The sequence below is a fragment of the Solanum dulcamara genome, chromosome 12 (assembly GCF_947179165.1).
Source record: "Solanum dulcamara chromosome 12, daSolDulc1.2, whole genome shotgun sequence".
In the NCBI taxonomy this organism is placed as follows: Eukaryota; Viridiplantae; Streptophyta; class Magnoliopsida; order Solanales; family Solanaceae; genus Solanum; species Solanum dulcamara.
The window spans coordinates 697,366-767,043 of record NC_077248.1 but is presented as its reverse complement, the minus strand read 5'-3'; the positions used below and the strand labels follow the sequence as shown (position 1 = coordinate 767,043).

At 38.8% G+C, this 69,678-nt stretch overlaps 4 protein-coding genes and 1 long non-coding RNA gene across 6 annotated transcripts; 1 reads left to right on the top strand and 4 right to left on the bottom strand.

Annotated features, from left to right (window-relative positions):
* Nucleotides 1–10,013: 10,013 nt before the first annotated feature.
* On the bottom strand, nt 10,014–17,046 carry LOC129876764 (uncharacterized). Its single transcript, XM_055952259.1, has 3 exons — nt 16,730–17,046; nt 15,786–16,615; nt 10,014–10,283 (listed from the first exon to the last, which is right to left on the bottom strand). The coding sequence occupies exons 1-3, from the start codon at nt 17,044–17,046 to the stop codon at nt 10,261–10,263; spliced, it is 1,170 nt and encodes a 389-aa protein (XP_055808234.1). The 3' UTR covers nt 10,014–10,260.
* A 380-nt stretch (nt 17,047–17,426) lies between these two features.
* On the bottom strand, nt 17,427–19,587 carry LOC129876712 (uncharacterized). The gene is made up of 2 exons (XR_008763404.1): nt 19,267–19,587; nt 17,427–17,696 (listed from the first exon to the last, which is right to left on the bottom strand). It is a non-coding gene; the product is annotated as an uncharacterized LOC129876712 (long non-coding RNA).
* Nucleotides 19,588–49,410: 29,823 nt separating this feature from the next.
* On the top strand, nt 49,411–52,292 carry LOC129877606 (F-box protein At2g26850-like). Of its 2 annotated transcripts, none has more exons than XM_055953131.1 (5): nt 49,411–50,488; nt 50,686–50,765; nt 50,937–51,109; nt 51,217–51,291; nt 51,767–52,292. In XM_055953131.1, the coding sequence occupies exons 1-5, from the start codon at nt 49,844–49,846 to the stop codon at nt 51,952–51,954; spliced, it is 1,161 nt and encodes a 386-aa protein (XP_055809106.1). In that variant the 5' UTR covers nt 49,411–49,843; the 3' UTR covers nt 51,955–52,292. The 2 variants fall into 2 exon arrangements, with proteins under 2 accessions (XP_055809106.1, XP_055809105.1); XM_055953130.1 differs by having other exon boundaries at nt 49,412–50,488; nt 50,680–50,765.
* Nucleotides 52,293–52,928: 636 nt separating this feature from the next.
* On the bottom strand, nt 52,929–57,731 carry LOC129877540 (uncharacterized). The gene is made up of 6 exons (XM_055953058.1): nt 57,393–57,731; nt 56,193–56,285; nt 55,545–55,778; nt 54,969–55,071; nt 54,367–54,596; nt 52,929–53,433 (listed from the first exon to the last, which is right to left on the bottom strand). The coding sequence occupies exons 1-6, from the start codon at nt 57,710–57,712 to the stop codon at nt 53,211–53,213; spliced, it is 1,203 nt and encodes a 400-aa protein (XP_055809033.1). The 5' UTR covers nt 57,713–57,731; the 3' UTR covers nt 52,929–53,210.
* A 1,472-nt stretch (nt 57,732–59,203) lies between these two features.
* LOC129876050 (CDPK-related kinase 1-like) lies at nt 59,204–65,854 on the bottom strand. The gene is made up of 11 exons (XM_055951341.1): nt 64,744–65,854; nt 63,599–63,729; nt 63,324–63,365; nt 63,136–63,244; nt 61,686–61,764; nt 61,305–61,601; nt 60,965–61,077; nt 60,644–60,751; nt 60,467–60,529; nt 60,175–60,342; nt 59,204–59,740 (listed from the first exon to the last, which is right to left on the bottom strand). The coding sequence occupies exons 1-11, from the start codon at nt 65,218–65,220 to the stop codon at nt 59,603–59,605; spliced, it is 1,725 nt and encodes a 574-aa protein (XP_055807316.1). The 5' UTR covers nt 65,221–65,854; the 3' UTR covers nt 59,204–59,602.
* Nucleotides 65,855–69,678: the final 3,824 nt, after the last annotated feature.

The window sequence follows — 69,678 nt, the reverse complement described above, 5'->3', positions numbered from 1 at the left end:
GCTACTATGGAAGAATCCAATAAAAGTCAACCCGAACCCATGGCACCTAAAAAATCCGTGGGCTAACACACACGAAAAACTAGAAAAATTTCCTAATTCCTATTGCGTCCCCAATAAAATACTCCTAAACCCCTCTAAAGTGCTGCCGGGGCTGCCGAAGTCGTTACTCAGGTCGTTACGGACGCTACTATGGAAGAATCAGAGAAAATTCGACCCGAACCCCCAACACTTAAAAAATCTGTGGGCTAACATACACGAAAAACTGGCAAAATCGCCTAATTCCTATTGCGTTGCCAATAACATGCTCCTAAACCCCTCTAAAGCGATGTGGGGGATACTAGAGTTGTTCCCCAAGTCGTTATGGAAGCTTTTATAGAATAATCCAAGAAAATTTGACCCGGACCCACGTCGCCTAAAACATACATGGGCTAACACACACGAAAAATTTACAAAATTGCCTAAATCCTATTGCATCGCCAATAAAATACTCCTAAATTCCTCTGAAGTGCTGTCGGGGCTACTGCAGTCATTCCCTAGGTCGTGACGAACGCTACAATGGAAGAATCCAAGAAAATTAGACTTTCCAAATCCTAAAATATTTGTGGGCTAACACACACGAAAAACTAGCAAAATTGCCTAATTTCTATTGCGTCGCCAATAAAATACTCCTAAACCTCTCTGAAGTGCCGCTGGGCCATTTGGAGTTGTTTCCTAGATAGTTACGGACGCTACTTTAGAAAAATCCAAAAAATTCGACTCGGACCCCCGACGCCTAAAAAATACATGGGCTTTCATACGAAAAACGGGCAAAATCGACTAATTTTTATTGCGTCGCTAATAAAAAGCTCTAAAACACCTCCAAAGCGATGCCAAGGCTACTGGAGTCATTCAAAGGTCGTTACGAACGTTACTATGTAAGAACCCATGAAAATTCGACCCGGACCCCTATACCAAAAAAAATCTGTGGGCTAAAACACACGAAAAACATGCAAAATCTCCTAAGTCTTATTGTGTCGCCAATAAAATACTCCTAAACCCCTCAAAAGCACTGCCAGGGCTACTGGAGTCATTCCCCAAGTCGTTACATACGATACTATAGAAGAATCTAAGAAAATTTGACCCGTACCCCCGACACCTAAAATATTTGTGGGCTAACACACACGAAAAATTGGCAAAATTGCCTAATTACTATTGCGTTGCCAATAAAATGCTCATAAACTCCTCTAAAGCACCGTCGGGGCTACATGAGTTGTTCCCTAGGACTTTACAGATGCTATTATGGAAGAATCCAAGAAACTTTGACCCGAACCTCCGGTACCTAAAAAATTCGTGGGCTAACACACACGAAAAACTGGTAAAATTACCTAATTTCTATTGCGTCAAAAATAAAATGCTCTGAAACCACTCAAAAGAACCGTCGGGGCTATTGGAGTCGTTTCCTAGGTCGTTACGGACGCTACTATGGAAGAATCCAAGAAAATTTGACCCGAACCGCTGGCACCTAAAAATTCTGTGGGCTAACACACACGAAAAACTGGCAAAATTGCTTAATTCCTATTGCATCGCCAATAAAATGCTCCTAAGCCGCTCTATAGCACCGTTGGGGCTACTAGAGTTATTCTCGAGGTCGTTACGGACACTACTATGAAATAATCCAAGAAATTTTGACCCGTACCCCCAGCTCCTAAAAAATCCGTGGGCAAACACACCCGTAAAACTGGCAAAATTGCCTAATTTCTATTGCGTCGCCAATAAAATGCTCTTAAACCCCTCTGAAGTGCCACCGGGCCTACTAGAGTTGTTTCCTAGATCATTACGGACACTACTATGAAAGAATCCTGGAAAATTCGACCTGGACCCCCGGCATATAAAAAATTTTGGGCTAATACACACGAAAATCTGGCAAAATTGCCTAATTCCTCTTGCGTTGCTAATAAAATGCTTCTAAGCCACTCTAAAGGACCATCGGGGCTACTAGAGTTGTTCTCCAGGTCGTTACTGACACTACTGTGGAAGAATCCAAGAAATGTTGACCCAGACCCTCGGCACCTAAAAAATCCGTAGGCAAACACACACGAATATCTGGCAAAATTGCCTAATTCCTATTGAGTCGCCAATAAAATGCTCTTAAACCCTCTAAAGCACCGCCGGGGCTACTGCAGTTACTCCCTAGGTCATTACGGATGCTATTATGGAAGAATCCAAGAAAATTCAACCCAAATCTCCGGAACCTAAAATATCTATAGGCTAACACACACGAATAACTAGCAAAATTGCCTTATTCCTATTGCGTCACCAATAAAATACTCCTAAACCCCTCAAATGCACTGTTGGGGTTAGTGGAGTGGTTCCCAGGTTGTTACGGACGCTACTATGGAAGAATCCAAGAAAATTTGACCAGAACCCCTGGCACCTAAATATATGTGGGCTAACATACACGAAAAATTGGCAAAATTTCCTAATTCCTATTGCGTCGCTAATAAAATGCTCCAAAACCCTTCTAAAGCGCCGTCGCGGCTACTGGAGTCACTCCCTAGGTTTTTACGGATGCTATTATTGAAGAATCCAAGAAAATTCGACCCAAACCTCTGGAACCTAAAAAATCTGTGGGTTAACACACGAAAAACTGGCAAAATCACCTAACTCCTATTACATCGCGAATAAAATACTCCTAAATCCCTCTAAAGTGTCGCCGGGGCTACTGGAGTTGTTTCCTAGGTCGTTACAGACGCTACTATTGAAGAATCCAAGAAAATTCGACCCAGACCCCTGCACCAAAAAAATCTGCTAACACACGAAAAACTGGCAAAATTGCCTAATTTTTTGCGTTGCCAATAAAATGCTCCTAAACCCTTCTAATGTGCCTCCGGATCTACTGAAGTCGTTCCCTAAGTCATTACGGATTCTACATCTGAAAAATCCAAGAAGATTCGACCGAGAACCCCTGCACCAAAAATATATGTGGGCTAACATATACGAAAACTGGCAAAATCCTATAATTGCTATTTCATCACCAATAAAATGCTCCTAAACCCTTTCAAAGCACCGTCGGAGCTACTTGAGTCATTTCCTAGGTCGTTACGGACACTACTATAGAAGAATCAAAGAAAATTTGATCCAGACCCCCAACACCTAAAAAATTCGTGGGCTAACAACACGAAAATCTAGGAAAATTGTCTAATTCCTATTGCGTCGCCAATAAAATATTCCTAAACCCCTCTAAAGCGCCACCAGCGCTACTGGAGTCATTCACTAGGTGTTACGGACGCTACTATAGAAGAATCCAAGAAAATATAACCCGAATCTCCAGAACCTAAAAAATCTGTGGGCTAACACACATAAAAAACTGGCAAAATTGCCTAATTCCTATTGCGTCGCCAATAAAATACTCCTAAACCTCTCAAACGCGCCACCGGGGCTACTAGAAACGTTCCCCAGGTCGTTACGTACAATACTATTGAAGAATCCAAGAAATTCTACCTGGACCCCTAACACCTAAAAAATCTGTGGGCTAAGACACAAAAAAAACTGGCAAAATTTGCCTAATTCCTATTGTGTCAACAATTAAATGCTCCTAAACCCCTCTAAAGAACCAGCGAGGCTACTGTCATTATTCCCTAGGTATTTACGGATGCTACTATGGAAGAATCTAAGAAAATTCGACCCAAACCTCCGAAACCTAAAAAATTTGTGCACTAACACACATGAAAACTCGCAAAATCACCTAATTGGTATTTCATCACCAATAAAATGACCCTAAGCCCCTCTAAAGCACCGCATGGGCTACTAGAGTCGTTTCCTAGGTCGTTACGGATGCTACTATGGAAGAATCCAAGAAAGGTTTACCCGGACCCCCGGTACCTAAAAAGTCTGTGGGCTAAATCACACGAAAATCTGGCAAAATTGCCTAATTTCTATTGCGTCGCCAATAAAATACTCCTAAGCCCCTCTAAAGCACCATCGGGGCTACTAGAGTCTTTACCCAGGTCGTTACGGACACTAATATAGAAAAATCCAAGAAATTTCTACCCAAACCTCTGGAACCTAGTAATTTTGTGGGCTAACACACACGAAAAACTGGCAAAATTGCCTAACTCCTATTGCATCGCCAATAATATGCTCCTAAATCCCTCTAAAGCACTGTTGGGGCTACTGGAGGCGTTCTCTAGGTTGTTACGGACGCTACAAAGGAATTATCCAAGAAAATTCAACACGTACCCCGGCACCTAAAAAATCCATGGGCTAACACACACGAAAAACTGGCAAAATCGCCTAATTCCTATTGCGTCGCCAATAAAATGTACCTAAACCTCTCTAAAGTGACGCTGGGACTACTGGAGTTGTTTCTTAGGTCGTTACGGATGCTACTATTGAAGAATCCAAGAAAATTCGACCCAGACCCCTGCACCAAAAAAATCTGTGGGCTAACACACACGAAAAACTGGCAAAATTGCCTAATTTTTTTGCGTTGCCAATAAAATGCTCCTAAACCCATCTAATGTGCCTCAAGAGCTACTGAAGTCTTTCCCTAAGTCGTTATGGATTCTACATCTGAAGAATCCAAGAAAATTCGACCCAGAACCCCTGCACCAAAAAAATCTGTGGGCTAACATATACGAAAATTGGCAAAATCCTATAATTGCTATTTCATCACCAATAAAATGCTCCTAAACCCTTTCAAAGCACCACCGGAGCTACTTGAGTCATTTCCTAGGCCGTTACGTACGCTACTATAGAAGAATCCAAGAAGATCGACCCGGACCCCTAGCACCTAAAACATTCGTGGGCTAACACACACGAAAATCTAGCAAAATTATTTAATTCCTATTGCGTCGCCAATAAAATGTTCCTAAACCCCTCTAAAGCGCCATCGGAGCTACTGGAGTCATTCAATAGGTGTTACGGACGCTACTATAGAAAAATCCAAGAAAGTTTAATCCGAATCTCCAGAACCTAAAAAATCTGTGGGCTAACACACACAAAAAATTGGCAAAATTGCCTAATTCCTATTGCGTCGCCAATAAAATACTCCTAAACCTCTCAAACGCGCCACTGGGGCTACTAGAGTCATTCCCCAGGTCGTTACGTACAATACTATTGAAGAATCCAAGAAATTCTACCTAGACCCCTGACACCTAAAAAATCTGTGGGCTAAGACACACAAAACGCTGGCAAAATTTGCCTAATTCCTATTGTGTCAACAATAAAATGCTTCTAAACCCCTCTAAAGAACCGTCGGGGCTACTTTCATTGTTCCCTAGGTTGTTACGAATGCTACTATGGAAGAATCTAAGAAATTTTGACCCAAACCTCCAAAACCTAAAAATTTATGCACTAACACACATGAAAAACTCGCAAAATCGCCTAATTGGTATTTCATCACCAATAAAATGCTCATAAGCCCCTCTAAAGCACCGCATGGGCTACTAGAGTTGTTTCCTAGGTCGTTACGGACTCTACTATGGAAGAATCCAAGAAAATTTGACCCGAACCCCCAGTACCTAAAAAATCCGTGGGCTAAATCACATGAAAATCTCGCAAAATTGCCTAATTCTTATTGCGTCGCCAATAAAATGCTCCTAAGCCCCTCTAAAGCATCATCGGGGCTACTGGAGTCTTTACCAGGTCGTTACGGACGCTATTATAGAAAAATCCAAGAAAATTCTACCAAACCTCTGGAACCTAGTATTTTTGTGGGCTAACACATACAAAAAACTGGCAAAATTGCCTAACTCCTATTGCATTGCCAATAATATGCTCCTAAATCCCTCTAAAGCACTGTTAGGGCTACTGGAGGCGCTTCCTAGGTTGTTATGGACGCTACAAAGTAATTATCCAAGAAAATTCAACACGTACCCCGGCACCTAAAAAATCCATGGGCTAACACACACGAAAGACTAGCAAAATCGCCTAATTCCTATTGCGTCGCCAATAAAATATTCCTAAACCCCTCTAAAGTGCCGCTGGGACTACTGGAGTTGTTTCCTAGGTCATTACGGACGCTACTATTGAAGAATCCAAGAAAATTCGACCCAGACCCCTGCACCAAAAAAATCTGTGGGCTAACACACACGAAAAATTGGCAAAATCGCCTAATTGCTATTTCATCACTAATAAAATACTCCTAAACCCTTCTAAACTACCACCGGGGATTTTGGAGTCGTTCCCTAGGCGTTACAGACGCTACTATGGAAGAATCCAAGAAAATTTGACCCAAACCTCCGGAACCTAAAATCTGTGGGCTAACACACACGAAAAACTAGCAAAATCGCCTAATTCCTACTGTATCGCCAATAAAATACTCCTAAACCCCTTTAAAGCGCTGTTGGGTCTACTGGAATCGTTCCCCAGGTTGTTATGTACATACTATTGAAGAATCTAAGAAAATTACACCTAGACCCCCGGCACCTAAAAAATCTGTGGGCTAAGACATACGAAAAACTGGCAAAATTTCCTAAATCCTTTTACGTCTCAAATAAAATGCTTTTAAACCCCTCAAAAGTGCCGCCAGGGCTTTTGGAGTCGTTCCCTAAGTTGTTACGGATGCTTCTATTAAAAAATCCAAGAAAATGCGACCCAAACATCCGGAACCTAAAAAGTTAATGGGCTAACACACATGAAAAACTTGCAAAATCACCTAATTCCTATTTCATCGCCTATAAAATACTCCTAAACCCCTCTAAAGCACCCTGGGGCTACTGGAGTTGTTCTCCAGGTCGTTACGAACATTACTATAGAAGAATCCAAGAAAATTCGACTCGGACCCTCGGCACCTAAAAAATCAGTTGGCTAACTCACACGAAAAACTAGCAAAATTGCCTAACTTCTATTGTGTCGCCAATAAAATGCTCCTAAACCCCTCTAAAGCGCCGCTGGGGCAACTGGAGTCATTCTCTAGGTCGTTACGTATGCTACAATGAAATAATCCAAGAAAATTTAGCCCAGAACCCTGTCACCTAAAAAATCTGTGGGCTAACACACACGAAAAACTATCAAAATTATCTAATTCCTATTGCATCGCCAATAAAATATTCCTAAACCCCTCTAAAGCGCCATCGGGGCTAATGGAGTCGTTACCCAGGTCGTTACGTACGCTTCAATAGAATAATCGAAGAAAATTCGACCCGGAGCCCCGACGCCTCAAAAATACATGGGCTAATACACACGAAAAACTAGCAAAATCGACTAATTTCTATTGCGTAGCTAATAAAATACTCCAAAACCCCTCTAAAGCGCTAACGAGGCTACTGAAGTCATTCTCTAGCTCGTTATATACGATACCATTGAAGAATCTAATAAAATACGACCCGAAACGCTAGCACCTAAACAATCTGTGGGCTAACACATATGAAAACTGGCAAAATTGCCTAATTCCTATTGCATCGCCAATAAAATACTCCTAAACCCCTCTAAAGCATCGCCGAGGCTACTGGAGTCGTTCCCCAGGTCGTTACAGACGATACTATAGAAGAATCCAAGAAAATTCGACCCGGACCCACGGCACCTAAAAAATACATGGGCTAACACACACAAAAACTAGCAAAATTTTCTAATTCCTATTGCATCACCAATAAAGTACTCCTAAATCCCTCAAAAGCGCCGTAGGGGCTACTGAGTCGTTCCCCAGGTCGTGACGGATGCTACTATAGAATAATCCAAGAAAATTCAACCTGGACCCCCGGCACCTAAAAAATCTATGGGCTAACACATATGAAAAATTGGGAAAATTATCTAATTTCTGTTGCATCGCCAATAAAATACTCCAAAATACCTCAAAAGCGCCGTCGGGGCTACTAGAGTCGTTCCCTAAACATTACGAATGCTACTATTGAAGAATCCAAGAAAATTCGACCTAGACTCCCGGCACCTAAAAAATCTGTGGGCTAACACACATGAAAAATTGGCAAAATTGCCTAATTTCTATTGCATCGCCAATAAAATGCTCCTAAACCACTCTAATGTGCCTCCGGGGCTACTGAAGTCAGTTCCTAGTTTATTATGGATGCTACTATTGAAAAGACCAAGAAAATTTGACCTAGACCACCTGCACCAAAAAATATTTGTGGGCTAACACACACGAAAAACTCACAAAATCGCCTAATTGCTATTTCATCACCAATAAAATGCTCCTAAGCCTCTCTAAACATCCGCCAGGGCTACTGAAGTCGTTCCCCAAGTCGTTACGGACTCTACTATGGAAGAATTCAAGAAAATTTGACCCGGAGCCCCAGCACCTAAAAAATCTGTGGGCTAACACACATGAAAAACTGGCAAAATTGCCTAATTTCTATTGCATTGCTAATAAAATATTTCTAAATCCCTCTAATGCACCTCCGGGGCTACTGCAGTCGTTTCCTAGATCGTTACAAGTGCTACTATTAAAGAATCCAAGAAACTTCGACTCGGCCCCCCTGTACAAAAAAAAAATCCAAGAGCTAACACACACGAAAAACTCACAAAATCGCCTATTACTATTGCGTCGCCAATAAAATGCTCCTAAACCACTCTAAAGCGCCGTCGGGGCTACTAGAGTCATTCTCTAGGTTTTTATGAACGCTACTATAGAAGAATCTTGAAGGGGAGCCTTGGAGTAACTGGTAAAGTTGCTGCCATGTGACCAGGAGGTCACGGGTTCAAGCCTTGGAAACAGCCTCTGGCAGAAATGCAAGGTAAGGCTGCGTACAATAGACCCTTGTGGTCGGGCCCTTCCCCGGACCCTGCGCATAGCGGGAGCTTAAGTGCACCGGGCTGCCCTTTTTACTATAGAAGAATCTAAGAAAATTCGACCCGAACCTTCTGAACCTAAATAATATGTGGGCAAACACACACAAAAAATTAGCAAAATCGCATAATTCCTATTGCGTCGCCAATAAAATGCTCTTAAACCCCTCTAAAGCGTCGCCGTGATTACTTGAGTCATTCCCTAGGTCGTTATGGATCCAACTATTGAAGAATCCAAGAAAATTTAACCCGGAGCCCTAGCACCTAAAAAATATGTGGGCTAACACACATGAAAAACTGGCAAAATCGCTTAATTCCTATTTCGTCACCAATAAAATGCTCCTAAACCCCTCTAAAGAGCCGTCTGGGCTACGGGGAGTCGTTCCCCATGTCGTTACGGACGATACTATGGAAGAATCTAAGAAAGTTTGACTAGGACCCCCGGCAGCTAAAAAATCCATGGGCTAACACACGAAAAACTAGCAAAATTGCCTAATTCCTATTGTATTGCCAATAAAATGCTCCTAAACCCCACTAAAGCGCCACCGGGGCTACTTGAGTCATTTCTCGGATCGTTACGGATGGTACTATGGAATAATCTAAGAAAATTCAACCCGGACCTCGGCATCTAAAAATCCATTGGCTAACACATGCAAAAAACTAGGAAAATAGCCTAATTCTTATTGCATCACAATTAAAATGCTCCTAAACTCTCTAAAGCACCGTCGGGGATACTGGAGTCGTTTCCTAGGTCGTTACGAATGCTACTATTGAAGAATCTAAGAAAATTCAACCCGGACCCTCAGCACCTAAAAAATCTGTTGGCTAACACACATGAAAAACTGGCAAAATTGCCTAACTCTTATTGCATCACCAATAAATTGCTCCTAAACCCCTCTTAAGTGCCGCCGGGCCTACTGGAGTTGTTCCCTAGATCGTTACGAACGCTACTACGGAAGAATACAAGAAATTTCGATCTGGACCCATGGCACCTAAAACATCTGTGGGCTAACACACACGAAAAACTTGCAAAATTGCCTAATTCTTATTGCATTGCCAATAAAATGCTCCTAAACCCCTCAAAAGCGTCATCGGGGCTACTGGTGTAGCATCCCCTTTTAGGAGAATACCACTTACGAAACAAAACTAATTATTTCTATTATTTTACCCTAAAAAAAAACTTATTGAAAAACAATATATGAGTTTTATTTAAAAAAAATGATTTCCAATTCAACAATACTTCAGGTTCATAAAATACACAAAACTTCAAATAAGTAATTATCATAAAAATATTATATTCCTTCGTGCATAATGACAAGTCAAAATATGACCTAGTATATTGCATTACTTGAGTTAAAAGCACACTCTAAAATAACAAAATTAGTCACATGGTTTAAGTTACAAGCCTTTAAAAATTTCGTACATAAGTGTCACACATGTATCATGTACAAGTCCCCAAAATAATATACAAAAACTAGATGTATATGCATATGTGATCTTCAAAAGAGCTCCCAAAAAGTCTACTCCACATGACCATCTTCATATCCCGCCTTGCATATCACCTACGATAGGAAACAACTATCGCTAAGCATAAAGCTTAGTGGTGTATAACCTTTGGACTTAGAGCCATTAAAAATTCTAAATTTCCCTTTTCATTATAAGCGGTTCAATAAGGTAGCATTAAGTCCAAGTGAACAAGTATATCAAGTATCAAATACAAATCTTAGAGAGTTTCAAAATACCAATACTAATATTCAAAGGCTTAAGTACCAAGAATGCTTATAATTCAATTCAAAAGAGTAGTCAAATAATCAATTTCACCCCATATGTACGTCATGCCTTCACACTAAGCACAATCAATATCAAGATGGACCGAAGCCCCGAAATCAAGAAGTGTCCATATCAAGAAGGGTCGTCACCCAATATCAAGAAGATCAAAGACCATGTTGAAAGTGGCTTTTCACTCGTACTCAAAAATGGACGAAAATCCATCGTCAAGACGAAATATAAATCCAAAGTCAAGATGGGCAAGATCTGAATCGAGAGGCATGCCAATATCGATGACAAGTCACCGTAACAAGAAGGACAATTTCCCAACAAGAATGCAAAATGATCTAGCAATTCGTACAAGTGGGCGATTCAACGAAAGTTTTGCAATACTTGAGATAATATTCATACCAAAATATAAAACAAGGAGTAAGGAAACAACCCAATAAAATACTTTAAATTTCTGAAAAATAAAATATTTCAAGTTCAAGTTTATACACGAACCTTGGCGTTTTAGCATACAACAAGTTCTACCACCACTCGCGGAGTTCAATTTCTCTATGTCATAGATCAACCAAAATCCACTTCGTCAAACAATTTCTCTTAGCTTGTATAAGAGAATATACACCTTAAATACACAATCAAACATGTACTTAAGTTTAAAAGCTCCAACATATCAAAACTAAACATAAAATCACTGAAAATCAACCCAAAATATCAAAACAGAAATTCTGGGCAGCACTACTGTCTTGTATTGCTGCTCAGTTTCGAAGGGGTAAATGGGATAATTAGGCTTTGTGTCCTCAAAGAAAGTTATAGATATATGTCTTAGGGTCATATACAACTTTGAATCACCCCTACAGAAATTATGTACAACAAGATATGCTCAAAATACCCACAGCAGTCCATGTAGGACTTTTAGACCAAAATCTGGGCAGCACCTCCCCTGTACTTCATCACCCTTTTTCGAGTCAATAAAAGCAAAACTGGGTTTTGGATCCTAAATAAAAGTTATATCCCTATAAAATAGCTTTCCAAAACATCTTGAATCACTCAAAAATAAGTTTTACACAAGGAGTTATACTACAATTACTAACAGCAGTCCCAACCAAAAACGGGTTTGCAACCAAAGTTTATTCCCCCAATTTCGACAACAACAACTTATCAAGAACATCAACAACAATATAAACAATCATTCTACTTCATAACTTAACTAATTCCACCCATTTAATCCAACCAAAACATCCCCTAATCCATAAATTCCAACAAAGCAACAAACAAGTTTATAACACTATTTTCTCCGTTCTAATCCGTTAAATCTCTAAACAAGTTTGATAATAAGGAAAAACAACAACTAAATCTTACCTTGAAGTATAAGTCAACCACCTTAATACACTCCTTCTTCTCTGATTTTTAGCTCAAAATGAAGACAACGCAACGTGCAACGTTTTTCTCTTCATGAGCTTTTGAAATCGGAACTCGAATTTGGGTCAAAAATGGATTTTAATTCACTCTCTCTCTATCTCTCTATATTTCTATGGTGTTCTGGAAATATTTTGGATGAAAGGAAAGAGATAAGGCTGAACTTATCTCTTACATGGAAATAAATATGGGCTGACCCGATTTGGAATCGGGTTGGGCCAAATTTTCTTCCTATCTTGACCCTTCTGCCTTGCAATGTCCATAACTTTTTATTCCGATGTCGTATATAAGACCATGACCTATGGTTGGAAAGGTATTTCAATTATCTACAACTTTCATTTTATGGGTTTTCCCAAATTTTCAAATTTTGATAGGGTTATGCCCTCCTAAAGTCAGATCATCCAAAATATAACTTAAAAAAATAAATAAATAATTCTTAAAAATAAATTGGGGTGTTACAACTCTACCCCCCTTAAGAAATTTCGTCCCGAAATTTACCTGATAGTCTCCTCAAAACAACTGTGGATGTTGGAGTCGCATATCCTCTTCTCTCTCCCAGGTAGCTTCCTTGCCAGAATGATTTCTCCAAAGGACCTTTACTAAAGGGATTTTCTTATTTCTAAGCTTTTTTGTATCATGCTCCAAGATTTTGATAGGTTCCTCTTCGTATGTCAAGTCAGGATTGACCTCAATGGATTCAACATGAAGAACATGAGATGGATCTGAGCGATATCTTCTAAGCATAGAAACATGGAAGACATTGTGGATCCTATCTAACTCCGGTGGAAGTGCTAGTTTATATGCAACTGGACCAACTCTCTCAAGTACTTCATATGGTCCAACAAATCGAGGACTAAGTTTCCCTTTTTGGCCAAATCTCATAATTCTCTTCCATGGAGAAACCTTTAAAAATACCTTGTCTCCTGCTTGATATTCAATTTCACGCCTCTTAAGATCAGCATAAGACTTTTGTCTATCTGAAGCAATTTTTAGACGATCCTTGATTATTTTTACCTTATCCTCAGTTTGTTGCACAATCTCAGGACCAACCAGTTTTCGTTCACCAACTTCACTCCAGCAAAGAGGAGTTCTACACTTTCTCCCATATAAGGCTTCATAGGGTGGCATGCCAATGCTTGATTGGTAGCTATTGTTATAATCAAATTCTACCAAGGCTAGGTGTCTGTCCCAACTACCTTCAAATTCCATAATGCAAGCTCGAAGCATATCTTCTAAGATTTGAATCACCCTCTCGGATTGGCCATCTGTCTGAGGATGGAAAGATGTACTAAAGTTCAACCTAATGCCCAAAGCTTCTTGCAAGCTAGTCCAGAATCTAGATGTAAACCTCGGGTCTCGGTCAGATACAATAGAAACAGGAACTCCATGTAGCCTCACAATTTCATTAACGTACAATTCTGCTAAACGTTCAAGTGGGTAGTCCATTCTGATGGCCAAGAAATGAGCACTTTTAGTGAGCCTATCAACTATAACCCAAATTGCATCATGATTTCTTTGGGTACGTGGAAGCCCAGAAACAAAGTCCATGGTTATTCTTTCCCATTTCCACTCAGGTATTGATAGGGGTTGTAATAATCCTGCTGGGACTTGATGCTCGGCCTTTATCTGTTGACAAGTTAAGCATTTGGAAATATATTCCGCAATGTCCTTCTTCATACCATTCCACCAGTAGTGTTCTTTGATGGTTTGGTACATTTTAGTACCTCCAGGATGCATTGCATATGGTGACGTATGTGCTTCATTCAAAATCTCTTTCCTCAAGTTGTCATCCTTCGGAACACATAACCTATTATGATAAAATAGAGCACCATTCTCCCCTAAAGTAAAATCAAGCTTTCCTCCAGTTTGAACTTCTTTGATCAATTTTACAAGCTTCTCATCTAACTGTTGTGCTTCTTTCACCTGTTCAAGTAGAATTGGCTTGACTTGCAATCTAGCAACAATAGAGCCATCAGAATTAAATGCAAGACAAGCATTCATGGCTCGTAAGTCAAGAAATGAAGTCAGAGGATTAATAGATAAACTAGCAAAGGCTTTACGACTTAGAGCATCTGCAACTACATTGGCTTTACTAGGATGATAGTCAATGGTACAGTCGTAATCTTTAATGAGTTCAAGCCATCTACGTTGCCTCAAATTCAACTCTTTCTGTGTACCCAAGTACTTCAAACTCTTGTGATCAGTAAATATGTGACACTTTTCGCCATATAAGTAATGCCTCCAAATTTTCAAGGCAAACACTATGGCAGCGAGCTCAAGGTCATGAGTAGGATAGTTCAATTCATGTGGTTTCAATTTTCGGGAAGCATATGCAACCACTTTCCCTTCTTGCATCAGTACACAACCCAAACCATGATGAGAAGCATCACTATATATCACATATTCTTTACCTTCAGTTGGTAGAGTAAGTATAGGAGCTTGTGTCAATAAGGATTTGAGATTTTCAAAACTTTCCTGGCATTTGTCATCCCATACAAACTTGACATCCTTCCTTAAAAGTTTAGTCAAAGGGGAGGCGATAATGGAGAAGCCTTTGACAAACCTCCTATAGTATCCCGCTAAACCCAAGAAACTCCTTACTTCAGTTGGACTTTTAGGTGGTTTCCATTCAACAATAGCTTGAATCTTACCAGGATCCACTTTCACACCTGCGGCCGACACAATATGTCCTAGAAAGGCCACTTCACCGAGCCAAAATTCACATTTAGAAAGCTTAGCATAAAGCTTCTTCTCTTGCAGAATTTGCAAAACAATTCGAAGATGTTTATCATGCTCTTCTTCATTCTTGGAATATATTAAAATATCATCTATAAATACCACCACAAATTGATCAAGATAAGGCCTAAATACTCGATTCATCAAATCCATGAATATTGCAGGCGCATTAGTTAATCCAAAGGGCATCACTAAAAATTCATAGTGACCATATCGAGTTCTAAAAGCAGTTTTAGGAACATCTTCCTTTCTAACACGCAGTTGGTGATACCCAGACCTTAAATCGATCTTGGAGAATAAATTAGCACCCTTCAGTTGGTCAAACAAATCATCAATTCTTGGTAATGGATATCTGTTCTTGATTGTTATTTTATTCAATTGTCTATAGTCAATACAAAGTCTAAAAGTACCATCTTTCTTTTTCACAAATAGCACAGGGGCTCCCCAAGGAGAAACACTTGGACGAATGAAACCTTTCTCTAGAAGTTCTTGCAATTGAGTTTTCAATTCCTTTAATTCTGCTGGTGCCATCCTATAAGGAGTGATAGAAATAGGAGTAGATCTAGGAATAAGCTCAATCGGAAATTCAACTTCTCTTTCTGGTGGTAACCCAGGAAGATTTTCTGGAAACACTTCAGGAAAGTCACACACAGTAGGTATATCTTTAAAAATAGGACTCTCCACACGTGTATCAATTATGTGAGCAAGATACACACTACAACCCTGACGAATCATCCTTTTTGCTAAGGCCGCAGAAATAATATTAGAGGACAATGACCTTTCACCCTGCACAATAATGTGTGAAAATGCAGGGTCCTTAAAAGTCACATGCTTGGACCTACAATCCACTACTGCATGATATTTATAAAGCCAATCCATACCGATAATAATATCAAAATCATGGAAAGGCATTTCAATCAAATCAGCAGGAAGGACCAGGTTTTGAATCATGAAGGGACAACCTCGATAGATTTGATTGCAAACAACCTGTTGACCCAAAGGACTTTGGACAAGCACACCATAATCGAGTCTCACAGGCTTCACATTTTCAGGAAAATCCAATGATGAACAAACATACGAATGTGTAGAACCAGGATCAAATAATGTAACGACACATAAGTCAAATAAGTGAAATTTACCAACAACCACATCTGCTCCATCTTGTTCATCTCTCTGTCTCATCGCATAAGCTCGTGCTGTAGCTCTTGATCCACTCGCTTGATTGGATCCACCTGCACCTGTTGCTTGTGTGTTTCTAGATCTTGCACCTCTATTCCCTTGAGATTGAGTGGTAATAGGTTTCTGAACAGAGACTTCCGTATGCGGAGAAGAAATGGGATTAGGATTAGGACAATCCCTCACTTTATGATCGAAGCTCCCACAATTAAAACAAGCACCAGAAGCTCTTCTACAAGTACCAAAGTGATTTTTCCCACATTGTGCACAAGTGGGTATACGAGTCTTGCCTTGACCATAGTTTGGAGTGCTGGCAGTAGAGTAATTTGATCTATTCTGCTTATGTTGGGCTATCTTGCGAAAAGTATTAGCTGTGGAACTGTCAAATTTCCCTCTTTTTGATGGACCTCCTGAATCTGCATAAGCTTTCCTGAACTTGTGTTCATTTCTACCAGTTTGTTCCTTGTCGATCCTTTCCCAAGTAAGAGCAGCTGAAACTAATTTACAAAAATTTTCATGTTGTAGGACCGCTACAGATTTTTTGATAGAATCATTTAAACCGTCTTCGAACCGCCTGCACTTATCTTTTTCATCATTAATAATACCCCCAGCATAGCGGGACAGCCTGAGAAATTGCTGCTGATATTCAGCGATAGACATGCTCCCTTGCTCTAAATTTAAGAACTCTTTTTTCTTTGCATCGTGATAAGCAGGTGGGACATACTTCTTATGAAATTCCTTCATAAAATCATCCCAAGTAAGAACAGGAGGTTTTGCCCTGGCATTTGGTACACTTATCCACCAATCATAAGCATCTTTTTGTAACAGTGAGACAGCATACTTAAATTTGGAAGTGTCTGAACACTCTAACTGCTCGAATACTCTTTCAATTCGTTTTAACCACTACTCGACATCGGTAGGGTCAACAGTTCCTTCAAACTCAACTCCCCCCATTTTTCTCATTTTCTCATAGTTCATTTCATCAGGGTCAGGAATTCTTCTAGCCATGTGATGAAAGAAATCAGCCATTTGTTGAAAAGGAGGATCAGCAGCAGGAGCACCATGACTCATTTGGGGGTGTGGCTCAACTCTTGTCCCCCGATTATTTCCCGCTTCAGATCCACTTGTGCTAAGAGGATTAGGATCAGAAAAATGTTCTCCAACCCCTTCTTGTAGGTGAGGTTGGGCATTAGAGTTATTTTCCCCCTCACGAGCGGCTTCCATAAGTCTATTAGAAGTAGAAGATGCCACGAATTGACTCCTACATAAGGGAAGATCACATTGCATTAGGGACATGCACATGATGCATATGCACTATATACAAGAAAAAAAATATACGGGACAAAAGAAAATAGTCTGCCAACAAATCATAACAAAAGTCCTGGAATTATAAACCTATGCTCTGATACCAACTCTTGTAGCATCTCCTTTTAGGAGAATACCACTTACGAAACAAAACTAATTATTTCTATTATTTTACCCTAAAAAAAAACTTATTGAAAAACAATATATGAGTTTTATTTAAAAAAAATGATTTCCAATTCAACAATACTTCAGGTTCATAAAATACACAAAACTTCAAATAAGTAATTATCATAAAAATATTATATTCCTTCGTGCATAATGACAAGTCAAAATATGACCTAGTATATTGCATTACTTGAGTTAAAAGCACACTCTAAAATAACAAAATTAGTCACATGGTTTAAGTTACAAGCCTTTAAAAATTTCGTACATAAGTGTCACACATGTATCATGTACAAGTCCCCAAAATAATATACAAAAACTAGATGTATATGCATATGTGATCTTCAAAAGAGCTCCCAAAAAGTCTACTCCACATGACCATCTTCATATCCCGCCTTGCATATCACCTACGATAGGAAACAACTATCGCTAAGCATAAAGCTTAGTGGTGTATAACCTTTGGACTTAGAGCCATTAAAAATTCTAAATTTCCCTTTTCATTATAAGCGGTTCAATAAGGTAGCATTAAGTCCAAGTGAACAAGTATATCAAGTATCAAATACAAATCTTAGAGAGTTTCAAAATACCAATACTAATATTCAAAGGCTTAAGTACCAAGAATGCTTATAATTCAATTCAAAAGAGTAGTCAAATAATCAATTTCACCCCATATGTACGTCATGCCTTCACACTAAGCACAATCAATATCAAGATGGACCGAAGCCCCGAAATCAAGAAGTGTCCATATCAAGAAGGGTCGTCACCCAATATCAAGAAGATCAAAGACCATGTTGAAAGTGGCTTTTCACTCGTACTCAAAAATGGACGAAAATCCATCGTCAAGACGAAATATAAATCCAAAGTCAAGATGGGCAAGATCTGAATCGAGAGGCATGCCAATATCGATGACAAGTCACCGTAACAAGAAGGACAATTTCCCAACAAGAATGCAAAATGATCTAGCAATTCGTACAAGTGGGCGATTCAACGAAAGTTTTGCAATACTTGAGATAATAGTCATACCAAAATATAAAACAAGGAGTAAGGAAACAACCCAATAAAATACTTTAAATTTCTGAAAAATAAAATATTTCAAGTTCAAGTTTATACACGAACCTTGGCGTTTTAGCATACAACAAGTTCTACCACCACTCGCGGAGTTCAATTTCTCTATGTCATAGATCAACCAAAATCTACTTCGTCAAACAATTTCTCTTAGCTTGTATAAGAGAATATACACCTTAAATACACAATCAAACATCTACTTAAGTTTAAAAGCTCCAACATATCGAAACTAAACATAAAATCACTGAAAATCAACCCAAAATATCAAAACAGAAATTCTGGGCAGCACTACTGTCTTGTATTGCTGCTCAGTTTCGAAGGGGTAAATGGGATAATTAGGCTTTGTGTCCTCAAAGAAAGTTATAGATATATGTCTTAGGGTCATATACAACTTTGAATCACCCCTACATCAATTATGTACAACACGATATGCTCAAAATACCCACAGCAGTCCATGTAGGACTTTTAGACCAAAATCTGGGCAGCACCTCCCCTGTACTTCATCACCCTTTTTCGAGTAAATAAAAGCAAAACTGGGTTTTGGATCCTAAATAAAAGTTATAGCCCTATGAAATATATTTCCAAAACATCTTGAATCACTCAAAACTAAGTTTTACACAAGGAGTTATACTACAATTACTAACAGCAGTCCCAACCAAAAACGGGTTTGCAACCAAAGTTTATTCCCCCAATTTCGACAACAACAACTTATCAAGAACATCAACAACAATATAAACAATCATTCTACTTCATAACTTAACTAATTCCACCCATTTAATCCAACCAAAACATCCCCTAATCCATAAATTCCAACAAAGCAACAAACAAGTTTATAACACTATTTTCTCCGTTCTAATCCGTTAAATCTCTAAACAAGTTTGATAATAAGGAAAAACAACAACTAAATCTTACCTTGAAGTATAAGTCAACCACCTTAATACACTCCTTCTTCTCTGATTTTTAGCTCAAAATGAAGACAACGCAACGTGCAACGTTTTTCTCTTCATGAGCTTTTGAAATCGGAACTCGAATTTGGGTCAAAAATGGATTTTAATTCACTCTCTCTCTATCTCTCTATATTTCTATGGTGTTCTGGAAATATTTTGGATGAAAGGAAAGAGATAAGGCTGAACTTATCTCTTACATGGAAATAAATATGGGCTGACCCGATTTGGAATCGGGTTGGGCCAAATTTTCTTCCTATCTTGACCCTTCTGCCTTGCAATGTCCATAACTTTTTATTCCGATGTCGTATATAAGACCATGACCTATGGTTGGAAAGGTATTTCAATTATCTACAACTTTCATTTTATGGGTTTTCCCAAATTTTCAAATTTTGATAGGGTTATGCCCTCCTAAAGTCAGATCATCCAAAATATAACTTAAAAAAATAAATAAATAATTCTTAAAAATAAATTGGGGTGTTACAATTGGAGTCTTTCCCTAAGCATTATGGACTCTATTATTGAATAATCCAAGAAAATTTGACCCGAACCTCCAGAACTTACAAAATCCGTGGGCTAACACACACGAAAAACTTGCAAAATTGCCTAAGTCCTATTGCATCGCTAATAAAATACTCCTAAACCTCTCAAAAGCGCCGCCGGGACTACTGGAATTGTTCTCCAGGTCGTTACGTACGATACTATGGAAGAATCCAAGAAAATTTGACCTGGACCCCAGCATCTAAAAAATCAGTGGGCTAACACATAAAAACAGGCAAAATCGCCAAATTCCTATTTCGTCACCAATAAAATGCTTCTAAACCCCTCTAAAGCGCCGCCGGGGCTACTAGATTTGTTCCCCATGTCATTACAGATGCTACTATGGAAGAATCCAAGAAATTTCGATCCGGAACCCCAACACCTAAAAATTCTGTGGGCTAACACACATGAAAAACTGGCAAAATTGCCTAATTCCTATTGTGTCGCCAATAAAATACTCCTAAACCCCTCTAAAGTGCCGCCGGGGCAATTAGAGTCATTCCCTAGTTCGTTACGGAATCTACTATGGAAGAATCCAAGAAAATTCGACCCGGATCCCCGACACCTAAAAAATCTGTGAGCTAACACACACGAAAAACTAGCAAAATTGCCTAATTCCTATTGCGTTGCCACTAAAATACTCCTAAACCCTCTTAAGCGCCATCAGGGCTACTGGAGTCGTTCCCTAGTTCGTTACGGATGCTACTATGAAAGAATCATAGAAAATTCGAAACGAACCCCCGACACCTAAAAAATCTGTGGGCTAACACACATGAAAAATTGGCAAAAATGCATAATTCCTAATTTATCGAAAATAAAATGCTCCTAAACCCTTTTAAAGCATCGCCGGGGCAATTGGAGTCAGTACCTAGTTCGTTACGGATGCTCTATGGAAGAATCAAAGAAAATTTGACTCAAACCCTGACACCTAAACAATCTGTAAGCTAACACACACGAAAAACTTGCAAAATTGTATAATTCCTATTATGTCGCTAATAAAATGCTCCTAAACTCCTCTAAAGCGCCGTCAGGGCTACAGGAGTCGTTTCCTAGGTCGTTACGGACGCTAATAGAGAAAAATCCAAGAAATTTTGACCCGAACCTCCGACACCTAAAAAATCCGTGGGCTAACACACAAAAAAACTGGCAAAATTGCCAAATTCCTATTTCGTCACCAATAAAATGCTCCTAAGCCCCTCTAAAGCATTGCCTGGGCTACTAGAGTCTCTCCCCAGGTCGTTATGGATGCTACTATGGAAGAATCCAAGAAAATTCGACCCGTACCCCCGACACCTAAAAAATCTATGGGCTAACACACATGAAAAACTGGCAAAATCACCTAATTCCTATTGCGTCGCCTATAAAATATTCCTAAACCCCTCTAAAGCATCGTAAGGGTACTGGAGTCGTTCCCTAGGTCTTTACGGATGCTACTATGGAAGAATCCAAGAAAATTCGACCCGAACCCCCGGCATCTAAAATTTGACTCAGACCCCCAGCACCTAAAAACTCTATGGGCTAATACAAACGAAAAATTGGCAAAATCGTCTAATACCTATTTTGTCGCCAATAAAATGCTCCTAAACCCCTATAAAGTGCCGTCTTCGAGACTGGAGTCATTCCTTAGGGCGTTATGAATGTTACTATTGAATAATCCAAGAAATATTTACCTGGACCCCTGGCACCTAAAAAATCTGTGGGCTAACACACACGAAAAACTAGCAAAATTGCCTAATTCCTGTTGCATCGCTAATAAAAAGCTCTTATACCCCTCTAATGCATTTTCGAGGCTACTGGAGTCATTCCCTAGGTCGTTACATACGCTACTATGGAAGAATCCAAACAAATTCGACCTTGACCCCCGACACCTAAAAAATCCGTGGGCTAACACATACGAAAAGTTTTCAAAATCGACTAATTCCTATTTTGTCGCCAATAAAATATTCCTAAACCCCTCTAAAGTGACACCGGGGATACTGGAGTCGTTCCCCTTGTCGTTACGGACGCTACTATAGAAGAATCCAAGAAATTTCAACTCGGACCTCGGTACCAAAAAAAACCATGGGCAAACATACATGAAAAACTGGGAAAATCGGCTAATTCCTATTGCATCGCCAATAAAATAATGTTAAACCTCTCTAAATCATCGCCGGGGCATCTAGAGTCGTTCCCTAGTTCGTTACGGACGCTACTATGAAAGAATCCAAGAAATTTTGACCTAAACCTTTGGTACCTAAAAAATATGTGGGCTAACACACACGAAAAACTAACAAAATTGCCTAATTCCTATTGCATCTTCAATAAAATACTCCTAAACCCCTCTAAAGTACCGCCGAGACTACTGGAGTCATTCTCCAAGTCGTTAAGGATGCTTCTATAGAATAATCCAAGAAAATTTTACCCGGACCCCCGATGCCTAAAAAATACATGGGCAAACACACATGAAAAACAAGCAAAATCCACTAATTTTTATTGTGTCGCTAATAAAATGGTTCAAAACCCCTCTAAAGTATCGCCGGGCTTATTGGAGTCGTTCCTAGATCGTTATAAATGCTACTATAGAAGAATCCAGGAAAGTTCGACCCTAACCCCGAGCACCTAAAAAATCCATGGGCTAACACACACAAAAAACTGGCAAAATCGCCTAATTCCTATAGTATCGCATATAAAATGCTCCTAAACCCCTCTAAAGTGCCACTGGGGCAACTGAAGTCGTTACCTAGATCGTTACGGACACTACTATGGAAGAATTCAAGAAAATTCGACTCGGACCCTAGCACCTAAAAATCTGTAAGCTAACATACACGAAAAACTAACAAAATTGCCTAATTTCTATTGCGTCGCCAATAAAATACTCCAAAACCCCTCTAAAGCGCCGTCGGGGCTACAGAATTCGTTCCCCAAGTTGTTAGAGATTCTACTATAAAATAATCCAAGAAAATTCAACCTGGACCCCCAGCACCTAAAAAATCTGTGAGCTAACACACACGAAAAACTGGCAAAATATTCTAATTCCTATTGCATCACCAATAAAATGCCCCTAAACCCCCGACACCTAAATAATCCGTGGGCTAACACAAATGAAAAACTTGCTAAATCGACTAATTCCTATGACGTCGCCAATAAAATGCTTCTAAATCCCTCTAAAGCGCCAATGAATCTACTGGAGTCGTTCCCCAAGTCGTTACGGATGATACTATGGAAGAAATAAAGAAAATTTGACCTGGACCCCCAACACCTAAAAATTTTGTGGGCTAAAAGTCAAAGCAAACTGACAAAATTGCCTAATTCCTATTGCGTCGCCAATAAAATGCTCATAATTTCCTCGAAAGCGCCGCCGGGGCTACTGGAGTAGTTCCCTAAGTCATTATGGATTCTCTATGGAAGAATACAAGAAAATTTGACTCGAACCCTGTACCTAAAAAATCCCTGGGCTAACACACACAAAAAAACTGGCAAAATCGTCTAATTCCTATTGTGTTGCCAATAAAATACTCCTAAACCCTCTAAAGCTCCGCCGAGGCTATTGGAGTCGCTCCTCAGGTCATTACGATGATACTATAGAAGAAATCAAGAAAATTCGATCTGGACCCCCGGCACCTAAAAAATCTGAGGGCTAACACACACGAAAAACTGGCAAAATTGTCAAATTCCTATTTCATCACCAATAAAATGCTCTTACACCCTCTAAAGCACCGCCGGGTCTACTAGAGTCGTTTCCTAGGTCGTTACGGATGCTACTATGAAAGAATCCAAGCAAATTCGACTTGGACCCCGGGCACCTAAAAAATCCGTGGGCTAACACACACGAAAAATTTTAAAAATCACCTAATTCCTATTTCGTCGGCAGTAAAATGTTCCTAAACCCCTCTAAAGCGCCACCGGGGATACTGGAGTCGTTTCCCTTGTCGTTACGGACGCTACTATAGAAGAATCCAATAAAATTCGACCCGGACCTCGGCACCTAAAAAAACCATAGGCTAACATACATGAAAAACTGGCAAAATCGGCTAATTCCTATTGCGACGCCAATAAAATACTGCTAAACCTCTCTAAAGCATCGTCGGGGGGGCATCTGGAGTCGTTCCCTAGTTCGTACGGACGCTACTATGGAAGAATCCAAGAAATTTCGACCTAAACCTCTGGTACCTAAAAAATCTGTTGGCTAACACACACGAAAAACTGGCAAAATTGCCTAATTCCTATTGCATCTTCAATAAAATACTCCTAAACCCCTCTAAAGCGCCGCCGAGGCTACTAGAGTCATTCTCCAGGTCGTTAGGGATGCTTCGATAGAATAATCCAAGAAAATTCTACCCATACCCCAGCGCCTAAAAAATACATGGGCTAACACACACGAAAAAATAGAAAAATCCACTAATTTTCATTGTGTCACCAATAAAATGGTTCAAAACTCCTCTAAAGTGCCACTAGGCTATTGGAGTCGTTCCCTAGGTTGTTATGGATGCTACTATAGAAGAATCCAAGAAAGTTCGACCCTAACCCCCGACACCTAAAAAATCCATGGGATAACACATACGAAAAATAGGCAAAATTGCCTAATTCCTATTGTGTCGCCAATAAAATGCTCTTAAACCCCTTTAAAGCGCCACCGGGGCAACTAGAGTTGGTCCCTAGGTCGTTACGGACACTACTATGGAAGAATTAAAGAAAATTCGACCCGGACCCCAGCACCTAAAAAATCTGTAAGCTAACATATACGAAAAACTGGCAAAATTGCCTAATTTCTATTGCGTCACCAATAAAATACTTTAATACCCCTCTAAAGCGCTGTCGGGGCTACTAAATTCGTTTTGCAAGTCGTTAGAGATGCTACAATAAAATAATCCAAGAAAATTTGACCTGGACCCTGAGCACCTAAAAAATTAGTGAGCTAACACACATGAAAAACTGGCAAAATATTATAATGCTCCTAAACCCCTCTAATGCGCCTTCAGGGCTACTGGAGTCGTTCCTTAGGTCGTTACGGACGCTACTATGAAAGAATCTAAAAAAATTCGACCCATACCCCCAACACCTAAAAAATCTGTGGGCTAACACACACGAAAAACTCACAAAATCGACTAATTCCTACTGCGTCGCCAATAAAATACTTCTAAACCCCTCTAAAGCGCTAATGAATCTACTAGAGTCGTTTCCCAGGTCGTTACGGATGATACTATGGAAGAATCAAAGAAAATTTGACTTGGACCCCCGATACCTAAAAATTCCATGGGCTGACACTCAAGAAAAACTGGCAAAATTGTTTAATTCCTATTGCGTCGCCAATAAAATGCTCCTAAACTCCTCTAAAGCGCCGCCGGAGCTACTGGCGTAGTTCCCTAGGTCATTAAAGATGCTCTATGGAATAATCCAAGAAAGTTTGATTCGAAACCCGGTACCTAAAAAATCCGTGGGCTAACACACACGAAAAACTAGAAAAATTGCCTAATTCCTATTGCGTTGCCAATAAAATACTCCTAAACCCCTCTAAACCTCCGCTGGGGCTACTGGAGTTGTTCCTCAGGTCTTTACGTACGATACTATGGAAGAATTCAAGAAAATTCGACCTAGACCCCCGACACCTAAAAAATCTGTGGGCTAACACACACGAAAAACTAGCAAAATTGCCAAATTCCTATTTCGTCACCAATAAAATGCTCGTAAACCCTCTAAAGCACCGCTAGGGCTACTAGAGTCATTCCCCAAGTCGTTACGGATGCAACTATGGAAGAATCTTAGAAAATTCTTTACGAACCCCCGGCACCTAAAAAATCCATGGGCTAACACACATGAAAAACTGGAAATATAGCCTAATTCCTATTGAATTGCTAATAAAATGCTCCTAAACCCCTCTAAAGCGCTGTAAGGGTACTGGAGTCATTCCCTCGGTCATTAAGAATGCTACTATAGAAGAATCTAAGAAAATTTGACATGAATCTACAGCGTCTAAAAAATATGTGGGCTAACACACATAAAAAACTTGCAAAATCGCCTAATTCCTATTGTGTCACCAATAAAATGCTCCTAAACCCCTCTAAATTGGCATTGGGGCAACTAGAGTCATTCTCTAGTTCGTTACGGACATTACTATTGAAGAATCCAAGAAAATTCGACCTAGACCCCCGGCACCTAAAGATTCTGTGGGCTAACACACACGAAAAACTAGCAAAATCGACTAATTCCTATTGTGTCGCCAATAAAATGCTTTGAAACCCCTTTAAAGCGCCAATGAGGCTAATGGAGTCGTTCCCCAGGTCATTACAGACGATACTATGGAAGAATCAAAGAAAATTTAACCTAGACCCCCGGCACCTAAAAATTTCGTGGGCTAACACTCAAGAAAAACTGGCAAAATCGCCTAATTCCTATTGCATCGCCAATAAAATGCTCCTAAAATCCTCTAAAGCGCCGCCGAGGCTACTAAAGTAGTTCCCTAGGCCGTTACGGATGCTCTATGGAAGAATCCAACAAAATTTGACTCGAACCCCGGCACCTAAAAAATTCCTGGGCTAACACACACAAAAAACTAGCAAAATCGCCTAATTCCTATTGCTTTGCCAATAAAATACTCCTAAACCCCTCTAAAACTCTGCCGGAGCTACTGTAATCGTTCCCCAGGTCGTTATGGATGTAACTATGGAAGAATTCAAGAAAATTCGACCTAGACCCCCGGCACCTAAAAAATCTATAGGCTAACACACACGAAAAACTAGCAAAATCGCTTAATTCCTATTATTTTGCCAATAAAATGTTCCTAAACCCCTTTAAAGTGTTTTAAGTGTACTGGAGTCATTCCCTAAGTCATTACGGACGCTACTATAAAAGAATCAGAGAAAATTCTATCTGAATCCCCAGAACCTAAAAAATCTGTGGGCTAACACAAATGAAAAACTAGCAAAATTACCTAATTGTTATTGCGTCGCCAATAAAATGCTCCTAAAAGCCTCTAAAAAAATTCAGTCGTTCCCTAGGTCATTACAGATGCTACTATGGAAAAATCCAAAAAAATTCAAACCGAACCCCCGGCACCTAAACAATTCGTGGGCTAACACACACGAAAAACTGACAAAATCGCCTAATTCCTATTGTATCGCCAATAAAATGCTCCTAAACCTTCTAAAGCACCGTCGGGGCAACTTGAGTCATTCCCTAGTTCGTTACGGATGCTCTATGGAAGAATCAAAGAAAATTTGACTCGAACCCCGGCACCTAAAAATTCTGTGGACTATCACACATGAAAAACTAGAAAAATCGCCTAATTCCTATTGCGTCGCCAATAAAATGCTCCTAAACCCTTCTAAAGCACCGCTTGGGCTACTGGAGTCATTCCCTAGGTCGTTACAGACACTACTATGGAAACATCCAAGAAAATTTGACCCGAATCCTCGGCACCTAAAAATTCTGTAGGCTAACATTCAAGAAAAACTAACAAAATCTCCTAATTCCTATTGTGTCACCAATAGAATGCTCCTAAACCACTCTAAAGCGCCGTCGGGGATACTAGAGTCATTAACCAGGTCTTTACTTATGCTACTATGGAAGGATCCAAGAAAATTTGACTCGGACCCCCTGGCACCTAAAAAATTTGTGGGCTAGCATACATGAAAAACTGATAAAATTGCCTAATTCCTATTGCATCACCAATAAAATATTCCTAAACCCCTATGAAGCACCGTCTGGTTTACTGATGTCGTTTTCCAGGTCGTTACGTACGATACTATGGATGAATCCAAAAAAATTAGACCTGGACCCTCGGCATCTAAAAAATCTGTGGGCTAACATACACGAAAAACTAGCAAAATCGCCTAATTCCTATTTCGTCAATAATAAAATGCTCCTAAACCCCTCTAAAGCGCCACCGGGGCTACTTGAGTCATTTCCAAGGTCATTACGGACGCTACTATGGAAGAATCTAAAAAACTTCGACCCATACCCCTGACACCTAAAACATCTGTGGGCTAACACACACGAAAAACATGCAAATTCGACTAATTGCTATTGCGTCACCAATAAGATGCTCCTAAACCCCTCTAAAGCACCGCCTGGGCAATTAGAGTCATTACCTAGTTCGTTGCGGACGCTACTATGGAAAATTCAACAAATTTTGATCCAGACCCCCGGCACCTAAAAAATCCATGGGCTAACATAAACGAAAAACTAGCAAAATTTCCTAAATCCTATTGCGTCGCCAATAAAATGCTTTTAAATCCCTCTAAAGCGCCGCCAGGGCTACTGGAGTCGTTTCTCAGGTCGTTACAGACGCTACTATAAAATAATCCAAGATAATTCGACCTGGACCCCCGGCACCTAAAATATTTGTGGGCTAACACACACGAAAAACTAGCAAAATCATCTACTTTCTATTACGTCGTCAATAAAATGATCCTAAACCCCTATAAAGTGATACTAGGGCTACTGGAGTCGTTCCACAGGTCGTTACGGATGATACTATGAAAGAATCTAAGCAAATTCGATCTAGACCCCCGGCACCTAAAAAATTTGTGGGCTAACACACACGAAAAATTAGAAAAATTGCCTAATTCATATTTCGTCGCCAATAAAATGTTCCTAAACCCTTTTAAAGCCCCACCAAGGCTACTGGAGTCGTTCCCCTTGTCGTTTCGGACGCTACTATTGAAGAATCCAAAAAATTCGACCTGAACCTCCGGTACCTTAAAAAACCATGGACTAACACACACAAAAAACTGCAAAATTTCCTAATTCCTATTACATCGCCAATAAAGTACTCTTAAGCCCCTCTAAAGCACCGCCGGGGCAACTGGAGTCATTCCCCAGGTCGTTACGGACGCTTCTATCGAATAATACAATCAAATTCTACCCGGACCCCCAGCGCCTAAAAATACATGGGTTAACACACACGAAAAACTAGCAAAATCGACTAATTTTGATTGTGTCGCCAATAAAATACTACAAAACCCCTCTAAAGCGCCGCCGGGATTATTGGTGTCATTCCCTAGGTCGTTACGGATACAACTATGGAAGAATCTTAGAAAATTCGACACGAACACTCGGCACCTAAAAAATCCATGGACTAACACACATGAAAAACTGGAAATATCGCCTAATTCCTATTGTGTTACCAATAAAATGCTCCTAAACCCCTCTAAAGCGCTGTAAGGGTACTGGAATCATTCTCTAGGTCATTAAGGACGCTACTATAGAAGAATCCAAGAAAATTAAACCCGAATCCACTGCACCTAAAAAATCTGTGGGCTAACACACATGAAAAACTGACAAAATCGCCTAATTCCTATTGTGTCACCAATAAAATGCTCCTAAACCCCTCTAAATTGGCATCGGGGCAACTAGAGTCATTCCCTAGTTCGTTAGGGATGCTACTATTGAAGAATACAAGAAAATTCAACCCGGACCCCCGGCACCTAAAAATTCTGTGGGCTAACACACATGAAAAACTGGCAAAATCGACTAATTCGTATTGCGTCGCCAATAAAATGCTTCGAAACCCCTCTAAAGCGCCAATAAGGCTAATAGAGTCGTTCCCCAAGTATTTACAGACGATACTATGGAAACATCCAAGAAAATTTAACCTGGACCACCGGCACCTAAAAATTATGTGGGCAAACATTCAAGAAAAACTAACAAAATCTCTTAATTCCTATTGTGTCACCAATAGAATGCTCCTAAACCACTCTAAAGCGCCGTCGGGGCTACTGGAGTCATTCCCCGGGTATTTACTTATTCTACTATGGAAGGATCCAAGAAAATTTGACTCGGACCTCCGGCATCTAAAAAATTCGTGGCTAGCAAACACGAAAATCTGATAAAATTGCTTAATTCCTATTGCTTTGCCAATAAATTACTCCTAAACCCCTCTAAAACTCCGCCGGAGCTACTGGAGTCGTTCCTTAGGTTGTTACGTACGATACTATGGAAGAATTCAAGAAATTTCGACCTAGACCCCCGGCACCTAAAAAATCCATAGGCTAACACACACGAAAAACTGGCAAAATTGCCAAATTCCTATTTCATCACCAATAAAATGCTCTTAAACCCTCTAAAGCACCGTCAGGGCTAATAGAGTCGTTCCCCAGGTCATTACGGACGTAAATATGGAAGAATCCAAGAAAATTCGACCTGGACCCCCGGCATCTAAAAAATCTGTGGGCTAACACACACGAAAAACTAGCAAAATTGCTTAATTCCTATTATTTTGCCAATAAAATGCTCCTAAACCCCTCTAAAGTGCTGTAAGGGTACTGGAGTATTCCCTAAGTCATTACGGACGCTACTATAAAAGAATCAGAGAAAATTTGATCTGAATCCCCGGCACCTAAAAAATCTATGGGCTAACACAAACGAAAAACTGGCAAAATTACCAAATTGTTATTGCGTCGCCAATAAAATGCTCCTAAATGCCTCTAAAGCATAGTCAAGACTACTTGAGTCGTTCCCTAGGTTGTTACAGATGCTACTATGGAAGAATCCAAGAAAATTCAAACCGAACCCCCGGCACCTAAACAATTCGTGGGCTAACACACACGAAAAACTGACAAAATCGCCTAATTCCTATTGTATCGCCAATAAAATGCTCCTAAACCTTCTAAAGCACCACCGGGGCAACTTGAGTCATTCTCTAGTTCGTTACGGATGCTCTATGGAAGAATCAAAGAAAATTTGACTCAAACCCCGGCACCTAAAAAATCCGTGGACTACCACACATGAAAAACTGGTTAAATCGCCTAATTCCTATTGCGTCGCCAATAAAATGCTCCTAAACCCTTCTAAAGCACCACTGGGGCTACTGGAGTCGTTCCGTAGGTCGTTACGGATGCTACTATGGAAACATCCAAGAAAATTTGATCCGGGTCCCTGGCACCTAAAAATTCCGTGGGCTAACATTCAAGAAAAACTGACAAAATCTACTAATTCCTATTGTGTCACCAATAGAATGCTCCTAAACCACTCTAAAGCGCCGCCGGGGCTACTGGAGTCGTTCCCCAGGTCTTTACTTATGCTACTATGGAAGAATCCAAGAAAATTTGACTCGGACCCCCGGCACCTAAAAAATTCGTGGCTAGCATACACAAAAAACTGACAAAATTGCCTAATTCGTATTACGTCATCAATAAAATATTCCTAAACCCCTATGAAGCGTCGTCGCATTAACTGAAGTCGTTCTCTAGGTCGTTACATACGATACTATGGAGGAATCTAAAAAAATTAGACCTAGACCCTCGACATCTAAAAAATCTGTGGGCTAACATACACGAAAAACTAGCAAAATCGCCTAATTCTTATTTCGTCACCAATAAAATGCCCCTAAACCCCTCTAAAGCGTCGCAGGGGCTACTTGACTCATTCCCTAGGTCGTTACGGATATTACTATGGAAGAATCCAAGAAAATTCAACCCAAACCGCCGGCACCTAAAAAATCTGTGGGCTAATTGCCTAATTCTTATTGTGTCACCAATAAGATGCTCCTAAACCCCTCTAAAGCACCGCCTGGGCAATTAGAGTCATTTCCTAGTTCGTTGCGGACGCTACTATGTAAAAATCCAACAAAATTTGATTCGAACCCCTGGCACCTAAAAAATCCGTGGGCTAACATAAATGAAAAACTGGCAAAATTTCCTAAATCCTATTGCGTCGCCAATAAAATGCTTCTAAATCCCTCTAAAGCGCCGCCGGGGCTACTAGAATCGTTTCCCAGGTCATTACGAATGCTACTATAAAATAATCCAAGAAAATTTGACCTGGATCCCCGGCACCTAAAAACACTGTGGGCTAAACACACAAAAAAAACTAGCAAAATCATCTAATTTCTATTACGTCGCCAATAAAATGCTCCTAAATCCCTATAAAGTGATACTAGGGCTACTAGAGTTGTTCCCCTTATCGTTACGGACGCTACTATTGAAGAATCCAAAAAATTCGACCTGAACCTCCGGTACCTTAAAAAACCATGGACTAACACACACAAAAAATTGGCAAAATTTCCTAATTCCTATTACATCGCTAATAAAACACTCTTAAACCCCTCTAAAGCACCGCCGGGGCAACTGGAGTCGTTTCCTAGGTTGTTACGGACGCTTCTGTCGAATAATACAAGAAATTCTACCCGGACCCCCAGCGCCTAAAATGCTCCAAAACCCCTCTAAAGCGCCGCCGGGCTTATTGGTGTCATTCCCTGGGTCGTTACGGATGCAACTATGGAAGAATATTAGAAAATTCGATACGAACCCCCGGCACCTAAAAAATCCATGGGCTAACACACATGAAAAATTGGAAATATCGCCTAATTCCAATTGTGTCGTTAATAAAATGCTCTTAAACCCCTCTAAAGCACCGTCGGGGCAACAGGATCATTCCGTAGGTCGTTACGGACACTAATATGGAAGAATCCAAGAGAATTCAACCCGGACCCCGGCACCTAAAAAATCCGTAGGCTAACATACACGAAAAACTGGCAAAAATGCATAATTCCTATTGTGTCGCCAATAAAATACTCCTAAACCTCTTTAAAGTGCCGCCGGGGCAACTGAAGTTGTTCCCCAGGTCGTTACAAACACTAATATAAAATAGTCCAAGAAAATTCAACCTGGACCCCAGCACCTAAAAAATCTGTGACCTAACACACATGAAAAACTGGCAAAATATTCTAATTCCTATTGCGTCGCCAATAAAATGCTCCTAAACCCCTCTAATGCGCCTTCGGAGCTACTGGAGTCATTCCTTAGGTCGTTAGGGATGCTACTATGGAAGAATCTAAAAAAAATTGACTCGTACCCCGACACCAAAAAAATCCGTGAGCTAACACATACAATAAAACTAGCAAAATTGACTAATTCCTATTGCGTCGCCAATAAAATACTCTTAAACCCCTCTAAAGCGCCAATGAGGCTACTAGAGTTGTTCCCCGGGTCGTTACGAACGATACTATGGAAGAATCAAAGAAACTTCTACCTAGACCCCCGACACCTAAAAAATCCATAGGCTAAGACGCACAAAAAACTGTCAAAATCAACTATTTCCTATTTGGTCGCCAATAAAATGCTCCAAAACCCCTCTAAATCGCCACCGGGGCTACTGGAGTCATTTCCCATGTCGTTATGGATGCTACTATGGAAGAATACAAGAAGATTCGACCCGGACCTTGGCACCTAAAAAATCCATGGGCTAACACAAATGAAAAACTAGCAAAATAGCCTAATTCCTATTGCGTCACCAATAAAATGCTTCTAAACCCCTCAAAATCGCCATTGGGGCTACTAGAGTCGTTCCCTAGGTCGTTACGGAAGCTACTATGGAAGAATCCATGAAAATTCAACCCGAACCTCCGGCATCTAAAAAATCTGTGGGCTAACACACATGAAACACTGGCAAAATTGCCTAATTCCTATTGCATCGCAAATAAAATATTCCTAAACCCCTCTAAAGCGCCATCGGGGCTAATGGAGTCATTACCCAGGTCGTTACGGACGCTTTTATAGAATAATCGAACAAAATTTGACCCGGACCACCGGCGCCTAAAAAATACATGGGTTAAAACACATGAAAAACTAGCAAAATCGACTAATTTCTATTGCGTAGCCAATAAAATACTCCAAAACCCCTCTAAAGCGCCGACGAGGCTACTGGAGTCGATCCCAAGGTTGTTACGGATGCTACTATGGGCTAACACTCACGATAAACTGGCAAAATCTCCTAATTCCTATTGTGTCACCAATAGAATAATACCAAACCCCTCTAAAGCGTTGTCGAGTCTATTGGAGTTGTTTACTAGGTTGTTACGGATGCTACTATTGAAAAATCCAAGAAAATTATGAGCTAACACACACAAAAAACTGGCAAAATTGCCTAATTCCTATTGCATCACCATAAAATGCTTCTACACCCCTCTAAAGTTCCACTGGGGCTACTAGAGTCATTTCCCAGGTCATTATTGATGATACTATGGAAGAATCAAAGAAAATTCGACCCGAACCACCGGCACCTAAAAGATCTGTAGGTAACACACATGAAAAACTAGCAAAATTGCCTAATTCCTGTAGCGTCGCCAATAAACTGCTCTAAAATACATCTAAAAAGTCAACGGGCTACTAAGGTTGTTCCCTAGGTCGTTACGGATACGACTATCGAATAATCTAAGAAAATTCGAACCTGACCCCGGCAGCTTAAAAATCCGTGAGCTAACACACACAAAAAACTAGCAAAATCGCCTATTACCTATTGCGTCGCCAATAAAAAGCTCCTAAACCACACTAATGTGCCACTGGAGCTACTCGAATCATTATCTAGATCGTTATGGATGCTACTATAGAAGAATCTAAGAAAATTCGACCCAAACCTCCGGCACCTACAAAATCTGTGAGCTAACACACACGAAAAACTGGCAAAATTACCTAATTCCTGTTGCGTCACCAATAAAATGCTCCTAAACCCCTCTAATATGTCGTCGGGGCTACTAAAGTCATTCCCTAGGTCGTTATAGATGCTACAATGGAAGAATATAATAAAATTCGACTCGGACCCCGACACCTAAAAAATTTGTGGGCTAACACAAGGGAAAAACTAGCAAAATTGCTTAATTTTTATTGCGTCGCCAATAAAATGCTCCTAAACCCCTCTACAGTATTGTCGGGGCTACTGGAGTCGTTCCCTATGTCGTTATGGATGATACTATGGAAGAATACAAGAAAATTCGACCTGTACCCCCGGCACCTAAAAAATCTGTAGGCTAACACAAATGAAAAACTGGTAAAATCGCCTAATTCCTATTTCGTCACTAATAAAATGATCCTAAACCCCTCTAAAGCATAGTCGGAGCTACTGGAGTCATTCCCCAGGTCGCTACGGATGCTACTATTGAAGAATCCAAGAAAATTCGATCCGGACCCCCGGCATCTAAAAAATCTGTGGGCTAACACACACAAAAAAAGGCAAAATTGCCTAAATCCTATTGCGTCGCCAATAAAATGCTCATAAACAGCTTTAAAGCGCCGCCGGGGCTACTAGAGTAATTCCATATAATTCCCTAGGTCATTACGGACGCTATACTATATAAGAATCTAAAAAAATTCAACCCGAACCTCCGGCACCTAAAAAATCAGTAGGCTACCACACACAAAAAACTGGCGAAGTTGCCTAATTCCTATTTCGTCACTAATAAAATGCTCCTAAACCTGTCTAAAGCACCACCGGGGCTATTGGACTAGTTCCCCAGGTCATTACGGACGTTCCCATGGAATAATCCAAGAAAATTTGACACAAAACCCTGGCACCTAAATAATATATGGGCTAACATATACGAAAAACTAGCAAAATCGCCTAATTCCTATTTCGTCACCAATAAAATGCTCCTAAACCCCTCTAAAGCGCCGCTGGGGCTACTGAAGTCGTTTCCGAGGTCGTTACGGACGCTACTATGGAAGAATCCAAGAAACTTTGACTTGGACCCCCGGCAACTAAAAAATCCGTAGGCTAAGACGCACAAAAAATTGGCAAAACCTTCTAATTCGTATTTCGTCGCCATTAAAATGCTTCAAAACCCCTCTAAAGCATCGCCGGAAATACTGGAGTCGTTCTCCATATCGTTACGGACGCTACTATAGAAGAATCCAAGAAATTTTGACCCGGCCCTCGGCATCTAAAAAATCCATGGGCTAACACTCACGAAATACTGGCAAAATTGTCTATTTCCTATTGTGTCTGCAATAAAATACTTCTAAACCCCTCTAAAGCGCCGCCGAAACAACTGGAATCATTCTCTAGGTCATTACAGATGCTACTATAGAATAATCCAAGAATATTTGACCTAGACCCCTGGCACCTAAAAAATATGTGGCCTAACTCACACGAAAAACTTGCAAAATTGTCTAATTCCTGTTACATCGCCAATAAAATTCTCCTAAACCCCTCTAATGCGCCTCCGGGGCTACTGGAGTCATTCCTAGGTCGTTACGGATGCTACTATGGAAGAATCCAAAAAAATTTGACCCAGACCCCTGACACCTAAAAAATTCATGGGCTAACACAGACAAAAAACTGGATATATCGCCTAATTCCTATTGCGTCGCCAATAAAATAATCCTAAACCCCTATAAAGCGCCACTGGGCTACTGAAGTCATTCCCAGGTCGTTATGGATGATACTATAAAAGAATCCAAGAAAATTCGACATGTTCCTCGGCACCTAAAAATCTGTGGGCTAACTAACACACACGGAAAACTAAAAACATCGCCTAATTCCTATTCCGTCGCCAATAAAATTCTCCTAAACCACTCTAAAGCACCACCGGGGCTACTGGAGTCGACCCGGACCCCCTTCATCCAAAAAATACATGGGCTAACACAAATAAAAAACTAGCAAAATTGTCTTATTCTTATTTCGTCGCCAATAAAAAGCTCCTAAACCCCTCTAAAGCGTCGTTGGGGCTACTAGAGTCGTTCCCCATGTTGTTACGGACGCTACTATGGAAGAATCCAAGAAAATTCGACCCGACCCTCAGCACTAAAAAATCCATGGGCTAACACTCACGAAACACTGGAAAAATCGCCTAATTCCTATTGCGTCGCCAATAAAATGCTGCTAAACCCCTATAAAGCGTCGTCGGGGCTACTAGAGTCATTTCCTAGCTCGTTATGTATGCTACTATAGAAGAATACAAAAAAATTCGACCAGGACCCCCGATGCCTAAAATATACATGGGCTAACACACACAAAAAACTGACAAAATCGACTAATTTCAATTGCGTCAACAATAAAATGCTATAAAACCACTCTAAAGAAAAGTCGAAGCTAGTATAGTCATTCCAAGGTCATTACAGATGCTACTATGGAAAAAATGAAGAAAATTCGATCCAGAGCACTGACACCAAAAAAATTTGTGGCTAAAACTCACAAAAAACTGGTAAAATCTCCTAATTCCTATTATGTCACCAATAAAATGCTTCTAAACCCCTTTAAAACGCCACCGGGGCTACTGGAGTAGTTCCCCAAGTCTTTACGGATGCTACTATGGAGAAATCCAATAAAATTTGACTCGGAACCCCGACACCTAAAAAATTTGTGGGCTAACACACACAAAAAATTGGAAAAATTGCCTAATTTCTATTGCGTCGCCAATAAAATACTCCTAAACCCCTCTAAAGCGTCACTAGGGCTACTAGAGTCATTGCTCAGGTTGTTACGGACAATACTATGAAAGAATCCAAGAAAATTCAACCCAGACCCCTAGCACCTAAAAAATATGTGGGTTAACACATATGAAAAACTGGCAAAATCACCTAATTCCTATTTCATCAATAATAAAATTTTCCTAAACCCCTATAAAGCACCGCCAGGGCTACTGGAGTCGTTCCACAGGTCGTTATGGACGCTACTATGGAAGAATCTAAGAAAATTCGACCCGAACCCCCGGCACATAAAATATTTGTGGGCTAACACACACGAAAAACTGGCAAAATCACCTAATTCCTATTGTATCGCTAATAAAATACTCCTAAATCTCTTTAAAGTATCGCAGAGGCTACTGAAATCGTTCCCCAGGTCGTTACAGACGCTAATATAAAATAATCCAAGAAATTTCGACCTGTACCCCCAGCACCAAAAAAATCTGTGAGCTAACACACATGAAAAACTAGCAAAATATTCTAATTCCTATTGCGTCGCTAATAAAAAGCTCCTAAACCCCTCAAAAGCACCACCGAGTCTACTGAGTTATTCTACAGGTTGTTACGTACGACACTATGGAAGAATCCAAGAAAATTCGACCTAGACCCCCGACACCTAAAAATTCCGTCGGGTTACACACATGAAAAATTGGCAAAATCGCCTAATTCCTATTTCATCAATAATAAAATTCTCCTAAACCCCTCTAAAGTACCGCCGGGGCTACTAGAGTCGTTCTATAGGTCGTTACGCATGCTACTATAGAAAAATCCAAGAAAATTCGACCCGGACCCCAGGCACCTAAAATATTTGTGGGCTAACACACATCAAAAACTGACAAAATTGCCTATATCCTATTGCATTGCCAATAAAATTCTCTTAAACCCCTCTAAAGCACTGCCGGGCTACTGGAGTCGTTCCACAGATCGTTACGGAGGCTACTATGTAAGAATCCAAGAATATTCAACCCAAACACCCGGCACCTAAAAATTTTGTGGGCTAACACACACGAAAAACTGGCAAAATCGCCTAATGCCTATTGTGTCGCCAATAAGTTGCTCCTATACCCCTCTAAAGCGCCATCGGGGCTACTGGAGTATTTCCCTAGGTCGTTACGGACGCTTTATAGAAGAATCCAAGAAATTTCGAACCGGATCCCCAGCACCTAAAAAATTTGTGGGCTAACACATACGAAAAATTGGCAAAATTGCCTAATTACTATTGCGTCGCTAATAAAATGCTCCTAAACCCCTCAAAAGTGCCGCCGGGGCTATTGGAGTCGTTCCCCAGGTCGTTACGTACAACACTATGGAAGAATCCAAGAAATTTTGACCTGGACCACGACACCTAAAAATTCTGTGGGCTAACACACATGAAAAACTGGCAAAATTGCCTAATTCCTATTGCGTTGCCAATAAAATACTCCTAAACCCCTCAAAAGCGCCGCCAGGGCTACTGTAGTCATTCTCCAGGCCGTTACAGATGCTAAAATGGAAGAATCCAAGAAATTTCGAACTAGACCCCCGGCACCTAAAACATTTGTGGGCTAACTCACACGAAAAACTGGTAGAATTGCCTAATTCCTGTTGCGTCGCCAATAAAATTCCCCTAAACTCCTCTAATGCACCTCTGGGCTACTAGAGACATTCCCTAAGTCGTAATGGACGCTACTATGGAAGAATCATTCCCTGGGTCGTTACAGACGCTACTATGAAAGAATATAAAAAAATTTGACCCGGACCCTCGATACCTAAAAGATCCGTGGGCTAACATACACAAAAAACTGGCAAAATTGCCTAATGCCTATTGTGTCGCAAATAAAATGCTCTTAAACCCCTCTAAAGCGCTGTCTGGGCTACTGGAGTAGTTCCCCAGGTCGTTACGGATGATACTATAGAAGAATCCAAGAAAATTCGACCTGGACCCCCTACACTATTGCGTCGCCCTTAAAATGCTCTTAAACCCCTCTAAAGCACCGCAGTAGCTACTGGAGTCGTTCCTTAGGTCGTTACGGAAGCTACTATGGAACAATCGAAGAAACTTCGACCCGAACCTCCGGCACCTAGAAAATCCGTGTGCTAACACACACGAAAAACTGGCAAAATCGCCTAATTCCTGTTGCATCGCCAATAAAATTCTCTTAAACCCCTCTAATGCGCTGCCAGGGCTACTAGAGTCGTTACCTAGGTTATTACGGATGCTATAATGGAAGAATCCAAGAAAATTCTACCCATACCCCAGCACCTAAAAAATTTGTGGGCTAACACACACGAAAAACTTACAAAATCACCTAATTCCTATTTCGTCGCCAATAAAAAGCTCCTAAACCCCTCAGAAGCACTGCCAGAGCTACTAGAGTTGTTCCCTAGGTCGTTACAGACGATACTATGGAAGAATTCAAGAAAATTCGACCCAGACCCCCGACACCTAAAAAATCTGTGGCTAACACACACCAAATATTTACAAAATCGCCTAATTTGTGTTGCGTAGCCAATAAATTACACTTAAACCCCTCTGAAGTGTCATTGGGGCTACTGCAACTGTTCCCTAGGTCATTATTGATGCTACTATGAAAGAATCCAAGAAAATTCGACCTGGACCCCCGGCACCTAAAAAATCCTTGGGCTAACACACACGAAAAACTGGCAAAATTGCCTAATTCCATTTGCATTGCCAATAAAATACTCATAAATACGGGCTACTGGAGTCATTCCCCTAGGTCATTACGGACGCTACTATAGAAGAATCCAAGAAAATTTGATCGAACCTCCGGCACCTAAAAAATCCGTGGGCTAACACACTCGAAAAACTGGCAAAATCACCTATTTCCTATTGCGTCGCCAATAAAATGCTCCAAAACCCCTTTAATATGCTGCCGGGGCTACTAGAGTCGTTCCCTAGGTCGTTACGGAAGCTACAATGGAAGAATCCAAGAAAATTCGACCTAGACCCCGCCACCTAAAAAATCTGTGCGCTCATACATACGAAAAACTGGCAAAATCACCTAATTTCTGTTGCATCGCAAATAAAATGCTCCTAAACCTCTCAAAAGTGTTGCCGGAGCTACTGGAGTTGTTCCCTAGGTCGTTACAGATGCTTAAACCCCTCTAAAGTGCCGCCGGAGCTACTAGAATCGTTCCCCAGTTCGTTACGGATGCTTCTACAGAATAATCCATGAAAATTCGACTCAGACCATCGACGCCTATAAAATACATAGGTTAACACACACGAAAAACTGGCAAAATCCACTAATTTCTATTGTGTTGCCAATAAAATGCTCCAAACCCCCTCTAAAGCACCGCCGAGGCTACTGGAGTCGTTCCAAAGGTCATTACAGACGCTATTATGGTAGAATCCAAGAAAATTCGACCCAGACCCCCGGCACCTAAAAATTCTGTGGGCTATGACTCACGAAAAAATTGGCAAAATCTCCTAATTCCTATTGTGTCACAAATAGAATGCTCCTACACCCCTCTAAAGCGCCACCAGGGCTACTAAAGTCGTTCCCCAGGTCTTTATGGATGCTACAATGGAATAATCCAAGAAAATTTGACCCGGACCCTCGTCACCTAAAAACTCCGTAGGCTAACAAATACGAAAAAGTGGCAAAAATCGCATAATTCCTATTGCGTCGCCAATAAAATGCTCATAAATCCCTCTAAAGCACCGCCGGGGCAACTGAAGTCATTGGCACCCAAAAAATATGTGGGCTAAAATACGAAAAATTGGCAAAATCGCCTAATTCCTATTTCGTTTTCAATAAAATGATCCTAAACCCCTCAAATGCGCCGTCGGAGCTACTGGAGTCATTCCCTAGGTTGTTATGAATGCTATTATGGAAGATTCCAAAAAGATTCGGCACGGACCCCTGGCACCTAAAAAATCCATGAGCTAACAAACATGAAAAATTATAAAAATTGCCTAATTCCTATTGCATCGCCAATAAACTGATCCTTAACCCCTCTAAAGCGCCGTCGGGGCTACTGGAGTCATTCCTCAGGTCGTTACATACGATACTATGGAAGAATCCAAGAAAATTCGACTTGGACCTCCGGCACTTAAAATAACCGTGGGCTAAAACACACGAAAAACAGGTAGAATCGCCTAATTCCTATTTCGTCAACAATAAAATGCTCCTAAACCCCTCTAAAGCGCCACCAGGGCTACTGGAGTCCTTCCCCATTTTGTTACGGATGCTACTATGGACGAATCCAAGAAAATTCAACCCGGACCCTCGGCACCTAAAAAATCGATGGGCGAACACACACGAAAAACTGACAAAATTGCCTAATTCCTATTGTGTCGCCAATAAAATGTTCTTAAACCCCTCTAAAGCACCGCGGGGATACTGGAGTCGTTCTCTTGGTGGTTACAGACGCTACTATAGAAGAATCTAAGAATTTTGGACTCGAACCTCCGGCACCTAAAAAATCTGTGGGATAACACACACGAAAAACTAGCAAAATTGCCTAATTCCTATTGCATCGCCAATAAAATAATCCTAAACCCCTATAAAGCGCCACCGGAGCTACTAGAGTCATTCCCCAGGTCGTTACGGACACTTCTGTAGAATAATCCAAGAAAATTCAAACCTGACCCCTGGCGCCTAAAAAATGCATGGGCTAACACACACGAAAAACTGGCAAAATCGACTAATTTCTATTGCGTCGCCAATAAAATGCTCCTCAACCTCTCTAAAGCACAGTCGAGGCTACTAGAGTCGTTCCCAATGTCGTGACGGATGCTACTATGGAGGAATCCAAGAAAATTCGACCCGGAGCCCCGACATCTAAAAAATCTATAGGCTAACATACATGAAAAACCGGAAACATCGCCTAATTCCTTTTGCGCCGCAATTAAAATGCTTCTAAACCCCTCTAAAGCACCGATGGGGATATAAGAGTCCTTCCCCAAATCGTTAAGAAGGCTACTATGGAAGAATCAAAGAAAATTCAATCTGGACACCAGGCATCTAAAAAATCCATAGGCTAACACACACGAAAAGCTGACAAAATTGCCTAATTCCTATTGCGTCGCCAATAAAATGATCCTAAACCCCTCTAAAGCATCGCCGGGACTACTAGAGTCGTTCCCTAGGTCATTACGGACGTTTTTATGGAAGATTCCAAGAAACTTCGATCTGGACCCCCGACACCTAAAAAATCTGTGGCTAATATACACGAAAAATTGGCAAAATCGCCTAATACCTATTGCGTCGACAATAAAATTCCCCTAAACTCCTCTAAAGCACCATCGAGGATACAAGAGTAATTACCCAGGTCATTATGGACGCTACTATAGAAGAATTCAAGAAAATTAACCCCGAACCCACGGTACCTAAAAATTCTGTGTGCTAACATACATGAAAAATTGGCAAAATTGCCTAATTTCTGTTGCGTCGCTAATAAAATGCTTCTAAACCCGTCTAAAGCATCGTCGGGGCTACTGGAGTCATTTCATAGGTTGTTACAGACGCTACTATGAAAGAATCCAAGAAAATTCGACCCAGACCCCCGGCACCTAAAAATTCTGTGGGCTAACACACATGAAAAACTAGTAAAATTGCCTAAAGCACCAGCAGGGATACTAGAGTCGTTCCCCAGGTCGTTACAGATTCTACTATGGAAAAATCTAAGAAAATTCAACCTGGACCCCGACACCTAAAAAATTCGTATGCTAACACATACAAAAAACTGGCAAAATCATCTAATTCTTGTTGCCTTGCAAATAAAATTCCCCTAAACCCCTCTAAAGCACCGCTGGAGATACTGGAGTCATTTCGCAGGTCATGATAGATGTTACTATGGAAGAGTCAAAGAAAATTCAACCCGAAGCCCCGGCACCTAAAAAATCAGTGAGCTAACATACACGAAAAATTGGCAAAGTCGCCTAATTGTTGTTGCGTCACAAATAAAATTTCCCTAAACCTCTCTAAAGCACCGCCAGGAATACTAGATTCGTTCCCCAGGTCATTACAGACGCTACTATGGAAGAATCTAAGAAAATTCGACCTGGACCCCGGCACCTAAAAAATTCGTAGGCTAACACACACGAAAAACTAGCAAAATTGCCTAATTCATGTTGCGTCGCAAATAAAATGCTCTTAAACCCCTCTAAAGCACCATTGGGGAGACTATGTCGTTTCTTAGGTCGTTACGTACGCTACTATGAAAAAAAAAATCCAAGAAAATTTGATTCGTACCCCAAGCACCTAAAAAATCTGTGGGCTAACACACACGAAAAGTTGGTAAAATCGCCTAATTCCAATTGCATCTCTAATAAAATGCTCCTAAATCCCTCTAAAGCGTCGTCGGGCTACTAGAGTCGTTCCCTAGATCATTACGGATGCAACTATGGAAGAATACAAGAAAATTCAATCCAGACCCCCGGTACCTAAATAATCTGTGGGCTAATACACACGAAAAACAGGCAAAATCGCCTAATTCCTATTCCGTCGCCAATAAAATTCACCTAAACCTCTCTAAAGTACTGCTGAGTCTACTGGAGTCCTTCCCAGGTCGTTACGTACGCTACTATGGAAGAATACAATAAAATTCGACTCGGACCCCCGACACCTATAAAATCTGTGGGCTAACACACGAAAAACTAGCAAAATCGCCTAATTCCCATTACGTCACTAATAAAATGCTTCTAAACCCGTCTAAAATATTGTCGAGGCTACTGGAGTCGTTCTCCAGATTTTTGCGGATGTTACTATGGAAGAATCCAAGAAAATTCGACCCGGACCCCCAGCACCTAAAAATTTCGTAGGCTAGCACACACGAAAAATTTGCTAAATCACCTAATTTGTGTTGCACCGTGAATAAAATGCTCTGAAACCCCTCTAAAGCGCCGCTAGGGAAACTAGAGTTGTTCTCCAGGTCATTACGTATGCTACTATGGAAAAATTCAAGAAAACTCAACCCGGACCTCCGGCACCTAAAAAATCTATGGGCTAACACACACGAAAAACTGGCAAAATTGCCTAATTCCTGTTGCGCCGCTAATAAAATTCCCCTAAATCCCTCTAAAGCGTCGCCAGGGATACTGGATTCATTACTCAGGTCATTACGAACACTACTATGGAAGAATCTAAGCAAATTTAACCCGAATACCTGCACCTAAGAAATCTGTGGGCTAACGCACACGAAAAACTAGCAAAATCGCCTAATATTTGTTGCGTTGCTAATAAAATGATCCTAAACCTATCTAAAGCACTGTCGGAGCACTAGAGTCGTTCCCCGGGTCGTTACGGATGCTACAATGGAAGAATCCAAGAAAATTTAATCCGAACCCCCGGCACCTAAAAATTCTGTAGGCTAACACACACGAAAAACTGGCAAAATCGCTTAATTCCTGTTGCGTCGCCAATAAAATTTCCCTAAGCCCCTCTAAAGGGTAGCCGGGGATACTAGAGTCGTTCCCCAGGTTGTTAAGAATACTACTATGAAGATTCCAAGAAAATTCAACTCGGACCTCCGGCACCTTAAAATTTGTGGGCTAACACACATGAAACACTGGCAAAGACGCCTAATTCCTGTTGCGTCGCCAATAAAATTCTCCTAAACCACTCTAAAGCACCGTCGAAGATAGTGGAGTCGTTCCCTAGGTCGTTACGAATGATAATATGATAGAATCCAAAAAAAATTAACCCGGATCCCCGGCACCTAAAAAATTTGTAGGCTAACACACGAAAAAGTGGCAAAATCGACTAATTTCTATTGCATCACAAATAAAATGCTTCTAAACCCCTCTAAAGCACCGCCAGTGATACTAGAGTCGTTCCCCAAGTCGTTACAGACGCTACTATGGCAGAATCCAAGAATATTCAACCCGGACCCCGGCATCTAAAAAATTTGTGGGCTAACACACACGAATAAACTGGCAAAATCTCCAAATTCCTGTTGCGTCGCCAATAAAATTCCCCTAAACCCCTCTACAGCGCTGCCCGGGATGCTGGAGTCATTCCCCAGGTCGTTAAGGACGCTAGTATGGAAGAATCCAAGAAAATTCAACCCGGACCCCCGGCACATAAAAAATTTGTGGGCTAACACACACGAAAAACTAGCAAAGTTGCCTAATATTTGTTGCGTCGCCAATAAAATGCTTCTAAACCTCTATAAAGCACCGCTGCGGCTACTGGAGTCGTTCACTAGGTCGTTACAGACGTTATTATTGAAGAATCCAAGAAAATTCAACTCGAATCCTCGGCACCCAAAAATTTTGTGGGCTATCACACACGAAAAACTGGCAAAATAGCCTAATTCCTGTTGCGTCGCTAATAAAATTCCCCTAAACCCCTCTAAAGCACCGTCGTAGATACTGGAGTCGTTCTCCAAGTCGTTAAGGACGCTACTATGGAAGAATACAAAAAAATTCAACCCGGACCCTCGGCACCTAAAAAATTTGTGGGGAAACACACATGAAAAATTGGCGAAATCGCTTAATTCCTATTGCGCCGCCAATAAAATGCTCATAAATCCCTCTAAAGCACCGCCAGGGATACTGGAGTTGTTCCCCAGGTCGTTAAGGATGCTACTATTGAAGAATCCAAGAAAATTCAATCTGAACCCCCCAGCATCTAAAAAATCTGTGGGCTAACACACATGAAAAACTGGCAAAGTCGCCTAATTCCTGTTGCGTCACCAATAAAATTCCCCTAAACCTCTCTAAAGCACCGACGGGGATACTAGAGTCGTTCCCTAGGTCGGTACGGACGCTATTATGAAAGAATCCTAGAAAATTCAATCGGACCCCCGGCACCTAAAAATTTTGTGGGCTAACTTACACGAAAAACTGACAAAATCGCCTAATTTCTGTTACGCCATCAATAAAATGCACCTAAATCCTCTAAAGCGCCATCGGGGATACTAAAGTCATTCACTACTCGTTAAGGACGTTACTATGGAATAATCCAATAAAATTCAGCCCGGACCACCGGCACCAAAATATTTTATGGGCTAACATACACAAAAAACTGACAAAATTGCCTAATTCCTATTGCATCGCCGATAAAATTCCCTAAACCCCTCTAAAGCATCATCGGGGATACTGAAGTCGTTACCCAGGTCGTTATTGATGCTACTATGAAAGAATCCAAAAGAATTTAACCCGAACTCTCGGCACCTACGAAATTTATAGGCTAACACACACGAAAAACTAGCAAAATCGCCTAATTCCTATTGCATCGCTAATAAAATGCTTCTAAACCTCTCTAAAGCACCATAGGGGCTACTGCAGCCGTTTCCCAGGTCGTTACGGATGCTACTATGAAGAATTCAAGAAAATTTGACCTGGACACCCAGCACCTAAAAATTCTGTGGGCTAACACACACGAAAATCTGGCAAAATCACCTAATTCTTGTGGCGTCGCTAATAAAATACTCCTAAAACTCTCTAAAGCATCGTCGGGGCTACTGGAGTCGTTCCGCAGGTTGTTAAGGACGCTACTATGGAAGAATCCAAAAAAATTCTATCCGGACCCCTGACACCTAAAATATCCGTGGACTAACACATACGAAATACTGGCAAAGTCGATTAATTCCTGTTGCGTCGCCAATAAAATTCCCCTAAAGCTCTCTAAAGCACCGCCGGTGATACTAGAGTCGTTTCCCAGATCGTTACAGACGCTACTATGAAAGATTCTAAGAAAATTCGACCCGTACCCCCGGCACCTAAAAAATCCATGGGCTAACACACACGAAAAATTGGCAAAATTTCCTAATTTCTGTTGCGTCGCAAATAAAATTACCCTAAACCCCTCTAAAGCGCTGCTAGGGATACTGGAGTTGTTCCCCAAGTCGTTAAGGACGCTATTATTGAAAAATCCAAGAAAATTCAACCCAAACCCCCGACACCTAAAAAATCTGTGGGTTAACACACAAGAAAAACTTACAAAATCGTCTAATTTCTGTTGCATCGTCAATAAAATTCCCCTAAACCTCTCTAAAGCACCGTTGGGGATACAGGAGTCGTTCCCTAGGTCGTTACGGACGCTACTAAGGAAGAATCCAAGAAAATTCAACCCGAACTCTCGGAACTAAAAATTCTGTGGGCTTTTAAACACAAAAACTGACAAAATAGCCTAATTCATGTTGCATCGCACATAATTTTACCAGTTTTTCGTGTGTGTTAGCCCACAGAATTTTTAGGTGCCGGGGGTCCAGTTTGAATTTTCTTGGATTCTTCCATAGTAGCGTCTGCAACGACCTGGGGAACGACTCCAACAGCCCCGGCGGTGCTTTAGAGAGATTTAGGGGAATTTTATGTGCAACGCAACAGGAATTAGGCAATTTTGCCAGTTTTTCGTGTGTGTTAACCCATAGATTTTTTATGTGCCGGGGGTCCGGGCTGAATTTTCTTGGATTCTTCCATAGTGGTGTCCTTAATGACCTGGGGAACGACTCCAATATCCCCGATGGCGCTTTAGAGTGGTTTAAGAGCATTTTTTTGGCGGCGCAACAGAAATTAGGCGATTTTGCAAGTTTTTTGTGTGTGTTAGCCCACAGATTTTTTAGGTGTCGTGGGTTCGGGATAAATTTTCTTGTATTCTTCCATCGTAGCGTCCGTAACGACCTGAGGAACGACTCCAATAGCCCCAGCGGTGCTTTAGAGATGTTTAGAAGCATTTTATTAGCGACGCAACAGGAATTAGGTGAATTTGTCAGTTTTTCGTGTATGTTAGCCCACACAACTTTTAGGTGCCGAGGGTCTGGATTAAATTTTCTTGGATTCTTCCATAGTAGCGTTCGTAACGATCTGGGGAACTACTCTAGTATCCCCGACGGTGCTTTAGAGAGGAATTAGGTGAATTTGTCAGTTTTTCGTGTGTGTTAACCCACAGATCTTTTAGGTGTCGGGGGTCCGGATTGAATTTTCTTGGATTCTTCAATAGTAGCATTCGTAACGGCCTGGGGAACGACTCTAATAGTCCCGGCGGTGCTTTAGAAAGGTTTAGGGAAATTTTATGTGCGACGCAACAGGAATTAGGCGATTTTGCCAGTTTTTCATATGTATTTGCCCACAGATTTTTTAAATACCGTGGGTCCGGGTCGAATTTTCTTGGTTTCTATCGTTTTAGTCAATCAAATCTGTCTTTTGTTTCATTTTTCTGCAGATCATTAAAACAATGAATAGGAAACTTCATTTATTTCCTTTAATGTATAATAGAGTATATGTTTTTGTGCACCGACAAATTAGAGAATTTTTGCAGGTTAAATTGACTTACAATAATAGATAACGTCTCATTAAACCTAAAAAGGTAGCTCGAAAAATAAATCCTTAGCATGCATTAACTATACGTAGTCGTTTTTCATTCAAATTTTATGGCAATAAATCACACCAAATTATGACGACATTAAATTAAGTTGAGAAAAGAATATAGAAAATGGAAAATAAAAGAAGCTTCAATGTTGCTTCTTGGATTAGTGAACCACATCAAAACTTGTCCACTTATGATGTGAAAGTCTTCAAACATTAAATAACATAGTAGCTTGTTAATATTATTTGTATTTTATTTTATTTTTGCTAAACATACTAATTGTCTTAATTATAAGAATATCTGCATAATCATTGTAACAATTTTTTATTTTTCTAAACTTTAAAATATCTTAATTTGTCAAAATGACTACTATTTAGAATAAATTTCTTTTTTCATATTGTAGGGGGCATAAGGAGTGTCAATTAACATTTTTTTATTAAAAAATTATACGATATAAATATGATTTATTTTATGTTATATATACTATTAAATCGCCTTAATATTTTAATTAAAAATTTCGATTCTGCTGCCAAATGATTTTAAGTTCCACATGGTGTGTTGGTGGTCCATATAGTTGTAGATCAGTAGAAGTTAGGCAACTGTCACCTACCTTTTCTATGATGTCTAATAACTATATGGTTAATCACTAGGTGAACTGTGACACCTACTTTTTTTAATTTCTGCTACTGTAGTTTTTTATTACTTTAAAGTCTTCCCCACATTACTTATTGACAGAGTCAAGTTAATATATACAATTTTTAAAATATAATTATAGTGTTTGGATCAGTTTATACATACATTGACTAATTTTATTATCTTACACTAACATAGATATGAAGTAACTCTATTCACAGTGACTTTGATAGATAAAAATAAATCTCCTGATATTTTTGTATAAACTGAAATTTGAACCTGAAAATTCACGATTTTCATGAATACAAGTTTAAATAGGAAACAATATTCTTAGTCCTGCCAAATTCTTGGATGAAATTGAGGATCTACTTTGTATTCACCCTCATCTTTAACTATCTTCCAATGTTTTTATAATAAATTTAGTCAATTTTTTGAACCATTTTAGGTACTTTTGGTTTCTTGGAAAAGTGGTCTTATTATATATATGAAATAGATATTAAAAAAAGAAGTGTTATTTGTCTTTCATTGTCGCTTGAGGAAAAATCAAGATTGGTATTACCAAAGTTCATAAAATCTGAGTTTTTTAAGGGGAGTTTTCTTGCTAAACTTTTATTCCTTTTGTTTAGTGATCAAATCATCCAAGTTTTGTTCCCCTCTTATTTCTGGTGTACAATTCACTGTAGTTGGATACCAAAACATTTAAGAAGCAACTTCTTTATTGTTGGTTGTTTTCATCTGTTATTTTTGTGGTTTTGTGAGTTTCAACATTTAAAGCTTGTCTTGTGTGGTATATCTATCTATGCCCCCCTTTGTTTTGGCTACAACCCCATTTGAAAACTCAGCCAAAATTTTCACAATCTAAGCACTTTTCTTTTTACCCTTTTCACTATATATATAAACTAGTTTCTTGAATTATCTTAGCTTAGTTTAAAAAAACAATCTTTTTTCTTTGAATGCAATGCTGTTTTTCTTGATTTCTTGTTTTTCTTTCATCTTACTGATTTCTAAGTCACTTCTCAAGCCAATGGGAGCTTTCTCAAATCAGTGGTTTAGTGAAGAACTTGTAAAGTTCTTAGCTTTATGGTTTAGTAAAGGTAGAAATGCTATTAGTTTCTTGAATTTGCCACTTATGAAAAATCTTGTTAAGTCAAAACTAGAGAATGTTGTGGAGAAAGAAGAGGAAATTTCTTTATTGGATTTGCCTGATTTGACATTGGAATGTATTTTTGAGAGGCTTCCACCAAATGGTCTTTGTAAAATGGCTGCAGTTTGTAGTTCTTTGAGAGAAAAATGCACAAGTGATCATTTGTGGGAGAAACATATGAAGGGAAAATGGGGTGATTTGATTGGTTCTGCTGCTACTAAAGAATGGCAATGCTACATTGCTTCAAGAAATAAAGCTTCCCTTTTGGAGAATTCAAGAAAAAAAAGAAATCTTTTTGGGAATTTTTTAAAGATTAGGAAACTTTTATGGAACAGATCAAAAGGAAATGAAGATAACAGCAAGGTTGGAAATTCATCAACAATGAGCTCAATTATGGATTGGTACCTTTCCCTTGAGACTGGCAAGTTTTGGTTCCCGGCTCAGGTTTTTAATCGCGAGGTAACGACAGACGAGTTTAACTTTTATACACTGACAGTATACGGAATCTCCATAATGCGAGAGTAAATTTACTTGTAGCAGATAACTTGCATTTGGTTGTTACCTGTCTTTTTTTGTTGTTGTTGATAAAACAGGATTCTTTAAGCAGCTCTTGAACTAAATGTTGATAGATTATGCTTTTTCTTTTGAAGGTACAGAATGGATATGTTGGTTTTATGTTATCTTGCTATGATGCTGAAGTTAGCTATGATTGTAGCACAAATGCTTTCAGTGCAAGGTAATATTTACACGTACAGCCGGACAGATTTACTGTTTACTTTTCCTAGCCCGTATGCACGGAGTTATACACTGTATGTTATACATCAGCCGAATATAGCTAGATGTGTTCAAGATTTTTTTTCTTCTCTTTTTGCCCTTTTGCCTAAATGTGAATGAACAAATTTTGCAGGTATCCATCATACGGGAGGCGAATAATAGAGGAAGATATAGAATGGAATAGACTAAGAGCACCAACAGTTGATACTCCTCCTTATGTTCTTGATGTGTCAGATTGCTTAAATGATCTAAAACCTGATGATCACATTGAGATTCAGTGGAGAAAAAGCAAAGAATTCCCATATGGTGTGTGCTTTTGTCCAAAAGCAAAGAGACTTCCTTGATTCCATGACTTTGGTGTTCATTTTATTAGCATTGAATATACTCGAAAAATCCTGATCTTTGTTCTGCAGGTTGGTGGTATGGAGTTGTTGGACACTTGGAATCTTGTAGTGGCAGCAAGTTGAATTGCCATTGTCATGCCAGTGGTAAGTTATATAACTTTGAAATATACTTGTCGAGTCCCAAAAGGGAAGGCGAAAAATTCAAATGTAGGGGTAAAAGTAAGGTGTAGTTTTTGGTCTTCCATGATATATAGCTCTAATACAACTTGCTTTGAACTATAAAAGAGAGATTGCATCTCTGGTTCATTCTTTTTTTTTTTGTCATACTATGCATGATTAGAGTAAAACAGGTAAGCGTGAATACTCGAAAATCGTGTTTGATTCTTAGTTGCTTATCAAAACATTAAGTAACATGTCATGCATTCATGTTGTATTGTTTGTGAAGACATTATGGATTTTTATTTCACCACTTAAGTACTGTTGAAGTGTGTTATCTCATCTAAAAGCTTAAAATCGTTAGAGAAATCACACTTTTATTTACTTAATTATGTCTTCAACAAGTACGTACATTGAATGGAAATTTCATGATTACTATCCTCACGACTAGTTATAATCGCAGAGACAGTGCTATTGGAGTTCAAACAGTATACCCCGGGCTCGAGGTGGAGGCAAACAGTGATAAACAGAAAGGATCACAGAGAAGTTGGCAATGAAGCAGATGGCTTCTATGGAGGAATCAGAAAGCTTTATAGTGAAAAAGAGATATCATTGTGGAATAGACTCTGGCCTAACAGCACTTTGGAATAGCACACAAACAAAAAACATTTAAGCTGTTCTCAGTGTAAATAGAAAGCAACTTATCGATAGAGCACAACTAGGTTTTAGAATTTTTGCTCTGGTGTGTTCAGATGCATGTACATATAAGATTGAAAGAGGCTGATAGAGCCTTGGAATGGAGAAACTCTTGGTAAAACTGCTTCCCCTTTTGGTAGACTTTACGGGTTGTTAAATTCGGATTAATCAGGCTAGTGAGTTCTGGACACCGGATGCATAAAGCACAAAAAAAAGGGCTTGTAAGAATATGTTTTCTATGCATAATAAAAACTTTAGTTGTTAATTAAGATGAAAATAAAGCTTCTTTATTATATCTGTTTTCCACTTTATTTAAGGGTATATATAGAGATACTTTTGTCCTTTTATTTTCTTCTTCATTTCCAACTTGTCAAAGATGAAACTTCAATATGGTATCAATATTTGTGTTGTGATAACTGTTTTTAAGTATTTTAGTGACTTTCATGTGATTCTTCAAGGATGAGGAGTTGTCTAGAGCAAAAGATTCTATAAATCTGACACATCTGACCCAAAATCCGATTCTAACCCATGACTCAATCCTTGATCCTGACTTGAGACCAGACATTGAACTGATACAGGACTGAACCTTGAATCGACATAGAACCAAATCTATGACCCAAACCCCAATCTGAAACTCGATCAAGTTACAGGCTGGTGTCGGATCTCAACTGGGGGTTGGGTCTCTAGTCAGGTGAAGGTCATGTCCCAGTTGGTTTGAGGTCAAGTCAAGGGTCAATGTCAGGTTGGGAGTTGGATCCAACGTTAGGTCGGGACATGGGTCCAAGGTCATAGTATTTGCCTAGATTATACCTAATTGCCAATATTTTCTCCTAATTGACGCCAAGAAATAAGTAAATAAGAAAATACTTATTTTTTAGAAAAACATTTTCAGTGGAAAACATTTTCCTTCCTACGAAACACACCCTAAATATATCAAATTATCAATAAAATTTAACATTTCTTGATCAGGCAGCACTATTTTCATGAAATTAACAAAGAATGACCCAATCAACATTGCACGTCTTCAACTAGACTCCATGTCCCATTGAAGCCCATATCATAATATACATACAACATGTAGAAACAGGCTATTTTCTCAACTAATAGCTCACAACTCTTACATTCACAAAGGAAACCATGAGATTTTGCTTTACAGAGAAGAACAAAATAGCCAGTATTCTTCATCAAGAATCCGGTCAAGCATCCGAGAGCTAACATTCTTCATTGTCTCTTGTATAAACAGGTACTTCCCATTTCTTCGTATTCTTTTTAGGATCATCGCTGAGGCTGAGATCAGTATCATCCTCTTTCATTGTTTTGATAAATGTTTTTGCTCCCATCAAAATAAGCCTCTCTACCATGAAGAGCTCGTAATTGTTTTCAATCAATGGATCCAAAATGCTGCTATAATTCGAGGAATAGGCCAGTTTGTACCTGCAAATAGTAGGTATAAGAACAAATATTATAGCAGGCAATAGTTATGGTCTTCCAGAAGATGATCAAATGAATTTTTTCCTATTACGGCCAACAGTAATCGTTTATCCAGGAACTTGCTCTTGTCTGGTCCTTACAAGTAAAGCAGATGTTTCCTTTTTAAGTAAAGGTATAGGCGTGCTAGAGATTTATAAGCAGATATAAAATACTGAACTGAACACGGGCTTAAATGGAGCAACATGAGAAGTGACGATTCTTATAGCCGAATCCTACTTGCTTGGGACTGAAGCATTGTTGTTAAGTAAAGGTATACAGGCCAGGTCAAGTATGCTAATCTGAGACAAATTCCCTAAATCAGATGACACAGCAGAACCAGCCTATGACCCAATTGTTTTTACCAGCCATACTCTACCCTGCCCTCTATCAAGAAAGCCAGATCCAAATGGTCTGGATGCTCTATTTCTCAAACGAGACAAGGGAATAAAGTAGATCCAGGTACAAAAGTGATTGGATTTTCTCCAACCCATTTTCCAATCCACCCCACACTCTCATATCTCCCTTATGACATCGAGATCCAAGTCTGCCTCTTCTTCTCCTCAACTTCAATTTAATCAGGCTATTGCTGAAGATGTAATCGAAAAGATCTAGTTAATTGATACAAAGTTTTTCACATAGAAATCTGACAGTCTCTCAGAAACATTATATTAAACTTTGAAGTCCTTACATACTTGCCACCTACATGTTTACAAAGAAAAGACAGTGGACATTGTAGGTACTAGTGTACCAAAGCTAATTAGTTTTAGGAAGACCATAAGGAAATAAGTGTTATAAAGCTTCAAGCAACCAAAAGAAACAGTGCATATTACTCTTGTATAGCATGCAAAGATCAAGTGGAGGACAGGAAAATTCAAAAAGAGTTGAAAGATCACTAACCTCACAGCCAGAGGAGAAAAGTAACCTGATGTCCTCTCATTAGAAGCAATAAAAAGGGTTCGCCCAGGTGGGACCCATTTTGCTATTCTGCATAGAATAAACTCTGCACGTGTATCCCTGTCCAAATGAGGGTGCAAACTTCGTTCAACCCCAAACCTGTCCTTCCTTGTCTTCAGAACATCACCTCTTCGAACATGCATAGCATCATAATCACCAAGCAGCTTCTTGATCTATAGAAAATGATAGAATCCATCAAAACATATTACGGCGGTAAACTTTTTTTTGATAATGGTAACTATTAAGGCGGTAAACTTTCACAGCCACTCATGCAACAAAGGAAAACTTACAAGCATATTATATAAGGAAGCTAATAGAGAAAAAAACTATAATATGCATTTGTTGTTCTAAAACCAAAAAAGGTTCAAGATATGATGTTTGATCATCAATCCGGTGGACCCAACATATAGAGAAAACAAGTCAAAGATGTGACAGCAATCTAGTTCTACTTCTATGAGAAAACAGTGCTAAAGGATTTCATTTTCACACATAGATGATAGAGCCAAAGTAAATTTAAGTAGTTAAAGGGCATGCAGTTAACTAACTTCTTCTGCTGCATATCGTAGTTTTTCGGCAGCCATTGAAGGAAGAAATGAATATGGCAGAAGAATGGAGCTGTGATTTTTTCTATCCTTGCATTCTGCAAACCTGAATGATTACCATGATGAATATAAACAGTAAATCTATTAGAACTCTAAAGTAGGTCTAATACTAAAAGTCAGAAAAATATAAGCAAATCATCCCCTACTACAAGCTCCATTTTCTCCTAGCAAATGAAAGTTTGCACATGAAAGAGTACCTAACGTCAAACGGGTTTATAAAGGATACAAACCAAATTAAATAACAAACCAATCCGACTTTTAAGCAGCCGTGAACTAATCCTGGCATAGTATATTTTCTTCTGTTTTCCCGGACAGATTAAATACAGGTTTTGCAATCAGGAAAAACGATGGAATTAAATTCATTGACGGAATGGGATGGATGGTTCCAAATGCTAGGAGGATACTATCCTTCCACTAGAAAAGAAAAATAGAAAAAAGAAAAGATAAGCTCGTGCATCGGCCATCACAGTGTCTTATCACTTGAAGTGGGGCAACTTGAGAGAGAGAGAGGATGTTTACCAAGAAAGCGGGCTTGCAGTTCGATTGATAAGCAAAATGTTTGAGTACAAACTTTTTTCTTTGAGATCAGTCTTGCTAACTCCTTCAACGTGGGCAACCCCTCTAGAACCTAACTTCATGCTTGTTGCCAGGACATGATGCCACATTTCAGAATTGTCTAAAATTACAGGTACAGTGTCAGAGATGAGGTCCAGATCATACAAAGAATCCGTAGCACAAGAACTATCTGCCCACCTGACAATTAGATGGACACATAGGAAGTCAGTTAGTTAATATTGTTAAGCAATTTATTTTACCAGGTAATCCAGAAACAGATAAAAGTAGCATTCAAATGCTTGTCGAAGGCATATCACATCAGCAGACAGAGTCTAGTTCTTTGTAGCTTAGGCACAACTGAAACAATAATATTTAAACTCTAATTACTGAATAGGGCCATGCACGACTATGATTTATCACATGTATATTCTGCAGTTTTATTAAATTCATCAACGTATAATTTTAGATAATTTATAAGACATTTTATCAATTTTCTCATGCGTACATTTTACACAGAGTTGGATGCAACAATTTAATGAACTCCACCTTGCCTCAGAAATGGATGCAACCTAATCAATGAACTGCAACATGCCACTAATACAGAAAATTCACCTTTCCTCAGAAGCTGAACTGCTGGACCCATGAAGAATCCCTTTCTTGTTGTGGATCGGATTGATACACATCCTCGAAGGCATAACAAATGTTCTGCAACAGGCAGTAGCCTATTATTAGATAAGGAGAACTTCAAATATATCTTTCAGAAGAAAAAATGCTCGGACTGTTAAAACACATCTTAAAATGCATTGTTTTCTAGCCATAACCAAATGTCTGGCTTGTGTCTGTAAGCAACACAAACATGGAATAGTGCAAAGAGATATGTGGTTATCCAAATCAACTGTAATATAATACTAATTGCTGCATGCATGTCAAGTCTTATGCGGTTATGCCCATAAGCTTAGCACAGACGATCCTAGGATGGCCATCTATGAATGGATCAAATTTTCTTTCATCAACATAAACACAAGAAGAATAGTAGCTAACAAAGAGTCTGTCCACGCCTTGGTGGCTAGAGTTACCCAGTACATGCATTGGTGGGAAGTAGCAAGTGCCCCAGGGAATTAGTCGAGGTGCGCAAGCTGCTCAGGACACCACAGTTGTCAAGAAAGAAGAATAGTATAGTTCCTAACGTATTAGCTGCTGCTGTTGTGAAATTTAATCCAAAGATCAAAATCACTCATTGAAACAGCTGACTAATCCAAAAGATGCAGACTTCGTTCTAGCAAAACATTCTGAAGTTTTAGCATCCCTCTAACAGAGGAACTAAACTGACCCTTATTATAGAGAAGTTCACAAGAACTGAATCTCTCGAAAACAAACCACATAGCAAATTGCAACAATCATCAAACTGTATTATTGTAAATTGCCTCAATCAACAAATGCTATTAGCACACTCCCAGGTCAAAAAAGCAGCAATTCTTTTAAAATGCTTCAATCATCAGATGCTTGATTCATGTGATGTGATGTTCAAACTATAAGTAAAGCCAAGCTAAAGGAAAAATATAACCAAAAACTTGTCTTTTTTTTTAGCAATCAAGAGAAAAACATTCCCAGCAAGTAAAACCCACCTCAACATAGAAAAGATTCAAACTTTTCAACTTATATTGCAACAAAACAACAACAACAACTTCACTTCAGTCTCAAACAATTTGGGGTCGGCTATATGAATCCCACTTCTTTCATTGAAGCTCATTTCATATCATCCTCATACTAGATAAAATAAAACTGAAATTTCAAGAAACCCATAAATTTTACCTCTGAAGAATCATAGCTTCTTCAAGAGCACACCTAAGGCTTGATTCTTGATGACCCAAACCCGCACAAGTATCACAATGTTTTCCTGGGCAATCAATTCTATTTCCCCAATAAAGATACTTATGAGGCCCATTATGTTGTCTACGATTCTTAGAAAAGACTGATTTTTTTGAGGTAATGGAAGTAGAAAAAGAGAACCCATTTGGGGAAAACAATGGTGAAGCTATGTATAACAAAGTTATGGCTGCAACAGAAACTGTGAGTATGAGAGTTGGAGATCTTGCTTTTGTTTTCCCCTTGTGGGTTTTTTGGATCGCCATGTTTTTTCTGATTCTTGAATTACAGAGTAGAAGCAAGGAAATAAGAAGATCTGGATGAACACTCACTTTGGTACCTTCAAGTTTTTAAATGTTTCAATTTAGTACTTAATGTTTCTGCTTTAGTTCAAATTAGTCCCTTGTAACAACTTTTTGGATGGATGGTTGTTAGATAACATTTTCATAATGTATGGTATTGTTTTGATGAATATAATGTTTGAGTTGAATGTATTGTTTCTCACACAAAATCGATCATATGACAAAACGGCAATTCCGTTGTTACATAGTAATGAATTTGACAATATCATACAATTAAAAAAATAATTTTTAAAGTAACAATATGATCTAATATAATAGGTAACAATCATTCAAACAACACCAAAAAATGTGGTGCGACATATGAGGTTGTTTTTTCCTTAATTAAAGGTCTCGATTTTGAGTTTTGGATATGAAAATATCATTGTTCGGGAGTTCTTTCCTCGAATAGACTCTACATGATATGTACTCAAATTAATTAAGCTTTAATGTGGATACCGAACATCAAACAACCGAAACTATAGGCAAACGAGTTGTAAAAAGGAAAATGGGATCATACAACTTTGGCCATTTAAATCATTTCACTGAGTATTAATTAAAGGGAAACAATCAATATCCGTTTAAACCAGCTCATTAGTGGCCCTCCTAATTACTATGGAAAATAATAATTCATAATCATAACATCTATGGGTAAATTATGCTGGTAGGGCATTTGCCTAATTCTTAAAACTCCCAACTGCTAGACAACATGTTTTTCATTTAAAACTAACAAAAGATTAAAGATCAAAAGCATTTGGTTCTTCGATAAAATTCAATCTGCATCAGTGTTTACATCAAATCAATAAATATAAGATATTTATCTTTTATACATATATTTATCTCCAAATCATGGTCAAATGATATGTATTTGTAATAGATAGGATTAACTTCATTGATATAGTGTAAACATCTATTGCATGTTCATGGCCTTCCTTTACCAAAAAAATTGCACATTTATTTGCATCCTTCCCGATACGTGTGATAAGATATGTGTGATAGTGATGTTATTCACTTTGAGCAAATATCGACGATCTTCAATAATGATCCCAAGAGAATGACAATGTATCCTCCTCTTCGATAAGTTTGACAACAAATAAACAGTCTGTCTCAATTTGTTACAAATAGCAATGGAAGTAGATAGATTTGGAACATTATAGTAGGCAAAGTGTGTATAGATATCAATGAAGAACAATAAGTGAGGCCATAAAGTCACCATATATCAATGAAGAACAATAAGTGAGGCCATAAAGTCACCATACTCCAAATCCAAACCCACTTAACAAACAAAATTGTGACAATAGATCGACACTGCTCATGCAAAACTCTACGTACAATATGTTAAGGATGTAAGCAGAATTATGACAATAGACCGACACTGCTCGTGCAAAATTTTGCGTACGATATATTAAGGATCTAAGGTTACAGACACAATAAAGAGAATTTATTATGCTACGCAAAATGTTAAACAGGTTACACCAAGAAGCCATAAGAACTCATCTCAGCTTTCATCTGTCTTTTCTGACCAACTACTTACATTTTTTTTTTCCTGATTATCCTCATCTGTACAATCCTCTTAAAGTGGAATGTGATCCAACATTTGAAGAATACAAGAATTACATGACAAAATAAGATAGACACCAAATATGCTGCTGCTAATGCCATGTATTTTCAGATAGGATCTGTAGCTTCGTTATAAACTAGCTGTTTCCGCCTTCAACGGATCATTTGATCAAGCAACAAGACTTTGATTCTTCGAGTGATGAATAGTCTGAAAGCTAGATGAAGTATTGGGAAGTCCATTAAGATAGGTTATACTCTTTAAGCTTTTTGAAATGTGCGCGAAGAAACTCCATGTAGAAGCCGGACAAATCCCAAGAAACTGAGCTTCCCATCAGAGTGTCTAATCCAGTCCTGCAGAACTACATGAACAGGGACAGAAGGACTAAGCCCGAGCTCCTGTTTAAATAAACCAGATAGGAAAATTAGTAAGCTTGAAGCTGAGAATCACAAAAACTAGTCAACCAAGAAGTTCAAGAAATGATTTTAGGCAAGTTTAGTCGTTGTGGCACCACCATACTTGGCAAATCATACTTCTAACTTATTTCTGAAAAGCTCAAGCTTTGTAATAGAACATTTACTTAAGAAGTCGAAAACAATTCATAGCTTTGACACCAAAAGGTAAATTTTGTACCACTATGTACATGTCGACTTGTTCTTTCTTAATTGAAGATGTCATAAGCAAATAACAATAATGCATGTAGGAAGTTATTACTCTACCCTTTATGAATTAAGTCTTATTAATGAACATAAAATTCAGATACTTGCCCATCATATTTATAGTACTACTATTAGCATCACGATGAGAGAAGGGGGGAGGAAGGAGAGTGTACCGAGGCAAGTTCCTCTATCATAATAGGTCTGTTCCCCTCCTTTTCAAAGAACTCATAGCCACGACGAGCATGTTGCTCCCAGCTTTCCATTCCCTCAAGCTGATGTACACTTATCGAAGCAGCACAGAATTCTTCAAAATCCAATTTTCTATATTGAAGAGAACTCACCTGCACAGGACATGAAAAAGTCAATCAATAAAATTTGTCATCGCTTCAATATGTCTACACTAGAATTGTAAGCATGAAGTTCACCATTCAACAAGATAGAATCTAAGGAGCTTCTTGAGCTTACCGTATTGACAAAGTCAAAAACCCTTGAATCCTTCATTGCATCAGTGGAGTTCTTCATCACAGCCTGCCAAATCATTTAACTCAATTAGAAACAGTATACTGAGAAACAAAATGCACAATCTCTTTAGTTTCTTTTTATTTTTCTGGAAAAAATGATGATTGAGGATAGAGAGCTTACCATTTTGAAATTTGGTAGAGCTACAAGTCCACTTTTGCTTGACCCTAATAGTGTAAACTGATCACGAAGATAAGCTAATTGTGGTATAGTCAATGTCTTAGCAAGAGCCTGTTACAGTAGCAGCAAGCGATAAATCATACAGCTAACAAATCTAGGGGCTAACATCTTCTTTAGAAGTCAAAATAATTTCATTCGCCATATTGCTCCAAGATTATGCGACTATATGGCACTACTTACAGAGGTGCTAATATTAGAATTTTTTGGCTAAATTATATGACTGCTGAACTTAGAAGTAAGTTCCACAAGAACAGATATACATACCCTTAAAGCAGTTTTTCTAAGAGAAGAAGAATATACATAAGCTTTTACAAGCTTATATACTATCATATCCAAAGGAATCTTCACATCATGATGACCAGCCAACCAAGGATGACCTGCACAAGAAATGAAACAGGTTAAGAAATCTATAATGCTGCCAAAGTCTGATACTGCAGATAAGAAACATAAATATGAAACAACATAGGTAATATGGTTAAATCAGGAAGTCATTAGGTGGATTCATATATGGTGATGACGAGTTCTGCTCGAGATACCACTCACAAGGATGTTAAGGAACTTGAAACTGGTATATCCTTACTCCAAAATTGTAAGGTCTACTTACTGAGAGCCTGAGCTGCAGTTAGCCTTTTGCGATAATCCTTATTCAGCAATCTTTTTACAAAGTCTACTGCATCAGAAGACAAAGAGGGCCAAGGGGCTTCGTCAAAGTTTGGATCAGTTTTCAGGATGGCCCTAAATATACCGGACTCTGTACGCGCCCAGAAAGGTCTGCTTCCACAAAGAAGAATATAGGCAATTACACCAATACTCCACATGTCGGCTTCTGTTCCATAAGATCTATGCAAAACCTCAGGTGCAACATAGTATGCACTTCCAACAATATCATTAAGCCTTTCATCTGCAAATATTTCCGTTGGTCAAACTATGGCATGCTACAAGCACAGAATAAGAAATGATAAATGTTGTATGCATTAACTTTTACCTGGTTTTACGTAATCAGAAAGACCAAAGTCAATGGCCTTTAAAGGAGAGTTCTCATCCTTAGAAACAAAAAGGAAGTTCTGAATAGAACACAAGAACAAGTGTCAATATAATGAGCTAGGAAACCAAAGAAATAAAGGAGCATACGAAAGAGTGAGGGAGGAAAGAAATGACACTACATTTGTTTCACATATATGGTGGGATTAGAAGAAACCCTGGAAATTTCCGTTAGATACAGTAAGAAAACATGCAGAGCATAACTAATTTCTTCAGTGGTCTGTCCGATAGACAAACCTCCCAAAGCATTTTGATTTGGTTGAGCTGATTTTACTCTCTCAATACTTTACAGGGGCTTATACAAAATTATAATTGGGTTATCAGCACCCCTGCTCTCACACGCCTGGATCCGGACATTCTTTTATCCGGAATTCCACTATCCGGTCCGGTGCGTGACATCTATAGACCGGGAGTATTTCCACCCCCGAAATTGCCCGGTTTCTTGGGAGGCCACATCAGGTCCGGCTCCGATACCATGTCAAATTAGGTTTTGGGCCTAACTCACACCCCAAATGCTATAAGGAGGCTCATGACCCCTTTCACCGATGTGGGAGTTTCTTACTTCATCAAATACTCACTTCATCTAGTGTAAACTCGTTGCACATGATTAATATATCAGTTATTAAGTTGATAGTCATATAACTACTATGATGATGATGTTTTGATTGTTTTATTTTAATACTAGAGGTTATTAATCATGCTGTTGTGCTTGCATTCATGCACTTAATGTCAATCAACAAAATTTGTGCAAACTAGTAAACTTGACTCTATTCTTTAGGTTCATTCGAGAAAATTTATCAACAAATTCCTAAACAATTTTCCAAACACAGTCACTAGTCTTCTGATATGTTTCCATTCCAAGTATACAAAGAAGCCATACTAATATAAGAATCTTTTCCAATAAGATATCCGATTACAGTAGTGAAGCAATTCTACACAAGTTTTCGTATATTGCCATATTGGTTGTACCATGCATTTCTTAATGCTTCAACCAATTTGTAAGGATACACGTAAGAATAGTTACTGGAGCTAAAACAGAAACCACAATCCCCCCTCCCCCCCCCCCCTCTCCCTGAATATGGAAATTCAACTATTTAATAAAAAAAATCCTTAGAAATATTTTCCCCATTTAAGTTTCCCCCCCTCAAGAATCTTGAAAATAATGAATACGTGTTATCAACAGATATTAAAATTGCCGAGCTTTTTGGTAGTAGGACATCTTCTTGCTCATTTATTTGTAAATGTATAGTTCAACAATTACTTGCTAGGTGGCTTAGCCATTTAAGTGAGTAATCTGCTTCTAGAAACAGAAATTCTTAACATAAGTAGAGTGGTCATTGCAAACAAATATTTGAGTGTTATATGTAATAAGGAATTAAAAAAGAATCCATTACCTCAGGCTTTAGGTCACGATGAACAACTCCTTGAAGATGACAGTACGAGACCACGCTTAGAAGCTGCACCATGACGGCTTTGGCATCGTCTTCTGAGTATTTCCCACCCCTTCAAAAGAAACTCGAGTCAGGAGGTTCACATAGGAGAATAACGAACATGCTAAGCTGAAAATATTTTAAGTACCCACCTTGCAAGTATCCGGTCCAGCAATTCTCCTCCTTTACATAACCTGAAGAAGATCTCACAAAGATAAGTACCCACAAATGCAGAAAATATAAAAAACAAAATGATAAACTAAAATAGATTTCTCCTATGATAACATGACAAGCCAATGCAAACATTTGGAAGGACGTAGACCAAAATAAAACAAATTCTTTTATGTCAGAATGCTGAAGAATTACTATTGACAATTTAGCCTGAAAAATCAAGTAAAGAGCATTAAGATTGACTATTTCAACTTACTCCATGACTATATAAACATTTTCCTCGTCCTCATAGGCATCATAGAATTGAACCAGATTCCTATGTCCTGTTAAAGCACGCAATATTTTGACTTCTCTCCTTACATCCTCAATTGCAATTGCTGTAGTCATCTGCAAAAGATTCCTCAGTCTCATTAAACGAAAGAAATAATACAATCAGGTGATACTGCTCTCAGAATGCAAATAACAGGATAAAATCAAGTAAATACAGTTGACAAGAAATGATTAAAGTGATTTGAAACCGCATCAAGCTGTAAGTCAACCTTCCCTTTTTTGATAGGTACCAAACCACATGACACAAAATACAATATCAAATGTTCAGGACTGTCCACATAAAATCCAAAGTAAGTTTCACTTTGGCCAAGGTCAATTTCTCATAAACCTGATGCTGAAACTTCCAATAAATCTATCTAGCCCACTTGCCATCTGTTAGATTCGGTTAGAATCTCACATCGTGTGGGGAATGGACAGATGGTCTACTCATATGGACTTGAAAAATCCTCCCCACAGAAGCTAACTTTTCGGATTGAGTTAGGCGCATCTCTGTTTGGGGCTTTGGGCTCCCGATCCATGCCCCAATTGGGCCTGAGCGTGAAGGGGGATGTTAGAGTCGGTTAGAGTCCCACATCGGCGGGTGGTCTGCTTATATAGACTTGGGGGCCTTCCATCCCTCATGAGCTAACTTTGGGATTGAGTTAGCCCAAGCGTCATATCTTCACACCATCCTTATCAACTATTTCTGGAACCAAAACTTGTTGGAAAAATGAGAACATCCACTATATTTCTGCAGAAAGACTGCAGTCATCACCTCATTCTAAGTCACCAAAACACTTTGCACCTCAAAGTACTACAGAATAAAAGGACATCTCAACCAGGTGAAACTACAATCATCACCAATGACAAATGAAGAATTCAACAAGATTCAGCATCCAAACCACATATAAAAACAAAACCGTTACCTTTTTTAACAGCTCATATAGAATTAAAATTCATCTTAAGACATACTAATTGGGAAACAACGGGAAAATTTTAGTAGCTTAGTTGGTTGGCTATCTGATTCCACACCTTCCCCTACCACCAAGTTTTAAAAAATAGAAAATTTGGGAAACAACATAAAAGGCAAACCTTTGATTTTGGGATAACTTTTACAGCTACATCATGCCCCTTCAAACTTCCTTTTTTCCCCTTAGCTGCAGAAGTATAACCAAAATGTCCTCTTCCCACTTCTTCTCCAAGCTCATAGTGGCTATCAAAATTCTTTGAGTATCCAAAAATCTTATCCAATCCAATATCACATTCACTCCCTTCTGGAATTGTAGCTTCATTAGGTTTAATTGAGCCATGCCTTCTAGCAAGTAATGCCCTAATATGCTTAGCTGGTGATGGTGGTACACGTTTGAGAAATCTCAAAGGTGTTGAAGTCACACTAGAATTAGCAGGGGAGTTCTTGAATCCACTAGGCAGAGGACTTGGACTGTAAAAAGGAAATTTTGGTGTTTTCCCAGTGTGGGAATTCAATTCTTGGTCATTATCAATGGGAATTATGGGATTTTCAGAAAGGTTTTGTGGGGATTGAATGGGTTTTCCATGACAAAGTCCCATGGAATCAAGAGCCCAATTTTCAGCACAGAAAATCAAATAATCAAAAGAAAAGAACAGTAAAGTTAAGAACTTTTTTACCAAGAGGAAAACACAGAGAATTAGACCATTACAAAGGGAAAGAGAAACAAGAGTAAATTCTCAAGAAACAGAATTACAAGAAAAAGAGGAACTCCCAGAAACCCAAACAGCTGAAGAAGAAAGAAAGTTACAATCTTGGAACTGCAAAAGAAGAAAAGATGGGATTTTTAAGCTTGAAACAGCAGAACCAAGAAGGGATCAACAAAGAATTAAGCTAAGGTATTTATGGTCCAAGACAATTTCTGGGAAAAAGAGCAAATCCCAAGAAAAAGGAATTAGACTTTGTGATCAAATGATCAATGCCAGATACGCAACAACAACAACTATCAAGAATCAAAGATTTTACTAACAGGTTTCAGCTGAAGAAATGTAAAGAAATATAGGGAGGTAGTGGGAAGTATGGAATCTAAGTAAAGCAAGGAAAAAATATAATATATATTTTTTTTTACCAAAGAGTGAACATGAATGATAAGAAGAGCAAAAAGTGAGAAAAAAAGATGCTTAAGCAATAGCAGGAAGAAAAGAAAGGTGAAGAGGGGGAAAAAGAAAGAAGCTAAACCTCCTTTACTTATCTGATTTCCCAACTTTTTCTTTATATTGTTTTTTCCTTTATTTTTCTTATAACATTGTAAATGTTTTTTTAATAACATAATACATGGACATTCAAACTTGGGTTCAACTGATAAGTTAATATTTTTGATTTTGAATATGTATATTTAGACACTTTAATTTATATTTATTGAATAAGCTAAACAATTCAACTTACATAATAATTATTTAGACCTATAAGTATCAGGTGTTTACAAAATACAGTAGAGACAAATTGGAGTGCTCAATTGTCAGTTAATTCATCTCTATTGTATAAGTTTTACGATCCAACTTATGAAATACTTATCTAGAGATAATAAGTATCGGATGTCCATCAGACACAATAGAAATAAGTTAGAGTGTTTAGTTGTCAATTAGTTGAAATCAAGTTAGAGTGTTCACTTGTCGAACGAGATCAAATTTGAGTGTATGTTTATGTATTGTGTTTTTAATTTATTTTTTCATTTGCTTTGAATGAAAATATTATTAATTGTTAATAATTTAAGTGGGGTTTGGGGGTTTGGATCCTTCCAGCCTGTCATTAGAGAGAGAGGGAGTAAGAGAGAGAAGCATTTGTGTTTTCTTATGTATGTGAACATTTGTGAACAACTATGCTAACCAATATTGTCTGTAAAGTTTTGAGGTTTGACTGCTATTATTTGGCTTTTGATTTTGATCTAACTTTGAAAAATTGTTGTATTTATTGCATTATCTTATTTCTCTTTTCACAAACAATAGAACTGCATAATTCTTGACTTCTTAAAAGAGAAAAAATAAAATAATTTGTAGCATGAACATTTGCTCTAAAATTACCACTTTGTGAACTTTTTATTTGTCAATAGAAATCCCAACATTTTTCTCATAATATATTATATTATAACAGTAATGTTCGAACTAATTTGTGCGTATTTAGCTACACTACGAGGTATTTTCTAAGAGTATAGATATCGAGTAATTCAATTCTGCCATTAAGGCTTAGACATATGATTAGTTTGTTAGTTTCTTGAATCTTTGATGAAGATTTGAACCCGTCTCCAAATTTTGCATCTACCTTAATTATTGACTACTAGACCATACTATTCGATGCTAAAAATTTCAACTCTTTTTTAGCAATTAGGGGTATGATTGCGGCTCAATTGGTGAAAGTCGATTCCTTGAGAGTAGATGTAAAGGAGCCTGAGGTTACGGGTTCGATTCCTACGAAGCCCTGCAGGATGAAGGAAGGAATGAACTAGCTGACCCTAGCATAGATAATATCTGAATATGTGGCCCCAGAGAGGGGGTCGTCACTGCTCAATTGGTGAAAGGCAATCCCCTAAGAGTGGATGTAAAGGAGTCTGAGGTTCCGGGTTCGATTCCTACGAAGCCCTGCAGGATGAAGGAAGGGATGAACTGACTGACCCTAGCATAGATAATATCTGAATATGTGGCCCCAGAGAGGGGGTCGTCACTGCTCAATTGGTGAAAGGCAATCCCCTAAGAGTGGATGTAAAGGAGCCTGAGGTCTCGGGTTCGATTCCCACGAAGCCCTGTAGGGTGAAGAAAGGAATGAACTGACTGACTCTGGCATAGACAATACCTGAATATGTGAGCCCAGAGAGGGGATCGTCGCATATTATTTTGTGAATGAAATAGCATTTTATCTTCTATTAAAGTTGATGTTTCATAATTACTATTTTATAAGGTTCTGTGACCTTTTCTTTTTATTACATGTTATGACTTCTATAATGCAATTGTGTCTCAAGGAATTAAACATTAAACTAGAGAAAAATAGAAATTTGCTTACAAGAAGTTGTCATTTTAATTACAAGCTATTACTATTTGCTAATATTAGAATTATTTTGTTCCTATATTTGGTGAATATGAAACAAAACATATTATTAAATGAATATGAGACTAAGTCTCAACTAACAAAATTGATAGTTTGAACTCAGCAAGTTAGGCTCATGAAATTTCAATTTGTAGGGAAAGGTGCTATACTCAGTAGGTATAGCTACTTAATATTTATCAATTTTAATGAAGAGTTTTAATCATAAAATAAATAATACAGGTGACTCAACCACTTCTGTTTGTTCAACACACCTATATGTTTATTTGCCCATGTCTAAAAGATATTGTGCATGAGAATGAACATGTCATGCTTCTCTTTTTATTTATGTTTTAAAGTCAGTTGTTGATATTTGTTTTGGTGCTCGACTAATTTTAGGTCGTGTGGGAAAGTCTCATTTTAGGGATACAATGCTTTCTTTTAAATGAGGCTATATTTTTTAAGCTCAAAATCCGACAAAGGTCTTCTATATTTATGAATTTTGTAGAAAAAGTTCATTTTTACTTTTGAATAATTCACAAATTTTCAGTCGTATTCATATTTTGTTTGTGGCATAATTACATAAATATGATTCCTAACTTGACCTCAGCTGACAACTATGACATCTAATTTTATTAGTGCATAAGTCGACACTTTAACTATTCAAAATTTGAACAAATAGATACGATCATCCTACATGACAATTTTGTGTCATGCGTGGTGTCTTGTGTGTATTATGTCACGTACGATACGTGTGTTTAATTGTTTAATTTTATATAAGTTTAAATGTCTACTAGTGCACATATAAAATCGAAGAACACAGATATCAGGTGAAACCAAGTTAAAAAACGTATTTATATGTTACGCCTTCTATTTTTCCCCATATAAATGCATATATTAATTTCTACTTACCAATTCCTTTTTGTGTGGCTTATTTTAGTTATACAAAAAGCAGTAGGCGTGTGTAATCACCTTCATGATAACGATAGTTAGTGCCACGTACACGAATATAAATTAAAGTTTAGGAATTTATTTATTATTGTAATTATGATTAATTAGAGTTTTAACTTCAATTAGCAATTTGATGTTGATGACCAAAAATGTAGCATGATATTTCCTCGTGATTAGTTTTTCTCCTTTATTTACAATGGGGGGAAAAGTTATATATATGGCTATAATTAATTATGTCAATGCATGTAATATGTTGAATTTTTCTTGGATCATTTTGGCACTATTAATTTTATATTATAATTATTGTGTATATGTCAACCTTTTTAGTCATTTTCCTGAAGAGATATTCTTGACCATCACGTGTACAATTGAATAATTTTATCTTTTTAAATTTATCAAAATTAGGTTTTACATGAATTCTACGAATAATTGTCTTTATTGGTTTGTTTTTTTTAATTGTCGAACATGTTGTCTTCCTGCAATCATGATTATATGGCATTATAAAACCTTCCATTATAATATGTTTTCAAATTAATTCCCAGTAAATCATGTACCTTTTTTGGTTGGTTTTATAACTTTTAATAATAATAATAATAATAATAAACAACTAAAAAAAAAAGGGAGTGCCACATCAAGTGTTTCCTCAGGAATTTAGTGCATCGAATTATCTATTTAATATTTTTACATTTTTGTTGCTCATTTCTAAAATAAAATAAATATTTATTTAATATTAGTCTTAATCCATTACTCCCATTATTTTCTTTTTCATGAAAAAAATTGCAGAAATTTTGGGCCATATTATAATATTCTGACATGGTCCAAGCTGTTATCACAATTTTGTAGACATAGGCCCCATAGCTAGTTACTAGTAGCAGTAAAAGTATCTCAAATTATTGAAGAAAAATTGCAGCTGCATTTGTTTCACTTAAATGATCATCTTCTTGATTCAATTGTTCAATTCAAGGTCAAAATATTAAATTAAATAAACATATTGATGTGTAATTCAAGGTCAAAATATTAAAAAAAAATACTGT

Coding starts and splice junctions, on each gene's coding strand:
- LOC129876050 (XM_055951341.1), bottom strand. CDS start 65,220: ATGGGACTTTGTCATGGAAAACCCATTCAATCCCCACAAAACCTTTCT. Junction 60,752..60,964: donor TTAGAAAAACTGCTTTAAGG/GTATGTATATCT, acceptor CTACTGTAACAG/GCTCTTGCTAAGACATTGAC. Junction 59,741..60,174: donor TGATAGAGGAACTTGCCTCG/GTACACTCTCCT, acceptor TTATTTAAACAG/GAGCTCGGGCTTAGTCCTTC.
- LOC129877540 (XM_055953058.1), bottom strand. CDS start 57,712: ATGGCGATCCAAAAAACCCACAAGGGGAAAACAAAAGCAAGATCTCCA. Junction 55,779..56,192: donor AGTTCAGCTTCTGAGGAAAG/GTGAATTTTCTG, acceptor TCTAATTGTCAG/GTGGGCAGATAGTTCTTGTG. Junction 54,597..54,968: donor TACGATATGCAGCAGAAGAA/GTTAGTTAACTG, acceptor CATTTTCTATAG/ATCAAGAAGCTGCTTGGTGA.
- LOC129877606 (XM_055953130.1), top strand. CDS start 49,844: ATGCTGTTTTTCTTGATTTCTTGTTTTTCTTTCATCTTACTGATTTCT. Junction 50,489..50,679: donor CTCAGGTTTTTAATCGCGAG/GTAACGACAGAC, acceptor TTTCTTTTGAAG/GTACAGAATGGATATGTTGG. Junction 51,292..51,766: donor TTGCCATTGTCATGCCAGTG/GTAAGTTATATA, acceptor TTATAATCGCAG/AGACAGTGCTATTGGAGTTC.
- LOC129876764 (XM_055952259.1), bottom strand. CDS start 17,046: ATGGAAGCCGCTCGTGAGGGGGAAAATAACTCTAATGCCCAACCTCAC. Junction 16,616..16,729: donor GTTGACCCTACCGATGTCGA/GTAGTGGTTAAA, acceptor TTGGTGGATAAG/TGTACCAAATGCCAGGGCAA. Junction 10,284..15,785: donor TGGAGCAGATGTGGTTGTTG/GTAAATTTCACT, acceptor TTCCTATCGTAG/GTGATATGCAAGGCGGGATA.